The 64,810-nt window shown below is 47.7% G+C and overlaps 2 protein-coding genes across 2 annotated transcripts in view; both read right to left on the bottom strand.

Annotated features, from left to right (window-relative positions):
• Nucleotides 1–7,368: 7,368 nt before the first annotated feature.
• On the bottom strand, nt 7,369–36,186 carry IL22RA1 (interleukin 22 receptor subunit alpha 1). The gene is made up of 7 exons (XM_068969634.1): nt 36,144–36,186; nt 31,730–31,862; nt 30,418–30,596; nt 24,981–25,156; nt 13,314–13,452; nt 9,234–9,355; nt 7,369–8,322 (listed from the first exon to the last, which is right to left on the bottom strand). Exons 1-7 carry the CDS (start codon nt 36,184–36,186, stop codon nt 7,369–7,371), a joined length of 1,746 nt encoding a protein of 581 aa, XP_068825735.1.
• Nucleotides 36,187–52,548: 16,362 nt separating this feature from the next.
• The window catches only part of IFNLR1 (interferon lambda receptor 1), a 21,204-nt gene continuing 8,942 nt past the window's right edge, over nt 52,549–64,810 (bottom strand). Inside the window, exons 3-7 of the mRNA XM_068969485.1 lie at nt 62,741–62,925; nt 57,175–57,317; nt 55,229–55,388; nt 54,508–54,641; nt 52,549–53,229 (exon numbers count right to left, since the gene is read on the bottom strand). Of these exons, the coding sequence (XP_068825586.1) occupies nt 52,549–53,229; nt 54,508–54,641; nt 55,229–55,388; nt 57,175–57,317; nt 62,741–62,925 (1,303 nt within the window). The remainder of the gene's footprint in view (nt 53,230–54,507; nt 54,642–55,228; nt 55,389–57,174; nt 57,318–62,740; nt 62,926–64,810) is intronic.

Below are 64,810 nucleotides of genomic sequence, written 5' to 3'. Positions count from 1 at the left end.
CCCTGGGGACTCACTCCTCAGGGGAGAGAGACAGACAGACAGATAGACAGAACACACAAGTGAGCGCTTCAGCCAAAATCTCAGCCTCCTAAAAGGGAACTCTCATGTATTTCTCGCAGGAATATAAATTGGTGCAGGCCCTATGGAAAACAGTATGAAAGCTTCTCAAAAAAATTAAATAGAGCTACTATATGATCCAGCAATTCCACTCCTGGCTACATATTTTAAAAATGAAAAGATTAATTAAAAATATGCACTAACCTCAATCTTCATAGCAGCATTATTTACAATTGCCAAGATATGGAAGCAACCTAAGTGTCCATCAGCAGACAGATGGATAAACAAGATGTGGTAAGAATACACAATGGAATACTACTCAGCCAGAACAAAGAATGAAGTTTTGCTATTTGCAACAACATGGATGGACTTGGAGGATGTTATGCTAAGTGAAATAAGTCAGAAAGAGACAGACAAATACTGTATGGTCAGTTCAGTTCAGTCGCTCAGTTGTGTCCGACTCTTTGTGACCCCATGGACTGCAGCATGCCAGGCTTTCCTGTCCATCACCAACTCCTGGAGCTTGCTCAAACTCATGTCCATCGAGTCGGTGATGCCATCCAACCATCTCATCCTCTGTCGTCCCCTTCTCCTCCCGCCTTCAACCTTTCCCAGCATCAGGGTCTTTTCTAATGAGTCAGCTCTTCACATCAGGTGGCCAAAGTATTGGAGCTTCAGCTTCAGCATAAGTCCTTCCAATCATACTGTATGATATACCATCACTTATATATGAAATCTTAAAAATGAAATAAATGGGTGGGCATAACAAAAAAGAAACAGACTCACAGATCTAGAGAACAAACTAGTGGTTACACTGAGGAGAGAGGAAAGGGGACGGGGAAGATGAAGGTAGGGTATTAGGAGGTACATACTATTGTGTATAAAATAAATAATGTACAAGGGCATGTGTTGTACAATATTTTATAATAATTATAAATGGAATGTAACCTTTAAAAATTGTGAATCACTATGTCATACACCTGAAACTTATGTAATATTGTATACATAAACTATACCTCAACAAAAACATTAATATTAAAATAAAAAATCTTAGTCTCCTGATCTTTTTGAAAACTCTTTCCTAAGCATTCTCCCTTCATCCCTGACTGCAGTGTTAAGAGCCCCTTTGGGGGGAGATCATTTGGCTGCTCTCTCCCATCTTATACTGATCCAACTCAAGAAGGGATTTCCACATTTATGCGTTCACTGTGAGGAGTGAGTGTGAACCTGTATATAAAACCAAGAGGTGTGAGTTTCCAATCCAGCAGGAGACAGTCGTTTAAACTGGTTCTATAATCCCCTTTCCCCCAAAGCAGCCTGGTGGAGGAGCTACTGATCACTATGATCTTGAACAAGTTCTAGGATCTTGAATAACTTGTAAGTTATGATCTTGAACAAGTCACTAAGCCATTTTGGTTTTATCACCTGTACAATGGGATCAGTGATGCCTGCCTTGCAGTCTGATTGAAATGATTAAATCAGGAAACTTGAAGCCTGTTGCACAAAGTCTACTGCCAATAACATTAAATGAGAGCTCCACCAATAACGTCGAGACTAAGAAAACGGAGGGCTTTCTCTGCCTTCCTTTGGGTGTGGTGTTCCCATGTAACCCTTTGCAGACCAAATCCCAGTGAGGCCCTCACTCTTCCTGGGGTGCCTTAATGTGAGCACAACCAAGCTTCAGGCCGTGAGGTAGAGCAGAGGTCAGACTTGGTGCTTTATGAACCTTGGTTTAAATACCAACCTCTGGCACCTGTACGTACTAATGGGGTGAACTTGGCCTCCTTTCTGGGCTGCTTCTTTATCTGCAAATTGTACGCAAGCTCTGAGACAACAAGAAATTGCCTGCCTATCTTGTTCACTGTATCCCCAGCCCCAAGAACAGTGCTGGTGTACAACTCGGTCTTTGATATATACTTGTTAAAAATGAATGAATGAGTGCCTGTCTTGAAGAAAGTTTATGAGATTTAAATCAGGTTAAAATGCATGAAATGCCTGGTATAATACTTAACTCATGGCTTGTTGTTGTTTAATCGCTAAGTTGTGTCCAACTCTTTGTGGCCTCATGGATTGTAGCCTGCTAGGCTCCTCTGTCCATGGGATTTCCCAGGCAATAATACTGGAATGGGTTTCCATTTCCTTCTCCAGAGGATCTTCCAGACCCGGGGACTGAACCTGTATCTCCTGCATTGCAAGCAGATTCTTTACCTCTGAAGCACCGGGGAGGCCCTCACCCTCTGGGAAGTTCTAACCCATGGGTAGTGCTTCTTAAATACTTCATACCCTCTCCCCTTCCTTTTCCTTTTCATTGCCCTCTTTGGATTTATGAACATTAAGGATACTCATCTGAAGCTTTTTTTTTTTTTTTTGTAAATTAATTAATTTATTTTAACTGGAGGCTAATTACAACATTGTAGTGGTTTTGGCCATACATTCACATGAATCAGCCATGGGTGTACATGTGTCCCCCATTCTGAACCCCCCTCCCACCTCCTAATTTACCTGCCGACCACCCTGAACTGCCACAAGGGTTTCTGGGACAGCAACCAAACTGTCTTTGGCTGATGGCTCCACCTGGTGGCCAAGGGGAGAACTGTCTGGTCCAAAGCTTTCTCCCACCACTTCCTTCCGTCCTGTGTCAGTCTGCCTTCCCTCCTCTGTTGCCCTCACACTTCAGTTAATTCCCATTACAGTTCATCTCATGCTAACAGGTCAAAACGCATCTTCCTCGTGCCCCTTCCTCATTAGAGTGGGAAGGGAAAGCTGGCTCAAGCAGCTGAAGGGCTGAGTGGGGGTGGGGGTGGGAGGGTGGGGGATGGGGCTGGGGTCTCAGAGCTGTGTCCCTCTGTCCAGGCTGACACTCAGACTAGGGAGGGGCACAGAGGGATCCAGCCTTGCCCTGTGGGACCCTGGAGGAGCCCTCATCCCCAATGGCCCTGTTCTCTGGGTGGAAACTCAGGCAAACCACGTGCATTCCTGGGGTGGGGGGTTTGGGAGGCCAGGAGTCTTCAGATATCCCAGTTTGAAATACCTACCCTCCCCGCCTCACCTTCTTTCAGCTCTCCACCTTCATCTAGCGGGTTAGATGGGGGTGGCTCTAGGGGGATATTTGAGACCAACGGATAAGAGAGCTATTGATATAATAGCATGGGTTCCTCCACTGGCCTAAGAGGAATCACTAAAGGACTTTATTAAAAGCCTGATTCCCTAGGAGCTGTGGACCCAGCAGGTCTGGGCTGGGGCTGAGGAAGATGTATTTTTTGTAAGCTTCTCGAGGGCTTTTCATTCTGAAGCAAGTTTAGGAAACCTCACCTAAACCCCGGAGAAGGCAATGGCACCCCGCTCCAGTACTCTTGCCTGGAAAATCCCATGGACGGAGGAGCCTGATAGGCTGCAGTCCACGGGGTCTCTAAGAGTCGGACACGACTGAGTAACTTCACTTTCATGCACTGGAGAAGGAAATGGCAACCCACTCCAGTGTTCTTGCCTGGAGAATCCCAGGGACGGGGGAGCCTGGTGGGCTGCCGTCTATGGGGTCGCACAGAGTCGGACACGACTGAAGCGACATGGCAGTAGCAGCAGCAGCACCTAAACCCTCTGAGCCACGTTTTCCTCCTTTGCAGAATATCATGATGCAGCCTATCAGGGCCGGTTAAGGGAAGAATGAGTCATCCAGAGCAGGAACTTCCCGACAGCGAGACTGAGTCCCTCCTCCTCTTACTACTCCTTGTCGGGCTCTCCTGGACTCTTATTCATTTGCTTCTGGGCTGGGCTCTGTGTGACTTGGAGGCTGGTGACACCAGACTCACCTTTCTCTGGCCTGGGTGGGGCCAGGCTGCAGTGCGGTCAAGATCTAAGACACTCAGGAATGCCAGCGCCCCAGCCCAGCTCCGGGGCCTCGGACACTCTGCCCTCTAGCTGGTCCCAGCTGTATCTGTAGCCTGAGTTTCCTGCCTGGCAGGCTGGAGACCTGAGAGGGAACAGAGCCTAGTAGATGCAGGGCCAGGCTGAGGGGGGTCACAGGACTCAGGGACTCATGGACTGTAGGAACAACAGTTACCCCAGGGAGCTTAGAGAGCTTTGTGGCCTTGTGAATTGGAAGAGATGTTTACAGCTTTTAATTAAAACGTCTCTGACACCCTGACCCACTCACCTGGTGAGAAGAGTCCAGCTGGTAAGTTGGTTTTCATGACTAAACCAGGTGAGACCGTCAACCTTTGACCAAGTTCACCCCGAGTGACAGGAAGCAGGCTTATTTGCAGTGTGGGGGCAGGAGCAATCATCAGGGCCAGTGTAGCAGCTGTCGGGAGGAGAATGGGCCTGCCCACCCTCCGCCAGGGAGATACTGGGTCTAGACCAGTGACCCCGAAGAGATGTTAAATATTAATTACAGATAAGGACGGTGCTGCCTGGCGCTGTGCTGCAGGGAGGGGAGGGGTGAGGAACAGGAGGGGAGACGTGCTGGGCGCACAGAAGGGAGGGCATTGCCCACCCAGAAAGGGTCTCACCAGGGCAGCTGCACTTTGACCCTGTTGCTCAGCTATGTTCAGACAGGGCTTCAGGATGTTCAGAGGGGGATGGGGGCGCTGGCCCCTCAGGGTCCCCATGGGGCCCTCCCCTCCTTATGTCCCTGGAGTCTCATCCTGCAAAGAATCCAAACTGCTGTGGGAAGTTCCTTCTCTTGATGAAGACAAAACATACTAGGTTGGGGGACTTCCCTGGTGGTCCGGTGGTTAAGACTTCCCCTTTCAATGCACAGGTTGTGGGTTCAATCCCTGTCCAGGGAGCTCAGATCCCACATGCCTCGTTGCCAAAACACCAAAACGTAAAACCAAAGCAATATTGTAACAAATTCAATAAAGAATTTAAAATAATGGTCTGCATACAAATTTTTTTTTTTTTTTAGAAAAAGCGCTAATTTTAAACTCCAACTGTGTTGTAGCCTCAACAGGGGCCCAGTGGGGAAGCCCCCTTCTTCTCCTTGGGCCTCTGTTTCCTCATCACAAGAATCACAGGAGATGCAGTGATACAAAGCATGTGACTGGATGCTGAAAGCTGAGATGAGAACCTGCTTTTACAGAGGAGCAGAGGCAGGGGCAGAACAGCGGGGTAGCCCTGCCCTGCCTCTGGGGGTGGGGGGTGCTGGGGAGACAGGTCCCCTGAGAAGGCTGCTGCCACCCCCAAAATAGCTTCCACCTAAGAGCTCAAGGCAGAAAGTGAAAAGGAACTAAAAAGCCTCTTGATGAAAGTGAAAGAGGAGAGTGAAAAAGTTGGCTTAAAGCTCAACATTCAGAAAATGAAGATCATGGCATCTGGTCCCATCACTTCATGGGAAATAGATGGGGAAACAGTGGAAACAGTGTCAGACTTTATTTTTTTTGGCTCCAAAATCACTGCAGATGATGATTGCAGCCATAAAATTAAAAGACGCTTACTCCTTGGAAGGAAAGTTATAACCAACCTAAATAGCATATTCAAAAGCAGAGACATTACTTTGCCAACAAAGGTCTGTCTAGTCAAGGCTATGGTTTTTCCAGTGGTCATGTATGGATGTGAGAGTTGGACTATAAAGAAGGCTGAGCGCCTAAGAATTGATGCTTTTGAACTGTGGTGTTGGAGAAGACTCTTAGTCCCTTGGACTGTAAGGAGATCCAACCAGTTCAACCTAAAGGAGACCAGTCCTGGGTGTTCATTGGAGGGACTGAGGCTGAGGCTGAAACTCCAATACTTTGGCCACCTCATGTGGAGAGCTGACTCATTGGAAAAGACCCTGATGCTGGGAGGGATTGGGGGCAGGAGGAGAAGGGGATGACAGAGGCTGAGATGGCTGGATGGCATCACAGACTCGATGGACGTGAGTTTGAGTGAACTTCAGGAGCTGGTGATGGACAGGGAGGCCTGGCGTGCTGTGATTCATGGGATCGCAAAGGGTCGGACATGACTGAGCGACTGAACTGAACTGAACTGAACTGAGCGGAAGAGCTCAAGGAGGAGGTTCCATGTGTCTCCGGGCCCCTGTTTCCTCTGGTCCCTTCCCTGGCCTCCACCTAGGCAGTCCAGCCCCTCTGGCTTGGCCTGGAGCAGTTCTGAGGAAATCAAGATAACCTGAGAAAATGCCTGATCCAAAATCAAACTGAATTGGGGGTTTAAAAAAAAATCACAATAGGAGACAGCTACTAGTTTACTGGGCACGGCCCATGTGCCAGGCGCTATGAAACATTTTTTTGGGGGGGTGTTTATTTATTTATTTATTATTTATTTTTAATTTTATTTTTTTACTTTACAATACTGTATTGGTTTTGCCATACATTGACATGAATCCACCACAGGTGTACATGAGTTCCCAACCCTGAACCAGACATGATTTAATCTCAGCCTCACCACAACCTCACGTGGTAGGTGTTACTATCCCCATCATACAGATGAGGAAACTGAGATTTCAAACAGCGATTCATTTGCTTGTAGCCACGCGGCCGGGAAGTGTTAAGGCTGGAGTTGGAACCCGGGTGGGCTGAACCCAAGGCTGAGTTTCCAAAGCTGTGAAGTAAGTACAGTTGTAGTTGTGTCTCCTTCAGGCGCCCCGTGGCCCTGTGTTCCTTTCAAACCCCGCTCGCAGGACAGGGTCTGGAACTCCTGCTGACAGACAGGGTTTCTGTGTTCTCCCTGCCTGGTGGGCCTGCACTTCACTTGGGGTCCAGCCTCCAGCAGAGGATGGAAGCTGAAACGGTGCAGTTTCAGGCAGTAGGCCTGGGTGGGGCTGAGCCACAGGCCGCACGCGGCCCTGGAGTCTTGCCATCTCGCAGGTTGTTCTGGTTCTGCCCAGTCTGCTGCGAGGCGTCCCTTTTCAGGCTCCTTTTCCCCCTCTTCGGGGAATCACAGAGGAGGCAGAGACCTCAGTCTGCTGAACCAGACTATGAAACTGGCCAGGACAGGAATGAAGAGGGGTAGGCTCCAGGAGAACTCTGCATCCAGTGTATTAGGAGCTGGGGCCCTGCACCTCTGGGAGGTCTCCCCGCATCAACTCCCTCTCTCTGACTGTCCTGCCCTGCAGAGCTCGGCGTGCTCAAGCTCATTTGCACATGATACACCTCTGAAACTCTGGCTGGAGCTCTTCTCACGTCTTTTTTGCTCCAAAGGGATCTCAGCCTAGGCAAAGGTCCAGCCTCCTCCTCTGCTGGTTCCTCGAGGGCACCCACCTGGGGAGGGGCTGCAGAGTGCGCAGCGTCCCTGGATACAGGAGTGAAGGCCAAGGATGTGAGCTGAGGGGGTGGTGGGGACAGGAGGAAGCCCCAGGCCTGCCCTGTTCACTGCTCAGGACTCCCACTGCACGGTTAGGGCCAGGCCTCGGAACAGAGAGTCCAGCTCCGTGGGTGACTCCAGGTCTGGGGCCTGAAGGCCTGGGCTCTCGGCCTCAGTCTTGGATGCCGGATCCTCATCACTGGGACACACGAGGGACTCCAGCAGGCCCCAGGGACTTGGACCCTCGTCTGTGGGGGAACATGGGAGGGAAGGAGTCTGCAAAGGGAGGCACCCGGGGTGGCCCTCGATCTGGACAGAGGAGAGGAGGGGCAGCTGGCCCTTTAGGGAGCTTCGTGTTCCTGGCTCCCTTTGGCCTATGGTATCAGAGTCAGAGTCTGAGTCTGTGTGAACCCCTAGGTGCTGGTGGGAGGATTTTTCTTCTTGGGGGTCCTCCATGGCCAGGGGTGTCACCTCCTGTAGTGAAAGGCCACCTGGGCTGCAGCTTCCAGCTGGCACCTCTTTCTGGAGCTGCCCCTTAGTTCCAAGGTGTTTTGGACCAGAGCGTGTCACAGGTGGGGAGTCTCTCCCAGAGCCTTCCCCGCACATCCCGTAGGAAGGAGGCCAGCTGTCTGGGGTGGCCTGCGGGGTGTAGGAAGGAAGCTGGGCCTCCGAGACAGCCTGAGGAGTGTAGGAGGGCGGTTTAGCTTCCAGGGTTCCCTGAGGTGCATAGGATGAGGGCCTGCCCTCGGGAGCAGCCTGGGGGGCATAGGACAGCATGGGGAGTGCCTGGTGAGGTGGTCCTCCAGAGGGCCGGAGGATGGGGAGGTCTGGCTGCCCAAGGTAGGCAACCTCAGGCAGGCCATGCCGCGGTGGGTGTCCCAGGGGCTCCGTGGGGTCGGAGACCTTGACTCTGGAGTACTGGACAGGCTGGACCAGACTGCCGGAGCTGCTGAGGTCGAAGACGGGGATCAGGGTGTGCTCCTGGATGAACCGCAGAGGCTGGAAGGGCAGGATGTGCTGGACATCCTAGGCAGGGAGAACAGCACGCCCATTAGAGCGCCTTCTCAGCCCTCCGCCCCTGAGGATGCCATGGGCGCCGTGGTCCTCCCCAGGGGTGGGGGCGAGGGCAAAGGTAGACCGCCTGAGGGCTTTTCCAAGATCCATAATCCCTGCCTTCTTTCCCAGGGATTTCTCTAAGTGCTGGGGCCTCTGTGAAGGAACAGAGCTCTGGCCCTGTTAGCTGAGGGCCACTGCCAGAGTCTGGCTTGGCCAGGGAGAGTGGTGAGTCAGGCTGTGATTTCTCCAGGAGGTGGGTATTCTGGAAGGAGTTGACTCAGATTTGGGATGACCTTGGGTGATGCTCCCCAGGAGGTGCTTCAATTGCTCTTCAGCTCCCGAAGGGCCTCATGAAGGGAGAAAGGAGGGGAAGGGAGGGGGAAAGCGGAGGCCAGAAGAGTTTTCAGGAAATGGCTCAGATGGGCTTTGACTTGGAGAGACCGATGGGTCCGACTCCTCCAGCCCCAGACTGTCCAGGCTCTGCAGCAGGGAGAGACGCCGTGCTGGGGGCCAGACTCGGGCTGCTGATACGACACGTGTGGTTTGCTAAGGCTTAATTTAGAAAAATTAGTTGCCAAGACTTGAAACGTGGGAGAGTTCACATTACCACCTGAACTTTTGACTTCATTGGTAAAAAATGCAAAGATGTGGCCACACTGGGCCTGCGATCCCAGGTGGCAGAGCCTGTCTGGGCTGCCCATTCAGACAGGGCACGTGTCCCCTTGAAAACGACATGGTTTTCCTGTTCCACGTCTTCTCTTCCTGATCCCCTAGCTCTTGTCAGTCCACCCCAGGGGCTGCCAGCCACGTCTCTAGGTTGGCGGGAGAAGCAAAGAGCCGGGGGTCCCTGAGCCCATGCCCTCCCCGGGGCCCCTGCTCACCAGGGAGCTGGGAGGTGGAGGCGGCTTGGTGATGTATCTGTAGCTCAGGTAGCAGAGCCCTGCGACCAGGAAGCCCATGGCGAACAGGAAGGCGCCGGAGAAGGAGTAGGTCCACGTCCGATCTGGGTCAAGGAGAGGGCAGAGCAGGAAGGCGGAGGCTGTCAGCGTGGGTGCTGGCAACTCAGGCCTCGACCCCCAGCCCCACCTCTCGGGACAGGCCTGGGAAGGCCCCTTCTACTCCCAAGACTTACGGGGCCGGGGCGAGGGCACAAATGGAGGGTCACACACCATACGTCTAAATATTAAGAATTTATAAATTGCGTTCTTGCATTGTTTAGTAAAATATGTTCTGCGCCCCCTCCTTGACAAATATACTTTTCATAACAACCTGGAAGGCTTGAAGCTTGCTTCTTGGACTCCTCGGGGTGCAGAGTGGAAAGAAGGAAGTGCAGGGGGCAGTTTCTGAAAGCCCAGCCTGGCTCCAGTCCACCCTGCCAGGGGCCTCATGCACAAGGATATGGGCTCATGGTCAAGTTCACCCAAGGCCCATACAATGCCCATCCTCTGGCCACCCTTTGGGCCGCTGGCTTGTCCTCTGGAAGAAAGACCCAAGGAGGAGACCTGCCGAGACTGGACACAGGCTCCGGCCATTGCTGCAGGGAATTTCGAGGCTCTCAGAGTCCATGGGGATCTGCCCTCTTGGACTTAAGGACCCTTCATCTTGTGGGGAGGGCCATGTCCAGGGCAGGGCTGGAGCAGGACCTTACAAGGGCCCCTCTTGTCTGGGTCTAACGGAAGTCCTGCCTTTCTGGTGGGGGCTTGGGAAAGAGGCAAAGGGAGGGGGGATGGACAATGAGAGGGGCCTGGCTTGCCCACATCTCAGTCAAGATCTGAGCTGGGTATTGGGAAGACCTCACTCAGGAGGGAGCCTGGGAGGCATCACTCTTTCTAAAGCAGAAAGAGAGGACAGATGAGAGCTTTAGTGCTGAGCCTCCTCCTTACAGTCCTGTGTCTTTGGAACGGGTGCCTGCAGCCAGTTCTTGGCATGACACACTTCCTGTCACCAACCCAAGTGGGACTGGGAAGTAGCTTGGTAAAGAAGAAGTAGCTGGGGTTTTCGTTAAAACTGGTGATTTGGGACTTCTCTGGTGATCTAGCGGTTGAGAAGCCATTTCCAATACAGGGAACGCTGGTTTGATCCCTGGTTGGAACACTCAGCTCCCACATGCTGCAGGACACTAAACCACTGTGGCACAGCGAAAGAAAGCCTGCGCGCTGCAGCGAAGACCCAGTGCAGCCAAGACAGCCAGCAGAAAGCTGGAGATCGCGATTAGCCAGCGGTCTTGGCTTTCCAAGTCACCCTCCTTAGGTTCCTGGCCCCTGTGTGGCTTCAGCTTGGGTGATCATCAGTTGCCAGCGACCTTGGCAATGACTGTGAACCCTGGGAATTGTTGGAGACTTTACTTCCAGCCCTCTCCTTACTCCTTCCCAAGCCCCTGTGGCGTGGGCCTCTCTGGGTAGCTTCCCACTTGAGTGATACCCTGTCCCCTGCCACATGACACTCCCATCACTCTACTGGGGAGAGGACCGGAGCCACATGCTTCTACATGACATGCCTAGCGTGACTGGAAAACTGCAGCTGCCCGTACCAGGACAGGGACTTGGAACATTTCTGCCATCTCACTCATGGAGAAGCAGGAAGACAATACAGAAACGGCACTGGAAAGTGGGGAAGTAGAGGTCTTGCTCAGCCACTGATGTGCTGAGCTACTCTCTTCTGCATGACCCTCTCCAGTCTAAGATTTATTATTAACAATAACAGTAGCCAGCGATGACCGAACTCTTACTACATGCCAGGCTCTGTGTAGAGTGCTCTACCAGTGCCATCCTACCAAACAGATGGCTCTGTATGGCCCCTCCTTACAGAGAATGAAGCTGAGTCTCAGAGAGGTTGGGTGACTTGAACAAGGTCCACAGCTACTCAGTGGCAAAGCCAGGGTTGACATGTATAACTCCAAAGCTCATCCTCACAGCTGCTACACAATGATACCTTTGTTTCCTTGTCTATTAAATTAGGATATGGGGTGAGCCGACCCTTAGACCCCTTTCCAGCATCAGGATGCTGGGATGATGGTCCAGACATTCGGAGAGGTAGATAAAGGAAGGGTCCTGGGCTCTGGGGTAAGACAGACTCCTGGATACAAGGCCAAGGGCAGGATGTTTCATCCTGAAACGGAAGTAAGAGGAATGAATGTACAGTAGAGAGGACTGGCTCTAAACGAAATTGCAGAGTGGTGATTAGAGCCCCGTCTTCAAAATCAGATGAACCTAGTTAGGTCACTGACCAGCTGTGTGATCATGGGCAAGTTGCTTAGCCTCTCAGAGGCAGAGATCCCCCTCTGGAAAATGGGGATGAGGTAACCCAACTTACCGGATCATTGTAAGGATTCAATGAGATGATACATGTAAAGTATTTTGCACAGGGTTTGGCACTAGAGTAGGTACTTAATAAATGGTAGGACTTCTTACTAATATTCTTGATTACCCTGGGTTGGGAAGATCCCCTGGAGAAGGAAATGGCAACCCACTCCAGTATCCTTGCCTGGAAAATCTCATGGACAGTGGAGCCTGGTGGCCTGCAGTCCATGGGGTCGCAAAGAGTTGGGCATGACTGAGCGACGAATATTATAAAGGATAAGGCACCTTCTATATGTCACCAAGAACCAGTCACCAAAAAGTATGACTCATATAAAAGCAGCTACAGTCTTAGAAGAAAACGATATCATGAGTCAGATCGTGTAGGATATGGGCAGATCAGAAGGATATGGTGGAGTGGTCTGCAAGCTGTCAATAAGCAAGGGGACGGGGCAAGCCAGGAATGGAGGAGATTGATCCAGTAGGGTCCGAGGAGAGGGTCACAAATCATATATACACTCCTAGCTCAGTGCCTGTGACACATGGGTTTCCTTTATCTAGTTCTTCCGTTGCCAAGTTCTACTCCGGTCTTCGTCTGGCCCTTTCCCCAGGAAGGGCACACCCCCTGCAAGTGGCCGGTGCTGGCTGGCCCACCACGCGTATCTTCCCATGAAAACTAAAGCACTGGGACTCGGGTAGAGAAGTCAGTCTCTTACAGACTCTTGGAGAAACCGTTGAGTTGATTTTCTGAACAAAGCTGAGGACCAGAACCTAACCGATGATGATTCTACCAAGCTGCAGTTATACCTTTGGGTCCAGCCTCTAAGCTGCCTGGCCTCTATCCCTCAGAACAGAAATCACCTACTGACATCATTAACCTAAAGATGATGACTAGGGTGGAAACTGTTTTCCAAATCCATCCAACCCAGGGGTATCGCTTTCATCCTCTAAACTTACAGCATTACATTTCTATCTCTATGAAAATAAACACAAATAAAAATATCACGATGCTCACAATGAGAGTCGAGTTTCAATGTGCTGGAGGAAAGGAACACGGGATGCCACCTCCTTGAGCCAGTGACTCAAAACTATTTCTATAGAAGCGTAGTAATGAGAGTGTCTTCCCTGGTATTAGGCCTCGTTCTGTCTGTCACCACCTGTGCAATTTGGGGCAAGTTACTCAACCACTCTGTGCCTCAGCTTTCTCAGTGGAACCAAGATGCTTCATAGATAGCTCATGAGAATTGTGTTTGGTAGTGTCTGGTCCCTGGCTGGTACTGCAGAAATGCTATTATAATCACTGCCATTTTCATTTGACCTGGGAAGGTAATGAGGGATCTTTTAATCTTTTCTGCTCTCCCATCAGCAGATTATTTCCCAGGATGTCTCACTTGAGTTAATATAAAGTTGAATTTGGTTTGCCAGGATACGCATGCAGTTTGCCAGAGAGAGGAAATTCAGATGTAGGCTGGAGGGTGGAGAGTAAACATTGGCTATGATAACCCACCAGCTAACTCATTTGTGGATAAACAAAGATTGAGTTTAATAATACACTGATAATCCTTCTGTGTGTGTGTTTTTAAAGAGCATGTTCAAGCCTCACCTGGGTTATCGGGAGGAAGGAATTCAGCAGTCCCACCTCCCTCTGGCTTCAGCAGAACTTACCTGGCAGCGTCTTCACTTGGCACTCATAGGGAGCGCTCTCCTTGAACAAGTTTGGAATACAAATCATGACGGTCCCATGGAACTCCGTGTCAGGGGTCAGGCCGAAAAACTCAAATTTTCTCTCCTTCTCTTCAAAGTGCTGAATTTGACAGAGAACGCAGAGCAACATCTCTTATACACCAACCTCCATAAGGAGCCTGCTTACAGCTCCTCCAGGGTCATTGCACTTAGTAAAATGGCACGACCAGCTGCCCAAACCACACACTGGTAGGTCAGTCTGCGGCACTCCATTCCCAGTCCCCTAACTTCTGGTTTCTCCCTAAAGCCAATGAGTTGCAAGCTCAGTGTACTTTCACTTGGAACAGTGTCTGGCATTTAGTATGCACTCTATAAATACTAGGTGCTGTTATGTTACCACCGTCAGGGTGGCACCACCACCACCACCACCACTGGCACCAACAGCACCACCATCACTGTCACCAACACCATCACCATCATGACCATCACGACCACCACCACCACTATCACCACCACCATCACTGTCACCAACACCATCACCATCACTGTCACCAACACCATCACCATCGTGACCACCAGGACCACCACCACCACGACCACCACCATCACCACCACCACCATCACTATAAAGGACAGAAATGGTACAGACCTAACAGAAACAGAAGATATTAAGAAGAGGTGGCAAGAATACACAGAAGAACTGTACAAAAAAATATCTTCACGACCTGGATAATCACGATGGTGTGATCACTCATTTAGAGCCAGACATCCTGGAATGTGAAGTCAAGTGGGCCTTAGAAAGCATCACTACGAACAAAGCTAGTGGAGGTGATGGAATTCCAGTTGAGCTGTTTCAAATCCTGAAAGATGATGCTGTGAAAGTGCTGCACTCAATATGCCAGCAAGTTTGGAAAACTCAGCAGTGGTCACAGGACTAGAAAAGGTCAGTTTTCATGCCAATCCCAAAGACAGGCAATGCCAAAGAATGCTCAAACTACCGCACAATTGCACTCATCTCACATGCTAGTAAAGTAATGCTCAAAATTCTCCAAGCCAGGCTTCAGCAATACGTGATCCATGAACTTCCAGATGTTCAAGCTGGTTTTAGAAAAGGCAGAGGAACAGAGATCAAATTGCCAACATCCGCTGGATCATGGAAAAAGCAAGAGAGTTCCAGAAAAATGTCTATTTCTGCTTTATTGACTATGCCAAAGCCTTTGACTGCGTGGATCACAATAAACTGGAAAATTCTGAAAGAGATGGGAATACCAGACCACCTGACCTGCCTCTTGAGAAACCTATATGCAGGTCAGGAAGCAACAGTTCAAACTGGACATGGAACAACAGACTGGTTCCAAATAGGAAAAGGAGTCCGTCAAGGCTGTATATTGTCACCCTGCTTATTTAACTTATATGCAGAGTACATCATGAGAAATGCTGGGCTGGAAGAAGCACAAGCTGGAATCAAGATTGCCAGGAGAAATATCAATAACCTCAGATATGCAGATGACACCACCCTTATGGCAGAAAGTGAAGAGGAGCTAAAAAGCCTCTTGATGATAGTGAAAGTGGAGAGTGAAAAAGTTGGCTTAAAGCTCAACATTCAGAAAGCGAAGATCATGGCATCTGGTCCCATCACTTCATGGGAAATAGATGGGGAAACAATGGAAACAGTGTCAGACTTTATTTCTTTGGGCTCCAAAATCACTGCAGATGGTGATTGCAGCCATAAAATTAAAAGACGCTTACTCCTTGGAAGGAAAGTTATGACCAACCTAGGCAGCATATTCAAAAGCAGAGACATTACTTTGCCAACAAAGGTCTGTCTAGTCAAGGCTATGGTTTTTCCTGTGGTCATGTGTGGATATGAGAGTTGGGCTGTGAATAAAGCTGAGCGCCGAAGAATTGATCCTTTTGAACTGTGGTGTTGGAGAAGACTCTTGAGAGTCCCTTGGACTGCAAGGAGATCCAACCAGTTCATCCTAAAGGAGACCAGTCCTGGGTGTTCCTTGGAAGGACTGATGCTGCGGCTGAAACTTCAATACTTTGGCCACCTCATGGGAAGAGTTGACTCATTGGAAAAGACCCTGATGCTGGGAGGGATTGAGGGCAGGAGGAGAAGGGGAAGACAGAGGATGAGATGGCTGGATGGCATCACCGACTCGATGGACACGAGTCTGAGTGAACTCCGGGAGTTGGTGATGGACGGGGAGGCCTGGCGTGCTGCGATTCATGGTGTCGCAAAGAGTCGGACACGACTGAGCGACTGAACTGAACTGAACTGAGCCACCACCACCACCACCACCATCATCACCCTCACCTCTCCATTCTTCCTTCTTCTAGTTCTCCTTTTCCTCCTTTTTTTTTTTTAAATAAAATAACAAAACCCTTTGACTGTCCATCAGTCCCTTATCTCCTCATTGCTTCTGTCTTGCCTGGACCTCAGTATGATTGCCCTGGACTCTTGCAGCGGCCTCCTTACTGGTCTCCAGTCTCTGGTCTCGGCCCTTCCACTTCCAAATTTAACCTGTGTCACAGTGATCTCTCTAAACAATCAATATAATTGCAAAGCTCCTCTATTCAAAATCCTTGATGGTCTAGGTCATATTACAGAGTCAAAAACCCTGGTCCCTGCCCACCTTGTTCATTCATCTCTCCTTACAGCTCACCTAAGTGTTGTTTTTCTGAAAGTTTCCCTCTTCATCTATTTTTTTTCTTCTTCTTCCATGTATTTTTTGTGGATTTTTTCTTGATCTGTGGCTCCTGTGATCACCAATGTGTGGATAACCCCCAAACTGATCTCAGTGAGATCTATGGAATTCCTGGGGCACACTGCCAGCTCTCTCCTTAACATCTGTGGCCTTCTCTAACTTCACGTGTCTAAACATCCTGATCTCCTCTCTCTGGGGTCTGTCCCATCCCCAACTCCAAACTGGCAACTGTATTTGACTCCCTAGTTCAGTTCAGTTCAGTCACTCAGTGATGTCTGACTCTTTGAGACTCCATGGACTGCAGCATACCAGGCTTCCCTGTCCATCACCAAGTCCCGGAGCTTACTTAAACTCATTTCCATCGAGTTGGTGATGCCATCCAACCATCTCATCCTCTGTAGTCCCCTTCTCCTGTCTTCAATTTGCTAATAATGTCTTTCTTGTTCTAATGTCCAAAGCATAAACCTTAAAGCCATTTTTCAACAAATGCTCTCTCATATCCTTTGTATATAATTGCCCTGAAACAATCCATAAACTTTTCTTTAAAGGTCTAGGACCTATGTTCTTGGGAGTTTAAAGGCTAATACGTTTCTTCTTTGGTTCTTTGCCTTTTAGCTATGCTTCCCTTTTCCAGGCACGTGGAGGCCAAGGTTTAGGGTATTTATGGTTTTTCTTTTGAAGGGGGTGAAGAAGTGCATATATGGATTTAACAACTTATTATTTTATGGAACTCATGTGGTTGAAATGATCATGTGATACAATTCCAGTAGAGTTTTCAAGGTCCAAAGAGTCCTTCCTTCCCTCGTTTTTTACTGCTTCCATCCTGGTTCAGGCCCTCAACATATCCAGCATGTACCATTGCAATAGCCTTCTGATTTCCCACCCTGATCACTCTTTCATTTCTATGTTTGATCTCTCTTCTTTCTCAGTAATTTACAGCCTCTATTGGACCAGTCTTCCCTAAAATAACAACTATAAATTCTGGTCAAAATGAAAATTACTTTTAGGTATTGGAAAGTACGTGAAGCAGGCAGATACTGGAGAAAGGCGGAAGGGGTAGCACTGAATGAATTTCTCTCTCTCTTTAGTATCTTTGGGCCTGACGACAGGACCCCATTCATACCATGTGGGATGGGTAACAGCTAGACAAAACCTTGTGATCTTACCAATTTCAATAACCAGAAGACAGAGTTTAGGGCAATCATGAGCATTGGAAAGTGCGGGGAGAAACCACAGATAGGACAAGTTCCTAGAGAGGGAGGCCTGAATTCTATGAATAAACTTTGTCCAAATTCTTGGCGGATACCTAAAGTATGCACTAATGGAGTAGACTCCAAGCAGTTCAGGTAAGGTTTAAACTGAACATTACACAGCTGAGATTTTGGAGCTTGAAGTTCAGCCAAATTAAGCCTCTAGTAAGGGATGGAAGAGCCTGGTGGGCTGCAGTCCATGGGGTCGTGAAGAGTCGGACACGACTGAGCGACTTCACTTTGACTTTTCACTTTCATGCATTGGAGAAGGAAATGGCAACCCACTCCAGTATTCTTGCCTGTAGAATCCCAGGGATGGCGGAGCCTGGTGGGCTGTTGTCTATGGGGTCGCACAGAGTCAGACACGACTGAAGCGACTTAGCAGCAGCAGCAGCAAGACAAATAAAAATCAGTATTCTTTGTAGGAACATAAGAGAACCCAGTCCTTTCAACATATCATTCACAATTTCTGGGATGCTTTCCAAAATTTTTAGGCATATAAAAAGGAGAAAATGTAATCCATACTCAAGAGAAAAGACAGTTAATTATGACTTACCCCCAAGATAACCAAAATGTTTGAATTAGCAGACAATGATTTTAAAGTCAGTTCAGTCACTCAGCTGTGTCCGTTCTTTGTGACCCCATGGACTGCAACACACCAGGCTTCCCTGTCCATCACCAACTCCAGGAGCTGGCTCAAAATCATGTCCATCAAGTCAGTGATGCCATCCAACCATCTCATACCCTGTCGTGCCCTTGTCTTCCTGCCTTCAATCTTTCCCAGCTGAGATCAGGGTCCTTTCCAATGAGTCAGTTCTTCACATCAGGTGGCCAAAGTATTGGAGCTTCAGTTTCAGCATCAGTCTTGCCAATGAATATTCAAGATTGGTTTCCTTTAGGATGGACTGGTTGGATCTCCTTGCAGTCCAAGAGATTCTCAAGAGTCTTCTCCAACACCACAGTTCAAAAGCACAGTTCTTTAGCACTTAACTTTCTTTATGGTCCAACTCTCACATCCATACACAACTACTGGAAAAACCACAGCTTTGACTAGATGAACCTTTGTTGGCAAAGTAATATCTCTGGTGTTAATATGCTGTCTAGGTTGGTCATAGCTTTTCTTCCAAGGAGCAAGGGTCTTTTAATTTCATGGCTGCAGTCACCATCTGCAGTGATTTTGGAGCCCAAGAAAATAAAGTCTGTCACCATTTCCATTGTTTCCCCATCTATTTCCCATGCAGTGATGGGACCAGATGCCATGATCTTATTTTTCTGAATGTTGAGTTTTAACCCAGATGTTTAACTCTCCTCTTTCACTTTCATCAAGAGGCTCTTTAGTTCTTCTCTGCTTTCTGCCATAAAGATGATGTCATCTGCATATCTGAGGTTACTGATATTTCTCCTCGCAATCTTGATTCCAGCTTGTGTTTCATCCAGCCCAGCGTTTCTCATGACGTACTCTGCATATAAGTTAAATAAGCAGGGTGACAGTACACAGCCTTGATGTACTCCTTTCCCAATTTGGAACCAGTCTGTTGTTCCATGTCTGGTTCTAACTGTTGCTCTTTGACCTGCATACAGATTTCTCAGGAGGCAGGTAAGGTGGTCTGGTATTCCCATCTCTAAAAATTTTTCACAGTTTGATCCACGCCATCAAAGGCTTTGGTGTAGTCAATAAAACAGAAGTAGAATGTTTTTCTGGAATTCTTTTGCTTTTTCTATGATCCAAAAGATACTGGCAATTGGATTGCTGGTTCCTCTGTTTTTTGTAAATCCAGTCTGAACATCCGGAAATTCTTGGTTCACGTACTATTCAAGCCTAGCTTAGAGAATTTTGAGCATTATTTTGCTAGCATGTGAAATGAGTGCAATTGTGTGGTAGTTTGAGCATTCTTTGGCATCGCTTTTCTTTGGGATTGGAATGAAAACTGACCTTTTCCAGTCTTGTGGCCACTGCTGAGTTTTCCAAATTTGCTGGCATATTGAGTGCAGCACATTAATAGCATCCTCTTTCAGGATTTGAAATAGTTCAGCTGGAATTCCATCACCTCCACTAGCTTTGTTCGTAGAGATGCTTCCTAAATCCCACTTGACTTCCTGTTCCAGGATGTCTGGCTCTAGGTGAGTGATCACACCATCGTGGTTATCTGGGTCATGAAGATCTTTTTCGTACAATTCTTCTGTGTATTCTTCACCTCTTATTAATATCTTCTGCTTCTGCTTAGGTCCATACGTTTTCTGTTCTTTGTTGTGCCCATCTTTGGATGAAACGTTCCCTTGGTATCTGTATTTTTTTGGAAGAGATCTCTAGTTTTTCCCATTCTATTGTTTTCCTCTATTTCTTTGCATTGATTACTTAGGAAGGCTTTCTTATCTCTCTTTGATATTCTTTGAAACTCTGCATTTAGATAGATATATCTTTCCTTTTCTCCTTTGCCTTTCACTTCTCTTCTTTTGTCACCTATTTATAAGGCCTCGTCAGACAACCAGCTAATATAAGTATGTTAATTAAGTATGCTAATATAAGGAAGTTAAGGAAAATGTGCTCATAATGAATGAATGATTTTTCAGTAACATATAGAAACTATAAAAATTAGAGACTTCAGAACTGAAAAAAAAATCTATAATAAAAATGCCCACCGAATAGTCTTAACAACAGATCAGAGATGACAGAAGAATCAAAGAACTTGAAAACAGATCAATAGAACAGACAAAATTAGATAGTGGTGACAGTTAGAAAATTTCTTGAATATACGAAAAACCACTGATTCCTGCCCTTTAAAGTGGGTGAATTTTACGGTAGGTGATTATATCTCAATTCTTAAAAAGGGAAAGACTATCAGAATGCTGCCTAAAGACATACATTTTAAACATAAAGGCACCAGCCGGAAGGTTCAAGAGGGAGGGGACACATGTACACCTGTGGCTGATTCATGTTGATGCATGGCAGAAACCAGCACAGTATGGTAAAGCAATTATCCTCCAGTTAAAAATAAAATGCAAAAAATAAATATAAAGGCACCGATAGATTGAAAATATATGGATATAAAAAATATACCATGCAAATTATAGATATAAGGCTTTGTTGTTGTTAAGCTGCTAAATTGTTTCTGACTCTGCCCATGGGATTTCCCAGGCAAGAATACTGGAATGGATTGCCATTTCCTTCTCCAGGGAATCTTCCTGACCCAGGGATCAAACCCACATCTTCTGCATTAGCAAGTGGATTCTTTACCGCTGAGCCAGCAGCAAAGACCCAAATACAAGGTGAGAGTCCCTATATTAATAGTAGATAAGGTAGAGGTCAATAAAAAGAGTATTACTAGAGATAAAAGGGGACAATTCATAGTGATGAAAGGGTCAATTCACCAGGAGGCTATAACAACCATGTTTGTAACTGTCTGATAATAAAGTTTCCAATATGCACAGAATTAAAGGGGAAAAGAGACAAATCCATAATCAAAGCTGGAGATTGTAATACTCTCAGCAATTAAGAGAACAATAGAGCTCCCCCAAATCAGGAAAGACATAGAAGATTTGATTAACACTCTGAGCCACCTTTATCTAATTGATATTTGTAGAGCACTCCACAAAACACCCGCAAAACACCTATTCTTTTTGAGGGCATGTGAAACATTCACCAAGAGAGCCCATATGCTGGGCCATAAAACAAGTCTCCATAAAGGAGTGAACTCATACAGAATATGTTCTCTGGTCACAAACTGAATTAAACTGTAAATCAGTAACAATAAAATATTCATTCAAACCCCAAATATTTGCCAAAAACGAGTTGTGATAAAGCCTCTTCCTGCTCAGTAATCGCTACTCACTCCCCTTGGTGACTGAAGCAAATAAAGACTCTTGACTCCTCCATTTGCCCTCCAGACGTCTATAGCATGGCCCCAGCCTGTCTTTTTAGGGTTAGCACTGTTCCTCTCCATCAGTGGTTCTCAAACTTTAGGGTGATCACTGGGTTCGTACTAAAATTCAGATCCCAGAGGTGAAACTCTAGAATTTGATGCAAAGGGGGCCCAAGAACATGCATTTTAAACCAAGGCGGTAGGAGACTGTGATGCCATTGGTTTGGGGCCAGGTTTATTTATTGAGAAACTGTTCTACATGTCGCTAAGATTCAGCTCAAATGGGTAGTTTTGTTCTTTCCAACACTATCCTAAGTTTCCCTGCTTTTGTCTCTGATCGTAGTGGGACAAGGTAAACTGGTGAAAGGGGGAGGGGAGGAATGTGGGCTTGGAACAGAGCTGGCTTGGAGTCTTGACTGTGCTATTACTTGCTGACCAGTCTTGAGCAAGTGACTTAACTTCTCTGAACCTCCGTTTTCTCAGTCAGACAATGCAGATAGAATCACCTACTTCATAGTGTTGCGATGAGGAATAAATGACACAGTCAGCATATATTTCCTGGTACACCTCAGAAACTGGTCTTGGCACAAGAAAGTCCCCTGTTCTAGAGGTTCTTTCCGGTCTCTCTGCGCTGACACCTCCTCTCTCATCCCAGCTGCCCTGTCTCTCACACACTCTGGTTTCCCTCTGCCTCTAGCTATATAAACTCTTGCTTTCATTCTTGCCACACACATTGGACTATAAACTCCTTGAGTGCAGGAATAGCCATTCAGTGGAATTATGGATTAGTGGCTCACACTGCAGGGGGCAGGGGGGGGACATACTTCATATTTTATTTTCTGAATACAAAAAGAAATGTATAACATTTGACAATTTATGCCCCTGCCTTCCGCCTTTCATTATTACTGATCTTAAGACACTGCTTGTATGCAGTTCCCTCAAAAAGTGGAGAGTCAGCAAAAAGAATTGCAGCAGTAGAAATTGATTCCTTGAGTACAAAATGAAGCAGGGCAAAGAATAACAGAGTTTTACCAAGAGAATGCACTGGTCATAACAAACACCCTCTTCTAATAACACAAGGGACAACTCTACATATGGATACACCAGATGGTCAATACTGAAATCAGATTGATTTTTTTTTTTTTGCAGCCAAAGATGGAGAAGCTCTCTACAGTCAGCAAAAGCAAGACTGGGAGCTGACAGTGGCTCAGATCATGAACTCCTTATTGCAAAATTCAGACTTAAATTGAAGAAAGTAGGGAAAACCACTAGGCCATTCAGGTATGACCTAGATCAAATCCCTTATGATTATACAGTGAAAGTGACAAATAGGTTCAAGGGATTAAATCTGATAGACAGAGTGCCTGAAGAACTATGGATGAAGGTTTGTAACACTGTGCAGGAGGGGGTGACCATCCCCAAGAAAAACAAATGTAAGAAGGCAAAAAGTTTCTCTGAGGAGGACTTACAAATAGCTGAGAAAAGAAGATTAGTGAAAGGCAAAGGAGAAAGGGAAAAATTTACTCAACAGAAGGCAGAGTTCCAAAGAATAGCAAGGAGAGATTAGAAAGCCTTCTTCAGTGAACAATGCAAAGAAACAGAGGAAGACAACAGAATGGGAAAGACTAGAGATATCTTCAAGGAGTTTGAATAAGCTCAGGGAGTTGGTAATGGACAGGGAAGCCTGGTGTGTTGCAGACCATGGGAATGTAAAGAGTCGGACACTACTGAGTGTCTGGACTGAACTGAACTTCAAGAAAACTAGAGATACCAAGGGAACATTTCATGCAAAGATGGGCACAATAAAGGACAGAAACAGCAAGGCCCTAACAGAAGCAAAAGATATTAAGAAGAGGTGGCAAGAATACACAAAAGAACTGTACAAAAAATGTCTTAATGACCTGGATAACTATGATAGTGTGGTCACTCACCTATCACTTAGAGCCAGACATCCTGGAATGCGAAGTCAAGTGGACCTTAGGAAGCATCACTACAAATACAGCTAGTAGAGGTGATGGAATTCCAGCTGAACTATTTCAAATCCTGAAAGAGGATACTACTAATGTGCTGCACTCAATATGCCAGCAAATTTGGAAAACTCAGCAGTGGCCACAAGACAGGAAAAGGACAGTTTTCATTCCAATCACAAAGAAAAGCAATGCCAAAGAATGCTCAGACTACCACACAATTGCACTCATTTCACACACTAGCAAAATAATGCTCAAAATTCTCCAAGCTAGGCTTGAACAGTACATGAACCAAGAACTTCCAGATGTTCAGACTGGATTTACAAAAGGAAGAGCCACCAGCAATCAAATTGCCAATATCTTTTGGATCATAGAAAAAGCAAGAGATTTCCAGAAAAGCATTCTACTTCTGTTTTATTGACTACACCAAAGCCTTTGACTCTGTGGATCACAACAAACTGTGGAAAATTTTTAAAGAGATGGGAATATCTTACCTGCCTCCTGAGAAATCTATATGCAGGTCAAAGAGCAATAGTTAGAACCAGACATGGAACAACAGACTGGTTCCAAATTGGGAAAGGAGTACATCAAGGCTATATATTGTTATCCTGCTTATTTAACTTATATGCAGAGTACATCATGAGAAATATTGGGCTGGATGAAACACAAGCTGGAATCAAGATTGCTGGGAGAAATATCAACAATCTCAGATATGCAGATGATACCACCCTAATGGTAAAAAGCAAAGAGGAACTAAAGAGCCTTTTGATGAAAGTGAAAGGGGAGAGTGAAAAAGCTGGCTTAAAATTCAACATTGAAAAACAAAGATCATGGCATCTGGTCCCATCACTTCATGGCAAATAGATGGGGAAAAAGTGAAAACAGTGGCAGATTTTATTTTCCTGGGCTCCAAAACCACGGTGGACGATGACTGCAGTCAAGAAATTAAAAGATGCTTGCTCCTTGGAAGAAAAGTTATGATAAACCTAGACAGTGTATTAAAAAACAGAGACATTGCTGACAAAAGTTCATATAGTCAAAACTATGGTTTTTCCAGTAGTCGTGTATGGATGTGAGAACTGACCCATAAAGAAGGCTGAGTGCCAAAGAATTGATGATTTCGAACTGTGGTGCTGGAGCAGACCCTTGCGAGTTCCTTGGATAGCAAGAAGATAGAGATCAAGCCAGTCAAGCCTAAAGGAAATCAACCCTAAATTTTTGTAGGAAGGACTGATGCTGAAGCTGAAGCTCCAACACTTTGGCCACCTGATGCCAAGAGTGGACTCATTGGAAAAGATGCTGACACTGGGAAAGATTGAAGGCAGGGGGAGAAGGGGAGGACAGAGGGTGAGATGGTTGGATGGCATCACCGACTCAGTGGACATGAGTTTGAGCAAACTGCAGGAAATCGTGAAGGGCAGGGAATCCTGTGGGGCCGTCCATGGGGTTGCAAAGAGTTGGACATGACTTAGGGGCTGAACAACAAAAGAAATTGATTCCAGTATTTTCCAAAGTGGACATGTGAGAATATTAATAGAAGATGTTCTTCAGAATGTTAGAAGGCATTAGGCAAAACAAATCAAAATATGTAATGAAAATAAGGGGACTTTCTCTGATCAAATACATGTGATAAGAGTTGTATTAAACAAACTGAAACTGGAGTCTTGAGTTTGCAGGACTTGTCAGAGACTTTAGCATGCTATCGTGTGTGTGAATCTATAAAAGGTAGGCTGTAGATGTATTCTGGGAAATGCTGATTTATATAACACATCTCATTTCTACTTAAAGCAATGCAGAGAGGAAAATAGGTTTGGGAGGCAGGGAAGGGCCATGGTGGTATGTATATTTACCCTTCATTTACCATTTGGTAGGTATGGTTGATGCGCAGGTTGAAATGGTAGCGTAGGTCCTGGAAGATGTTCTCCAAGGTCAGCTGGTGGCCATTCCGTGCACGGATCACCGTGTAGGGGGGATGGACAGTCATCTGGATAGATCTCACCTTGGGGATGCAGGTCACGTCAGGTGGTTTGATGTTAGCTAGAAAAGGGAGAGAGAAAAAAGAAATGAAACAGTTGGAATCAGCCAGAAGTGTCTGAGAGGCTGCCGTGGACCTTGGGAAATGATTGCTTCCCACCCCTTCCCACCCCAACCCCAGCCATGCTTCTGAAAGCATCATCTAAATTAACAGGTGAGAAGAGAAGCGACTGGTGCTTGGGTGTAAGGCTGGCAAAGGGGTAACCAAGGGTGGTAGGAAGAGCCCAGGGAGAGGGTCCCGGCCTCCTTAGGCTGATCATACCCGCCCTCCACACACTCCCAGTCTACTGGCAATGAGAGTTTTGGGGAGTGATGTTTCAACTATGCATCCTGAATTTCCAGTATCATTGATGTAGCCTCAAAGGCAAGGCCTAAGACTTCAATTTCTCTCAAGATGAATTTTCCAAATAACCAAATGACCTTTCCAGGTTTATAGAACCTTTTGTAAATTTGACGAATGTGTGGCGGCTGCAACCGGTGCACTAAGCACGGCCGAAAGGAGTGATCCCACGTCCGAGGTCCGGGCAGAAGCTTGGAGGACCCCATGCCTGAAGGGTGGCGGCCAAGAGGAGTTACCCCATGTCCGAGGTCAGGGGCAGTGGCCCACAGTGCCAGGCTGTGATAGTGCAGGAACGGCCGAGAGGAGCTACCCCGCATCTGAGGTCAGGGGCCGTGGCCGGGAGGAGCTACCCTGCGTCCAAGGCCAGAGGTGGAGACGGGAGCAGCCAGCCCATGTCCAAGGAGTCCCACGTTGAAGGTCAGGAAGGGTGGCGGTGAGGAGATACCCCTCGTCCAAGGTAAGGAGCAGCCGTGAAGAGATACCCCACGCCCAAGGTAAGAGAAACCCAAGTAAGATGGTAGGTGTTGCAAGAGGGCATCAGAGGGCAGACACTCTGAAATCATACTCACAGAAAACTAGTCAATCTAATCACACTAGGACCACAGCCTTGTCTAACTCAATGAAACCAAGCCATGCCTGTGGGGCAACCCAAGACCAGCGGGTCATGGTGGAGAGGTCTGACAGAATGTGGTCCACTGGAGAAGGGAATGGCAAACCACTTCAGTATTCTTGCCTTGAGAACCCCATGAACAGTAGGAAAAAGCAAAATGATAGGATACTGAAAGAGGAACTCACCAGGTCAGTAGGTGGCCAACACGCTACTGGAGATCAGTGGAGAAATAACTCCAGAAAGAATGTAGGGATGGAGCCAAAGCAAAAACAATACCCAGCTGTGGATGTGACTGGTGATAGAAGCAAGATCCGATGCTGTAAAGAGCAATATTGCATAGAAACCTGGAATGTCAGGTCCATGAATCAAGGCAAATTGGAAGTGGTCAAACAAGAGATGGCAAGAGTGAACGTCGACATTCTAGGAATCAGTGAACTGAAATGGACTGGAATGGGTGAATTTAACTCAGATGACCATTACATCTACTACTGTGGGCAGGAATCCCTAAGAAGAAATGGAGTAGCCATCATGGTCAACAAAAGAGTTCGAAATGCAGTACGTGGATGCAATCTCAAAAATGACAGAATGATCTCTATTCATTTCCAAGGCAAACCATTCAATATCACAGTTATCCACGTCTATGCCCCAACCAGTAATGCTGAAGAAGCTGAAGTTGAACGGTTTTATGAAGACCTACAAGGCCTTTTAGAACTAACACCCATAAAAGATGTCCTTTTCATTATAGGGGACTGGAATGCAAAAGTAGGAAGTCAAGAAACACCTGGAGTAACAGGCAAATTTGGCCTTGCAATGTGGAATGAAGCAGGGCAAACACTAATAGAGTTTTGCTAAGAAAATGCACTGGTCATAGCAAACACCCTCTTCCAACAACACAAGAGAAGACTCTACACATGGACATCACCAGATAGTCAACACAGAAATCAGATTGATTATATTCTTTGCAGCCAAAGATGGAGAAGCTCTATACAGTCAGCAAAAACAGGACCAGGAGCTGACTGTGGCTCAGATCATGAACTCCTTATTGCCAAATTCAGACTGAAATTGAAGAAAGTAGGAAAACCGCTAGACCATTCAGGTATAATCTAAATCAAATCCCTTATGATTATACAGTGGAAGAGAGAAATAGATTTAAGGGTCTAGATCTGATAGATAGAGTGCCTGATGAACTATGGAATGAGGTTCATGACATTGTACAGGAGACAGGGATCAAGACCATCCCCATGGAAAAGAAATGCAAAAAGGCAAAATGGCTGTCTGGGGAGGCCTTACAAATAGCTGTGAAAAGAAGAGAGGTAAAAAGCAAAGGAGAAAAGGGAAGATATAAGCATCTGAATGCAGAGTTCCAAAGAATAGCAAGAAGAGATAAGAAAGCCTTCCTCAGCGATCAATTCAAAGAAATAGAGGAAAACAACAGAATGGTAAAGACCAGAGATCTCTTCAAGAAAATTAGAGATACCAAGGGAATATTTCATGCAAAGATGGGCTCGATAAAGAACAGAAATGGTCTGGACCTAACAGAAACAGAAGATATTAAGAAGAGGTGGCAAGAATACACAGAACTGTACAAAAAAGATCTTCACGACCCAGATAATCACGATGGTGTGATCACTCATCTAGAGCCAGACATCCTGGAATGTGAAGTCAAGTGGGCCTTAGAATGATGCTAAAGCCAGTGGAGGTGATGGAATCCCAGTTGAGCTATTTCAAATCCTGAAAGATGATGCTGTGAAAGTGCTGCACTCAATATGCCAGCAAATTTGGAAAACTCAGCAGTGGCCACAGACTGGAAAAGGTCAGTTTTCATTCCAATCCCAAAAAAAGGCAATGCCAAAGAATGCTCAAACTACCGCACAATTGCACTCATCTCACATGCTAGTAAAGTAATGCTCAAAATTCTCCAAGCCAGGCTTTAGCAATATGTGAACCGTGAACTTCCTGATGTTCAAGCTGGTTTTAGAAAAGGCAGAGGAACCAGAGATCAAATGGCCAACATCTGCTGGATCATGGAAAAAGCAAGAGAGTTCCAGAAAAATATCTATTTCTGCTTTATTGACTATGCCAAAGCCTTTGACTGTGTGGATCACAATCAACTGTGGAAAATTCTGAAAGAGATGGGAATACCAGACCACCTGACCTGCCTCTTGAGAAATCTGTATGCAGGCCAGGAAGCAACAGTTAGAACTGGACATGGAACAACAGACTGGTTTCAAACAGGAAAAGGAGTCCGTCAAGGCTGTATATTGTCACCCTGCTTATTTAACTTCTATGCAGACTACATCATGAGAAATGCTGGGCTGGAAGAAATACAAGCTGGAATCAAGATTGCCAGGAGAAATATCAATAACCTCAGATATGCAGATGACGCCACCCTTATGGCAGAAAGTGAAGAGGAGCTAAAAAGCCTCTTGATGAAAGTGAAAGTGGAGAGTGAAAAAGTTGGCTTAAAGCTCAACATTCAGAAAATGAAGATCATGGCATCTGGTCCCATCACTTCATGGGAAATAGATGGGGAAACAGTGGAAACAATGTCAGACTTTAATTTTTTGGGCTCCAAAATCACTGCAGTAGGTGACTGCAGCCGTAAAATTAAAATACGCTTACTCCTTGGAAGAAAAGTTATGAGCAACCTAGATAGCATCTTGAAAAGCAGAGACATTACTTTGCCAACTAAGGTCCGTCTAGTCAAGGCTATGGTTTTTCCTGAGGTCATGTATGGATGTGAGAGTTGAACTGTGAAGAAGGCTGAGCACTAAAGAATTGATGCTTTTGAACTGTGGTGTTGGAGAAGACTCTTGATAGTCCCTTGGACTGCAAGGAGATCCAACCAGTTCATCCTAAAGGAGACCAGTCCTGGGTGTTCTTTGGAAGGAATGATGCTAAAGCTGAAACTCCAGTACTTTGGCCACCTCATGTGAAGAGTTGACTCATTGGAAAAGACTCTGATGCTGGGAGGGATTGGGGGCAGGAGGAGAAGGGGACGACAGAGGATGAGATGGCTGAATGGCATCACGGACTCGATGAATGTGAGTCTGAGTGAACTCCGGGAGTTGGTGATGGACAGGGAGGCCTGGCATGCTGCGGTTCATGGGGTCGTGAAGAGTCGGACACGACTGAGCGACTGAACTGAACTGATAGCTCTTTGCTCCTCCAAAATGTACACATACAAAAATCTTGCAAACAGTTTCAGGGATTCATGTCTCCCCCTGAAGCTAACTTATAAAAAGTCCTCAAGGGTCCATTGACCTCTGAGATTAAAATGATCTGCACTAAAAGAATGTTTGCTTCAGTTATTTATTAAAAAACAACAAAATCCTGATTCCTTCCAAAAGGGAATCAGGGAAGTCAAGTAAAGTACCTCTGTAGAATGGATTATTTTTGTAGTTGTGAGATATCATGATGTGGAAAAGTATTTCATGACATGGGTAAATGTTCATGATACCATGACATGAAAAACAAACCACCAGATCAGAAAAGCGTAGACACAGCTGCTAGTAACTGTGGTTATGTTTAAGTGTTCAGATTATTTGGGCTTAGTTTTATTTTTCTTTGCATATTTCTATATTTTCCAAATTTCCTACAGTAACTATGCATTAATTGAATAAGCTGAGAAACAATATAAAATAACTTGTTGAATTTTATTTTTTATTTTCTTAAAACACCATGTGACTTTTAAGTCAGTTAGTGAACATCACCCGCTTAACTTGTGTGAGGAGTTTGGCCACTCATCCATTCATCCACGCACCCATCTAATCCTTCATCAGTTACGTATGGAGCATCTCCTGGAATACAATGGGTCCCACGCCCAGGCACGCCTTTATGAAGCTCACATTTCAATTCAGATGATATCCGTGCAAGCAAACGATAAAGACAGGTTATGATCTGAGCTCTGAAGTCAGTGAACAGTTTATGGTGATGGAAAATAGCAGGTGATGGCCTGTATAGTACAAGGGAGTTGCTGGGGCTGTGGGGTGGGGATGTTCACTTAGGAGGTGATGTTGAAACTGAAACCATGACTGGGGATTGAAAAAGAGTCAAAGAAGGAGTAGGGGGATGGAGTTAGGAAGCCTTGGTTGCGCTCAAGTGGCAAGGTGAAGGTCTGCATACAAGAGGTCTAGAGATGGAGAAAGATGGAGAACCACACGGGGGATGCTGTCCAGTCTGGAGTATCTTCCCTAAAGGCCACATCCTTAACTGGCCCTGAGAGGCAGAGCCCTTCTGGACACTCCACCCACTTCAGAGGGGAAAAGACCATCCTCCCACCTGCATCCCGTGCAACGAGGAGCCCCCACTCACTGTCCTGCAGTGGGCTGAAGCGGTTGGTCATCTTGGTGGCAGACCGGCCTGCCCCGTCAATGGCGGTGACCCGGGCGTAGTAGAGCTCAGTGAGGTTGCTCGTCTCCACGGTAAGGTTGCAGGATTTCCGGGTGATCCCCTGGCAGCCCTCCTTTTCCGACCACTCTCCCTCTCCATACCTGTGAGCAAGGCAGGGGCTGGAGCACACCTTTCATGAACAGGCTTGGCAGCCAGCCTGTGGTTTATTAATATTGATAATGATATCAAATATTTACTTAGCACGTGCGTCCTAGGCTTTTTATGCAGATGATCTGTTAGTCTTCAGACCAACCTCACAACAGCGTTGTGAGGTTCACACATTATTAATATCTTCCTTCCTTTTCAAGTCAGGAAGCTGGGGCTTAAGGAAGTAAAATTTGCCCAGGTGTTTTCATCATGCATGCAGGGAGCCAGGATGTGAACTCAGACGGTTTGAGTTCATGTTCTGGGCACTGCTAGGCCCATTTACAGGCCAGGGACCTGGGCCTCGGAGAGGGCAAGTGACTTGCCACGGGATGAAGTGGCAGGATCAGGAATGGAACCCAGGTTTGCAGATTCCTGAGCCCATGCTACCCCCCCCCTCTCCTGCCTGGGAAGGGAGATGAGCGGGAATGGGGCTGAGTGGGGGCTGGAGGGGTGAACACGACTTTTTGTTGACTTGCGTGCATGCGTGCTAAGTCGCTTCAGTTGTGTCTGACTGTGCAGCTCTATAGACTGCAGCCTACCAGGCTTCCCTGTCCATGGGATTCTCCAGGCAAGAGTACTGGAGTGGGTTGCCACACCCTCCTCCAGGGGATCTTCCTGACTCAGGGATTGAACCCATGTCTCTTAAGTCTCCTGCACTGTCAAGCGGGTTCTTTACCACTAGCGCCACCTGGCTGTTGACCTAGTCTTTCCCAAATAATAAAGCAATGATTGGGCATTGGTTCTTTGCCAGGCACACATGCTAACGACTCATTTAACCCATCCAACAACCCTAGGAGGAAAGTATTATTGCTATCTTTACTTCATGGATGGGAAATGGAGGCTTGGTGCATTTATCTACCTGCCCAGGGTTATAGGATGAGGGGCTGGTGTTTGCCTCCAGAGCCCATACTTGTAACCATCATTCTAACCTCTCCCTGCAGAAGAAACATCAAGGAGCAAAGCCATGTCTTGGGGGAGAGTTGCTGACTGACACATCCGAGGGGGGATGTGGGGACATATGGAAGAGGGGAGGGTTTTCTTTGGTTTCAGAGCAGAGTCAAAGGGGTAATGTTGCTGGGGAGCCTACGTCTTATACTGGACGCTGTAGACGGTGTCGGGGGCACTCTCCAGCTTGCCGTCCCATGTCAGGATGTTTTCGAAGTTGCTGGACTGGAACTTCACGTGCTGAAGGAGATCTGAGGTGTCCTCAGTGATGTGAGCTGCCAGAAGTGGGAGCAGGGTGAGCAGATGGGTGCATAGACCCTGCGCTAGCCCCCTTTCGAGCTGCCCACCGAGGGGGTGAGCCAGTAACCACTTAGCAGGAGTCTGTGCTAACCGACCCTCCTGCTCCCCTTCACTTCTTTTTTTCCCCCCTTTTTATTGAGCTATGATTCACATTCCATATAATTCACCACTTACAATCATACAGTTCCGTGGTATTCTAAATATATTCACAAGGTAGTGTAGACCAGTGCTGCAGGTCTAGTTCTAGGACGTGTTCATCGCCCCCAAACAAATCTTGTATCCGTGAGCTGTCATTCCCATCCCTCCCCTCCTCCCAGCCCCAGGCAACCAATAAATAATCTACTTCCTGTCCCAATGACTTTGCCTATTTGGACAGTTTCTATAAATGAAGTCATCCAGTCGGCCTTTTGTGTCTGGCTTCTTTCACTTGGCATCATGTTTTCAAGGCTCATCCGTATTACATAGATTAGCACTTATTTCCTTCTTACTGCTGAATCGTATTCCATCGTGTGGACAGGTCACATTCTGTTTATCCTCCATCAGCTGCTGGGCATTGGGGTTGTTTCCACTTTTTGTCTATTTTGAGTAATGCTGCTGGTAGTGGTAGTGCACAAGTGTTTTAAGTGGACATAAGTTTTTGGTTTTCTTGGGTAGGAGTGGGATTTCTGGGTCATATGGTGATTCTACGTTGAACTTTTGAAGAGCAGCCAAACTGTTTTCCAGAGAAGTGACTGCACCATCTCACATTCCCATCAGCGATGTTTGACTGGGTGCGGTTATTTCACATCCTTGTCGACACTTGCTGTTGTGTTCACTCATTTCTCAGCACCATCTAAAATCAGTGTTCTCACCAAGGGAATAATTTAGAGGTACTCAACTAATGTCTAAGAAGTAACTTTCCTAGAACCAGTAATTTCAAGCAAGGGTGGAGAAGATGTTTGTGAATCCCTGCCTCTCTGTCTGTGGGTCCAGTCCCTGCCCACCCACCACACACCTGCTGAAGAGGGCAAAGGCGCCTTCCCCAGCTCCATGGGTTTCATAGGGGCAGGATGCTGACTGAGGCCACATACAGGTTCATGGGGTCGCAAAGAGCCAGACACAACTGAGCAACTGAACTGAACAGGCAGCGTGTCCTTGGGGAAGCTGTTTAAGCCATTAGAACTTCAATTTCTTCAGCTCTAAAATGGAAATAATTGGACCACAGGAGCAGCTGCCATGTCTGAAATGCAGGTCAAGAGCCAGGCACTGGGTTAAGTCTCCTCATCAAGTCCTCCTGACTACCTGATGGGGCAGGTTTTGCCCATTTTATGGATGAGGAAAACTGAGGCTAAGAGAGGCAGGGTGCAATACTCATCACAGTAGTTAGCCTGCTTTTGGGGGCAGATACAATGGGCCAAGGAAGGACCCAGGAGGAGGCATTGACCCTGAAGCAAATCCACTGTAAATGAGAGCCCTTGACTCATAGATCTCCTCTCAGCCCTCCCAGCTTGGTCTGAGGAAAGGAGGAAAGCACAGGAAAATGGTAACCAGAGCGGCAGCTGGCTCTGCGCATGCTCAGAGGGCCTGGTTGGCTGGGGTGGGAAATAGACAGGTGCAGACCCAGCTGAGTCAAGGCCTTGAGGTCTGTGTGTACGTGTCTTTGATGTGATGTGTGCCTTTTCCCCACCCCCAACCCAGTCAGTGACGATGACTGCCAGAAGGTCCAGAGAGTGAGGGAGTGGAGAGCTATTTACTCCATACAGGATTTCTGCAAGAGGGGTCCATGGGCTTGGGAGGCATTTGTGGGGAAAGGAAAGTATCTCAGGATAGCCCGACTCTGCTGTGTATCCGTCTGCTAAATCTAAGGCCATATCCCTCTTGGAATCTGGGTGGATCAGGCAGTCCCAGCAACTGCAGATTTCTTTGTGTTCTCAGAACCCCTAGACTGGGGTCTTAGGGGCCGGGGGTTTCTTCCTGCCTCTAGCCAATGTGATGGATATGGTGCTGAGTCCCACAGTGTGGCTGGGATCTTGTTTGGATCTGAGTCTTGGCAGAACTGGGGTCTGTTCTGGAGCAAGGGACTTCCAGATGGTGCTAATGGTAAAGAAGCCGCCTGTCAAGGCCGGAGACAGAAGAGCTGCAAATTCGGTCTCTGGGTCAGGAAAACCCCCTGGAGGAGGGTGTGGCAACCCCTTCCTCTAATTCTTGCCTGGAGAATCCCATGGACAGAGGAGCCTGGAAGGCTACGGTCCATAGGGTCACACAGAGTTGGACATGACTTAGCGACTGAGCACGCACTCACTGAACGGAGTGAGTGAGAGAAGTCGCTCAGTCGTGTTCAACTGTTTGCGACCTCATGGACTGTAGCCTACCAGGCTCCTCTGTCCATGGATTTTCCCGGCAATAGTACTGGAGTGGATTGCCATTTCCTTCTCCAGAGGATCTTCCCGACCCAGGGATCGAACCCGGGACTCCTGCATTGTAGACAGACGCTTTACCATCTGAGCCACCAAGGGAGGGGTCCTGGATTCAGAACTGGGTCTTAAGTTGAGGCAGGGAGCCCACTTGAGGTCAGAACTCAAGGGTGACTTCAGGCAAGGTGGTGAGGTCAAGAGCAGGCAAGAGAGAGGGATTTGAGAGAAGGCCAGGGTGTGCCCGGGGGTGGGCTCAGCTATGGTCTGCTGGGGGAGGGTAGCTGATTGGAGTCGGTATCTTGGGTGGGCCACGTGGGTTTGGAGGAGGCAGGTGGCTGAGGCTGGGACATGCTAGGGAGGTGAAGGGCCCAGGCTGGATGGAGACGGGGACCCCTTTCCAAGAGGGAAGTGAAGTTGGCTTCCTGAAGTCAGGTGGGTGGACCTTGGCAGACGCCCCTCTTTTAGGGGCTGTTGAGGGCTAACAAGATCTCCCCCTTTTTTCCTTCCTACTCATTCCTTTTCCCTCTCGAATTCATTATCGGCTCCTCAGCCCACGATGTCTCTGTGCTTCCTGGGTAAAAGTCTACATTGTGAAATCGTGGGGAGACTTGTATTGTCTAGAGATTGACAGCCTGTGAGGTCTGATCAAAGGAGGTTTTCGCATTTGCTAGGAAAAACAACTCTACGTCAATCAGTTGGGAAGTTAAGGACGAACAAGCAAAAGCAATTCAACTTGCTCTGAAATCAGCCAAAGAATTCCAAAGAAGGCGTCTGGGTCTCCAGAGTGAACTTACAGACTCCTAACAACTTCCTAAAGGCTGGTACCCCCGGGTCCCACATCGTGAAGGGCCGATGGCCCCCAGCCAGGATGGGTGGGGGTCTGGAGGGACAGATCTGGGGTCTCTTGGGGGGGAAGCATCAAGTCTCCTGAACTTATCATGAGTTCAGTATGCTGGGAATGCCCGGCTTGATGCCCAGGGGAGGGTAAACTGGAGGGCTGGGACAGCAGCTGGAAGCCCCGTGGATCCGCGCAGCACACAGCGGGCACAGTATTGGAGGGGCTGGCAGTTCCAGCCCTTTATGGCCTTCACCCTGCACTTGAGCTTGAAGGGACCTTGTGGCAGCCACCCCTGCCCCTTCTTCAGCTGGGACTATGCTTTCACTTTCTCAGAAAGTTCCCTGAATTTTATTAAGCATCTCAGGGAGCAGAGAGACGGTCTAGGATCTCAAGCATTGGTCCTGAAGTTCTCCGTAACCGCACACCAAAGAATCTACCTTATTGGCTGTGAAGACTGTGCCCTTGAGTTCCGTTTTCTTAAGAGCGCTGGTGTTTGAAGACCTATTAGTGCAACAGACCTGAGCACTCTGTGAGAAAGGGCTCTTTCAGGTCTGGCACAAGGGGCTGGAAGAGGCTCCCTTGGGGAGCATGGAAGGAGGCAATGGCCGGACTCAAGCTTTGTCCATCCTGATGCTTCCTCACCTCCCCATGTCAGGCCAGCGGCAGCCAGAAGCAGAGGAACAGAAGCATAGCTTCTACCAGAAAGATGTGAGTTGTCCAAGGATGTCTGTCTCCCTCAAGCTAGTTCTCCATCCGCTCGGGTGGGAGCATCCACAGATTCAGACGGGTGAGAGTCTTGAGGGTCAGTTTAGTCTCTGGAAGAACCCAAGATCTGAGAGACCCTCTCCACCCCTCTCAGCAACCTGAGCTGGTATCTACTTCTCCCCGGAAACTCCCAGTGCAGCCCAGCAGAGAAGAAACTGAGACTGGTTATGCTGGGGCTGGATGGGGTTCCGGGGGGGGACAGCCCTGATCATCGACTCCTGGGTAGGGGCACGTCTGAGCGCAGGGTGATGGGCACTCACCGAGCAGGGATCCCGCCGCCAGGATGGTCAGTAGTGTCCTCATCGGGGCCAGGCACAGGGCCCTCTTCCGGTCTCTACTCCAGACTGAGCCCAGAGGGAGGGCTGAGAAGCTTTGGCGCCTTGGCAGCTGGCTCCACCCAGGCACGAGGGTGGGGAAAGGAGGAAAGGTGGGACCTGAGCAGTGGGGAGCTGGGTACAAAGGTGCCTGGTCTGTGTGCTTCGGAATTCCAGGTCCTGGGCGGAACCCAAGGGAGTTCCCTTCCTAATTGCAGAAAACAGCCACAGTGACGGACTGGCTTGTTTATCTGGTCCAGTGGCTGATTCATCCTAAAACTCTTCAGTGCTTTATTAGGGAACTGATAGGCAGGAAAGACAAAAATAATCCATGATGTACAGCCTTATCTGGGAGCAAGTTGGCACTGGGTATCAAAAGCTTGTAACTTACAAACCACCTTTTGCCCCAGTGATTCCATCCACAGGGATTCACCCTGAGGAAAGCAACTAGAGCAGAGGCAGGAGCAGAAGATATGTTCTGGAATGTTCCTTGAAGCAGAGGAAAAGCTAGACTCCTTGGTTTTGTTCTGGCAAGAAGAGATAAATGTATTTGCTTGTGTCTTGTGCTATGTATTGACGTTGGTCCACCATGATGTATGCTGGGCTTGGGAACAGCTTTCCACCCAGAGAGGCTGCTGGGGGTGAGAAGCCCAGGCCCTCCTACCTTGAGCCTTTGGACTTTGGAACCTGCAAAACATTAGGGGAAAAAAAAAGGATCTGAGATTTCAGTGACTCTTTCTACTGTGCTAGAGATGGGGGCACAATTCAGGAATGGGCTTTTGGTTGGGGACCATGAAAATTCAAACTGCTCACCCAGGCTGTCTCACCATGTGCAGCTGGATCTATAGGGATTATATGATATCCACTGGGACTGGTGTTTAGGCAGTGATTTTCCCTTTCTCACTGGGCCTCAAGAGAAGGTTGAAGGGGCCTGGACTCTGATGAGGATGGACACTGTCAGAGATCTCTACCTCTGTGGAGAGTTTGGCCTGCTGCAGTCACACAACAGCTGGCTGAGTCCTGTAGCAGGACAGCTGGGTCCTCAGGGAGGGTATAGGGGCCTTGGTTTTAGGATGTAGGAGGCTGCAATGGCCAGGGATCTGTATTTAAGTTTTTCTTTTCTGTGTCGTACTTGTTTTCTGTCAGCTCTGAGTCCTTGGTAAAATTTGTTTGACTAAACAGCCACAGTTACAGGTGTGTTTTGGGGGAATTAAGGTATGGCTTGGGACTTTATTTTTTTTTGGCTCCAGAATCACTGCAGATGGTGACTGCAGCCATGAAATTAAAAGACGCTTGCTCCTTGGAAGGAAAGTTATGACCAACCTAGACAGCGTATTAAAAAGCAGAGACATTACTTTGTCAACAAACGTCCATCTGGTCAAGGCTATGGTTTTTCCAGTGGTCATGTATGGATGTGAAAGTTGGACTATAAAGACAGCTGAGGGCAGAAGAATTAATGCTTTTGAACTGCAGTTTTGGAGAAGACTCTTGAGAGTCCCTTGGACTGCAAGGAGATCCAACCAGTCCATCCTAAAGGAGATCAGTCCTGGGTGTTTATGGAAGGACTGATGTTGAAGCTGAAACTCCAGCACTTTGGCCACCTGATGTGAAGAGCTGACTCATTTGAAAAGACCATGATGCTGGGAAAGATTGAAGGCGGGAGGAGAAGGGGACGACAGAGGATAAGATGGTTGGATGGCATCACAGACTCAATGGACATGAGTTTGGGTAAACTCTGGGAGTTGGTGACGGACAGGGAGGCCTGGCGTGCTGTGGTCCATGGGGTTGCAAAGAGTAAGACACGACTGAGCAACTGAACTGAACTGAACTGTGCCAGTCCTGTCCTGTTAATTGCAGGAAACTGCATTTCCCAGACTCCTTTGCCAATGGCTTCCTGCTAGGTTCAGTGCCTTGGGAGGCACTGGAGGGAGACAGGTGAGCTGGAGGAGAGGAGTCAGGGGATTTCTCCCCCTGTTCCTCCACTTTGAGTGGCCTCCCCCAAAGGCAGTGTCTCCTCTGGGGCTCCCGCTGCCTCCAACCAGGCAGCCGCCACCATCTTTCTGTCAGGTGGCCTGGGCTCTGATAACATCTCCTTTCATTTTCCCCTTTAGTTCAAAGGATGGAGCAACTTCCTGCTGTGGTGACTCGCTGGGCTGCTTCTCAGTTCCTGAGTGAATTCTCAGCTCTTTCATCACCTGGGCAACCAACTCCCTTATGTGAAAGTCTCTTGGTTTGAAAGACTCAAGAGGTTTCTGTGCTCCTGACTGGACTATGATGGCTGTAGGGCCTTTGGTGACTTTAGGGACAAGGGGTTGTGGGGAGATCACGGTCAGAGAAACAAGTTACGAAAATGCCAAGAAGGGCTCGTCAGGAGAGGAGCAGTCGCTGGAATAATCTGGGCTGGTTGGATGAGGGGACCGGCTGCAAGCCTGTAGGTCTGTGGAAAGTGAAGTCTTCCTTGGGGACTCTCAGAAACACCTGGAAGAAGGAACCTGTGAGAGAACTAGGCCCCCCATACTTAGGCTGGACTATGATTACAGGACTATTAATGACAAGGAAGACACCTGGATTGTTAAAGAACTTGGGAACATCCAGACATCATTTCTAATAGTAAAAAATAAAAGAGAACAGCATTCACATCTGACTCTAGGGGTTTGGTTAAACACATAACTGTTAAGTCCATCCAATGCAGGATGAACGCGGCCTTCAAAACAACGCTGGAGAAAACCGTTTTGTGACCCAGGTAAAGGGCCACCACATTTTGCTAAATGAAAAGAAGCCTGGGGAATTCCTTGGTGTACAGTGGTTAGGACTCTGCGCTTTCACTGCTAACGGTGCTGGTTCAGTTCCTGGTTGGGGAACTAACATCCCGTGAACCGGCCACAAAGAAGCATGGCATGACCTATGCACCGTATAAGGCTTGTTAAAACACATACACACGCAGAGAAAAAGTCTGAGACATATAGATGAAAACAATCATGGGATTATCTCTGGGTGGTAGTAGAATTAAATGTATTTTTATTTTCCTTCCTTTGCTCATTTGCATTTTCTAAAGTTCTTATAGGAAATATATTATTTTATGACCGCAGCCACGAAATTAAAAGACGCTTTCTCCTTGGGAGAAAAGCTATGACCAACCCAGATGCATATTAAAAAGCAGAGACATCACTTTGCTGACAAAGGTCCATCTAGTCAAAGCTAAGGTTTTCCAGTGGTCATGTATGGATGTGAGAGTTGAACCATAAAGAAGGCTGAGGGCTGAAGAATTGATGCTTTTGAACTGTGGTGTTGGAGAAGACTCTTGAGAGTCCCTTGGACTGCAGGAAGATCCAACCAGTCAATCCTAAAGGAAATCAGCCCTGAGTATTCATCATTGGAAGGACTGATCTGAAGCTGAAGCTCCAATATTTTGGCCACCTGATGCGAAGAGCTGATTTGTTGGACAAGACCCTGATGCTGGGAAGGATTGAGGGCAGTTGGAGAAGGGGACGACGGAGAATGAGATGGTTGGATGGTATCACCGACTCAATGGACATGGGTTTAAACAAACTCCGGGAGGTAGTGAAGGACAGGGAGGCCTGGCATGCTGCAGTTCATGGGGTCACAGAGAGTTGGACATGACTTAATGGCTGAACAACAAAACATTAGGGAAAAGTACGGTGGCAGCGCATCACAAGTGGCCGCTGAAGTGCCTCTGTCTGGGCTGACCCGTCTCTGGGGATTTCTTTTCCCTCAACCAGAGACCCCTTTCTTCACAGCCAGCTGGGATGGTTTCTTCTCTGCTCACAACAGCTCCAGACCATCGCAGATTCACTCTAAAAACACCCTTCTAGAAGATGTGGTATAAATATGAATATATATAATGGAATATTACTCAGCCTTAAAGAAGAATGAAATAACTCATGGATGGACCCAGAGATTACATACCTAGTGAAGAAACACAAATATCATATGCTACCACTTACACGTGGAATCTAAAAAAATGATACAAATAAAGTTTTTTTTTTTTACAAAACAGAAACAGACTCACAGATTTAGAAAACAAACTTATGGTTACCAAAGGGGGAAAGGGGAGAGGGACAAATTAGGAGGCTGGGCTTGGCATATATGCACTATTAAATATAAAATAGATGGTCAACAGGCAGATACTGTATAGCACCAGGTGGTGACTTACATGAGAGGGGGATCTGGAAAAGAATAGATTTCTATATATGTATAGCTATATTGCTTTACTGTACACCTGAAATGAAAGCAACACTATATATTTTAAAAAAGCAACATTATATATCAATTCTACTCCAATACAAAATTAAAAATTAAAAAATTCCTTCTTGAACTCTGGTCTGCTGTGTACTTGGCATTGTCCAATATTATTCTTGAGTTGTGCTCATGTTTATGACTGGAAAAAAGAGGCTCTGGTGGGGGCAAAGTGGGGTGCCAGCATCATCTTTAAATATCAGACAGGCTGCTGCAGGGAGAAGGGTTTAGCCCCTTTTTGGTAACTGCCTCCAAACAGGAAAACCAGAGTACAGAGTAAGGGGACATATTGAAGAGGCAAGGTCCTTTTGGTTTCAGGAAGCAGCTCTCCCCATGAAGGTGTGGCCGACTTTGTGATGGGCTGCGCTTGGTTGCTGCGGGTATTCACTGAGAAGGTAGGACCACTGGGAGATGCCCCCTAGATGACCTCCTTCTCTGGCCTCTCAGGTTTAAGGTGTTTGTCTCCCCAGTGAGGAAGAAAATGTTCTGAGCGCACAGAGCGCCCCCTGTATTTCTCGGTACCCTCCTCTGTACTCTCTCTGTATCCTTTACAGAGCAGCTATCCAGCACCGACTTAACAGAACTGACCTTTATCTCAGCAGATTGCCCTTGCTAGCTCTTTGACTCAGACAGCCAGAAAAATGCATGTGTTTTCCCTCTGATAAAATTTTCCAATTACACCTTGCATTGTCCTGCCTCTGAGTCTTTGCACAAGCTGTACACACTGCTCAGAACACCATGTCCATCCCACTTTAATTCCTCTTCATTCTTGACTGCTTCTCAAGCTCACTTCCTCCAGGAAGGCTTCCCCTTGTGATCACCTCACCTGGGTAGATTAGGAGGCGCAGCTCCCATGGCCCCCTGTCTCTCCTCCAACCTGGTACGTATCTCACCACATTATTTGTTTCCCCATTTGGGGAACAGAGCATGTAACTTGCATCCTGCACGAGCTGATACCAAGCGGGTACCCAGGAATATTTGCCGGACGAATGAATGTGCTGAGGGAGCTGGCCAGGGCTTCAATACTGGCTGCGGAGTACCCCTAAGCTGTGGAAAAAGCATTTCCTAAAATGACAAATACTCAGGGATGTGACCTGCTTCTGTCCCTTCTCTGAACACCCAGGGATGCCAGAACCTGTTCTGTAGAAGCAAGAACATTAGCAGGAAGTGGGGTGTGCTTTGGGGGAGGGGAGTGTTGTTTCCATGGTGATTCAGCAGTGAGATGCTTGAAAGGGGTCTCTGACCATTCGTGGATGGGAGGAGCAAGGGGTGCATCTGTGACAATTCACCCCAGAGCCTTTTATTAAAGAAAAGAAGCATCACATTCACTTTGGAGTCATCTGCCTCCAAGCCTGGCTGTGTTAATCAGGGACATTGACTTAAATGTTCCAAGTTGGGAGCCTGGGTCTGCTCCCACCCTTGCACCTGACTCCAGGTAACCTTGAGTAGACTTTGGTCCCTCACTGGGCCTCTGTCTATGAAGGAGGCTGGGGTCTAGGAGTCCTTGAAGGGCCCCTGGAGCTCAAATGGCCTCTGCTTCTATGTCACTTTGAGGTTGGAATCCTCTCCTGACATCCTGGAATTCCCTACCCGGTTGTTGCCAGTGACACAAACACAAATTCAGCTCAGCAGTCACTGACTCTGCTTAGAATTTTAGCTGTCTCTCTCAGGGTAAGGAGTTCCAGCAGCTTATTACATGCTAGCAAGGTCATGCTTGCTCATAAAACATTAAGAATACCCTGCATCTCATACCAGGATTGGGGAAACAGATTTGTATGTACCCTGGGAGGCAGGAAGTGAAAAGATTATGGGCCTTGGGCAGACAAACCTAGGTTCAGATCCTAGCTCTGCCAGTTGCTTGCAGTGTGCAGGTGGCTTAAGCTCTCACCCTGAGCTTTCTCATTTACAAAAGAGAAAAAGAGCCGCTACTCTCAGTGATGCTGGGAGGATTAAACAAGCTGATGTCTCCGGGCAGTTTTGGAGGACACTTCCTGCAGTGAGTCTTCTCTGTTACAAAACGAGGAACCAAGGATCAAGAGAGGACCCTTAGAAACCTTGATAAAACACCAGCCTCCTGGGTATGCAGCCATGGAGATGGCAGGAGGTGGCAATCAGGACAGTCATAAATATCCACTTGGAAGTTTGAGTTGGCAGGAGTTTTTGAGGCCAAATTCCAGAGACAGGAGAAGTAAGGGCCCGCATCCTGCAGTTTAGGCGTTGAGGCTGGATTAGACCTAGAGCCGGCTCACTAAGCGCGGGCGGCTGCGGGCCGCCTCACTAAGCGCGGCCGAGAAGAGCTACCCCACGTCCGAGATCAGCGGCAGCGGCCTAGAGTGCCAGGCTGCGATGGCGCAGGAACGGCCGAGAGGAGCTACTCTGCGTCCGAGGTCAGGGGCGGCGGCCGGGAGGAGACACCCCGAATCCGAGGTCAGGGGCGGCGACCGAGAGGAGCTACCTCGTGCCCGAGGTCAGTGGAGGCCAGGAGGAGACACCCGGAGTCTGAGACCAGGGCCCGCGGGCAGGGAGGAGCAACCCGAGGAGCGGGGGCTGCGCAGGCACAGGAGGGCCTAGAGGAGCTATCCCACGCTGAAGGTCAGGAACGGTGGCGGTAAGGAGATGCCCCTCGTCCAAGGTAAGGAGCAGCGGCTGTGCTTTGCTGGAGCAGCCGTGAAGAGATACCCCACTCCAAGGTAAGAGAAACCCAAGTAAGATGGTAAGTGTTGCAAGAGGGCATCAGAGGGCAGACACTCTGAAACCATACTCAGAAAATGAGTCAATCTAATCACACTAGGACCACAGCCTTGTCTAACTCAATGAAACCAAGCCATGCCTGCAGGGCAACCCAAGACGGGAGGGTCATGGTGGAGAGGCCTGACAGAATGTGGTCCACTGGAGAAGGGAATGGCAAGCTACTTCAGTATTCTTGCCTTGAGAACCCCATGACCAGTATGAAAAGGGAAAATGATAGGATACTGAAAGAGGAACTCCCCAGGTCATTAGGTGCCCAATATGCTACTGGAGATCAGTGGAGAAATAACTCCAGAAAGAATGAAGGGATGGAGCCAAAGCAAAAGCAATACCCAGTTGTGGATGTGACTGGTGATAGAAGCAGGATCCGATGCTGTAAAGAGCAATATTGCATAGGAACCTGGAATGTCAGGTCCATGAATCAAGGCAAATTGGAAGTGGTCAAACAAGAGATGGCAAGGGTGAACGTAGACATTTTAGGAATCAGCAAACTAAAATGGACTGGAATGGGTGAATTTAACTCAGATAACCATTATATCTACTACTGCAGGCAGGAATCCCTCAGAAGAAATGGAGTAGCCATCATGGTCAACAAAAGAGTTTGAAATGCAGTACTTGGATGCAATCTCAAAAACGACAAAATGATCTCTGTTCATCTCCAAGGCAAACCATTCAATATCACAGTTATCCAAGTCTATGCCCCAACCAGTAATGCTAAAGAAACTGAAGTTGAACGGTTTTATGAAGACCTACAAGACCTTTTAGAACTAACACCCAAAAAAGATGTCCTTTTCATTATAGGGGACTGGAATGCAAAAGTAGGAAGTCAAGAAACACCTGGAGCAACAGGCAGATTTGGCCTTGCAATGCGGAATGAAGCAGGGCAAAGACTAATAGAGTTTTGCTAAGAAAATGCACTGGTCATAGCAAACACCCTCTTCCAACAACACAAGAGAAGACTCTACACATAGACATCACCAGATGGCCAACACAGAAATCAGACTGATTATATTCTTTGCAGCCAAAGATGGAGAAGCTCTATACAGTCAGCAAAAACAAGACTGGAAGCTGACTGTGGCTCAGATCATGAACTCCTTATTGCCAAATTCGGACTTAAATTGAAGAAAGTAGGGAAAACCGCTAGACCATTCAGGTATGACCTAAATCAAATCTCTTATGATTATACAGTGGAAGTGAGAAATAGATTTAAGGGTCTAGATCTGATAGATAGAGTGCCTGATAAACTATGGAATGAGGTTCATGACATTGTACAGGAGACAGGGATCAAGACCATCCCCATGGAAAAGAAATGCAAAAAAGCAAAATGGCTGTCTGGGGAGGACTTACAAATAGCTGTGAAAAAAAGAGAGGCGAAAAGCAAAGGAGAAAAGGAAAGATATAAGCGTCTGAATGCAGAGTTCCAAAGAATAGCAAGAAGAGATAAGAAAGCCTTCTTCAGCGATCAATGCAAAGAAACAGAGGAAAACAACGATTGGGAGACTAGAGATCTCTTCTAGAAAATTAGAGATACAAAGGGAACATTTCATGCAAAGATGGGCTTGATAAAGGACAGAAATGGTCTGGACCTAACAGAAGCAGAATATATTAAGAAGAGGTGGCAAGAATACATGGAAGAACTGTACAAAAAAGATCTTCACGACCCAGATAGTCATGATGATGTGATCACTAATCTGGAGCCAGACATCTTGGAATGTGAAGTCAAGTGGGCCTTAGAAAGCATCACTACGAACAAAGCTAGTGGAGGTGATGGAATTCCAGTGGAGCTGTTTCAAATCCTGAAAGATGATGCTGTGAAAGTGCTGCACTCAATATGCCAGCAAGTTTGGAAAACTCAGCAGTGGCCACAGGACTGGAAAAGGTCAGTTTTCATTCCAATTCCAAAGAAAGGCAATGCCAAAGAATGCTCAAACTACTGCACAATTGCACTCATCTCACATGTTAGTAAAGTAATGCTCAAAATTCTCCAAGCCAGACTTCAGCAATACATGAACCGTGAACTTCCTGATGTTCAAGCTGGTTTTAGAAAAGGCAGAGGAACCAGAGATCAAATGGCCAACATCCGCTGGATCATGAAAAAAGCAAGAGAGTTCCAGAAAAACATCAATTTCTGCTTTATTGACTATGCCACAGCCTTTGACTGTGTGGATCACAATAAACTATGGAAAATTCTGAGAGAGATGGGAATACCAGACCACCTGACCTGCCTCTTGAGAAATCTGTATGCAGGTCAGGAAGCAACAGTTCAAACTGGACATGGAACAACAGACTGGTTCCAAATAGGAAAAGGAGTCCGTCAAGGCTGTATATTGTCACCCTGCTTATTTAACTTCTATGCAGACTACATCATGAGAAATGCTGGACTGGAAGAAACACAAGCTGGAATCAAGATTTCTGGGAGAAATATCAATAACCTCAGATATGCAGATGACACCACCCTTATGGCAGAAAGTGAAGAGGAGCTAAAAAGCCTCTTGATGAAAGTGAAAGTGGAGAGTGAAAAAGTTGGCTTAAAGCTGAACATTCAGAAAGCGAAGATCATGGCATCTGGTCCCATCACTTCATGGGAAATAGATGGGGAAACAGTAGAAACAGTGTCAGACTTTATTTTTTTGGGCTCCAGAATCACTGCAGATGGTGACTGCAGCCATGAATTTAAAAGATGCTTACTCCTTGGAAGAAAAGTTATGAGCAACCTAGATAGTATATTCAAAAGCAAAGACATTACTTTGCCGACTAAGGTCTGTCTAGTCAAGGCTATGGTTTTTCCTGAGGTCATGTATGGATGTGAGAGTTGGACTGTGAAGAAGGCTGAGCGCCGAAGAATTGATGCTTTTGAACTGTGGTGTTGGAGAAGACTCTTGAGAGTCCCTTGGACTGCAAGGAGATCCAACCAGTCCATTGTGAAAGAGATCAACCCTGGGATTTCTTTGGAAGAAATGATGCTAAAGCTGAAGCTCCAGTACTTTGGCCACCTCATGCGAAGAGTTGACTCATTGGAAAAGACTCTGATACTGGGAGGGATTGGGGGCAGGAGGAGAAGAGGATGACCCAGGATGAGATGGCTGGATGGCATCATGGACTTGATGGACGTGAGTCTGAGTGAACTCCGGGAGCTGGTGATGGACAGGGAGGCCTGGTGTGCTGCTATTCATGGGGTCGCAAAGAGTCGGACACGACTGAGTGACTGAACTGAACTGAGAGGAGGCTCGATTGAAGCGACTGAGCGCGCTGCACGCGTCCCATGACAGGGCTTCCCAGGTGGCGCTAGTGGTAAATAAACTCCTGCCAATGCAGGGGACATAAGGGGTGCGGCTCCCTGGGCAGAAATCGGCCCTAGCACCAACCAGTATCTCTTGAGTAACTGATTCATGGAACTGATTCGCTCTTTTAGACAGAGGTATAACTTCTTGAAAAAGTAAGAGGGTTCCAGGAAAACATCTACTTCTGCTTTATTGACTATGCCAAAGACTTTGACTGCGTGGATCACAACAAACTGTGGAGAATTCTTAAAGAGATGGGAATACCAGACCACCAGACCTGCCTTCTGGGAAATTTGTATGCAGGTCAAGAAGCAACAGAACTGGGCATGGAACAACATACTGGTTCCAAATAGGAAAAGGAGTACGTCGAGGCTGTATAATATCACCCTGCTTATTTAACTTATATGCAGAGTACATCATGAGAAATGCTGGGCTGGATGAAGCACAAGCTGGAAGCAAGATTACTGAGAGAAATACCAATAACCTCAGATATGCTGATTACACCACCCTTATGGAAGAAAGTGAAGAAGAACTAAAGAGCCTCTTGATGAAAGTGAAAGAGAAGAGTGAAAAAGTTGGCTTAAAAATCAACATTTAGAAAACTAAGATCATGGCATCTGGTCCCATCACTTCATGGGAAATAGATGGGGAAACAATGGAAACAGTGACAGACTTTATTTTTTCAGGCTCCAAAATCACTGCAGATGGTGACTCCAGCCATGAAATAAAAAGATACTTGCTCCTTGGAAGAAAAGTTATGACCAACCTAGATAGCATATTAAAAAGCAGAGACATTACTTTGCCAACAAAGGTCCGTCTAGTCAAGGCTATGGTTTTTCCAGTGGTCATGTATGGATGTGAGAGTTGGACTATAAAGAAAGCTGAGCACAGATGCTTTTGAACTGTGGTGTTGGAGAAGACTCTTGAGAGTCCCTTGGACTGCAAGGAGATCCAACCAGTCCATCCTTAAGGAAATCAGTCCTGAATATTCACTGGAAGGACTGATGCTGAAGCTAAAACTCCAATACTTTGGCCACGTGATGTGAAGAACTGACTCCTTGGAAAAGACCCTGATGCTGGGAAAGATTGAAGGCGGGAGGAGAAGAAGACACCAGAGGATGAGATGGTTGGATGGACATCATCAACTCAATGGACATGAGTTTGAGTAAGTTCCAGGAGTTGGTGACGGACAGGGAAGCCTGGCATGCTGCAGTCCATGGGGTCGCAAAGAGTCGGACACGACTAAGCAACTGAACTGAACTGATAACTTCTCATCTGTTTTTTTTAAAAAAATATTTATTTATTTGGCTGCACTGCATTTGGGTTGCTGCACATGTGATGTTCTATCTTCATTGTGGCATATGGTGTTTTTTTTTTAGTTGTGGCATGTGGGATCTAGTTCTCTGACCAGGGATTGAACCCCTGTATTGGGGGTATGGAGTCCTAGCTACTGGACCACCAGGGAGGTTGTCGCTTTTTTTTTTAAACCCCAAACTCCCATCACTTTAGCTTGATTTTGTACACACAGGAATGAACTCTAGGAAGCTGTAAGCAAGCAGTCAAAGATGCTAAGTTTACAGAAAATAATAGATTATAGGTGGGGGCTTAAGGGCTTCCCTGGCGGCTCAAACAGTAAAGAATCTGCCTGCAATGCGGGACACCTGGGTTTGATTCCTGGGTTGGGAAGCTCCCTTGGGGAAGGAAATGGCTACCCACTCCAGTATTCTTGCCTAGAGAATTCTAGGGACGGAGGAGCCTGGTGGGCTATAGTCCATGGGCTTGCAAAGAGCTGGACATGACTGTGTGACTAATCCCCGGAGGACAGAAGGGAGAACTCTCCTGCTCTACCTCTTGCTGTCAATTGCAGACTCCCCAGAAAGAGACATAACCTTGCATTGCCCAACAGGAAGAGGGCTACTATGTTACTGCCCAGGGGCAGCAGGAATTTCTCTTTGCCTGGCAACAGCCTAGCCAATGAGAGACTGTCCTAACTCGGCCAATGAAGAGCCACTACCCTTCGAACTCCCAGTTTCCTCCAATAGATGGTTTATAGTGGCCCCTCTTTCCCCTATAAGGGAACATTCCTCTCCTGTTCTTTGGACTCGCTTGTTGTTCACCATGGATCACATGTCATAAATGGCAATTCTTTGCTCTTTCTGAATAAATCCATTTAGCTGATAAAATGACAGGCTTTTTTTCTTTTTTGTTTAGGTTTTCAGAAGTTACCCTGAGGGAGAATTGGTGGGAGCTGGGAGACCCTTCCCCAGTAGAGAGCTACTAGAATGAGTTTGGGCTCATAAGGCTGCCACATAGGGTATTCTATATCCTTCCGTAGGCCGTTGTTGCAAAAAGGTAAGCGGCCAGGGTGGTGGGCGCAGCTCTGGCCGCACTGTGGCACTCATCTTGTGCCCTCAGTTTGATGGACTCCAATTGTAAGTACCCGCACCTCTCTGGGAGGGAGTGGCTCTCTACACAGGACTGTTAAGGGTTGGTGGATAAATTCCCCAGTTCCTGCCCCTGGTAGTGGAACATATCTAGGGGGCCCAATACTGAACTCCCAAAGCTCCCTAGGAGGACAGAGTCCCACTTGCTCAGAGGCCTTGCCTGTCTGATTGTGTCCCTGGACTGGCCGCCTCCCCTCCCTCTCTTCCACTCTCCTGTCGGTGCTTTCTGAAAGCACTGCACTGCTGTGTACCCCAAGTCCTTGTCTCTGGTCCGCTGCTGGGGACCCAACCGAAGACCTTATCCAGTAAAGCCCCTACGTATGAATCTTCAAACCGTGAACTTTCAAAGATATGAACGTGCATCCGATTCCAGCAAGGAACCAGAGCCTGCGTCATCAATGTCAGACATGAGTGAAACTGCAGCTTGCGCTCCATCTCCTATTGCTGACGATCCTTCAGCTCTACCACCTCCCATGTCCTCTCTCTTCCAGTCAGTAGTTCTTTTTGCCTGTCCACTCGGTGCCAGCCCTGTATGCCAGCGGTTGTACTTTTCAAGGTACTGTGCATGGGTTCAGTTGTGTCTGATTCCTTGAGACCCCATAGACTCTAGCCCACCAGGCTCCTCTGTCCATGCTTTAAGGAAGAATACTGGAGCGGGTTGCCGTTTTCTGCTCCAGGGGATCTTCCTGACCTGGGGGTTGGACCCTCGTCTTCTGTGTCTCCTGCACTGGCAGGCAGATTCTTTACCACTGTGCCACTCGGGAAGCTTCAAGGTACTGTACTGTAAAGTGAAATATATGTTATTTGTTTGTGTTTGTATGCATTATTTGTATGAGAAATATTATAAATCTATTACAGTACAGTATAGTGGATAGTGTTAGCTGGGTACCTAGGCTAACTTCTTTGGACTTAATGAAATAATTGGACTTACCAATGTGCTTTCAGAATGGAACACATTCGTAGGTAGAGGACTTACTCTAGTCTTAACAGTCAAGACTGGTGAAGAGCCTTTGAGAAATAAGAGCACACACTTTTCCATTCAATTTTGCCTTTTTCTCTAAAAATAGAGCACTTTATTTAAAACAGTTTAGGGTAGGGCCAACAAGCATTAGGAAATTATTTAAATATAATATAAACATAAAATAAAGCTAGAAATAAATACAAATATCTCAGAGCAATATATAAACTTCTCAGTAACCTAAAGAATCGGAATGTTGCTTTTACTTAGGACATCGCCTGCTCCACCCCCGTTGTCCTTCACATGTGGCCTGGAGCTCAAGCTGTCCAGTTCCTGGCCAGTGAGTTTATGAAAGGGCTTTGTAAACAGTTCAGTGCTGAGTACACCTAACACATGATGATAGTGGCCAGCATGTTCTTTCCTAATGCTGCCCATAGTTTTTTGTTTATAACTTAATGACTTTTAGAATTCAAGGAGGGTTCAGCCTATGTCAGAAATTAAACTCTGAAAAAACTACTTAGAAAACACACAAGGTTTCAGAATACAGTGCTTAGTTACTTGACACCAGCCTAAGGCAACAGTGATGATAGCTTTTAGGGACTTGGAATTACCTCCTTGAAGCAGCTCAACAGGTTCCAGAAAGGACACCGGGCTTGGTCTGGGTATTTCCCTGGGAACTGGCCCTGGGCCTTCCCCAGTGCCACGGGTACAGCTTGTTTTTCTTCTCCTGTGTTGAGTGATGGATGTAGACAAGCCTCATGGGAGAGAAACCCCTGCAGACAGGCACGTGTGTGTGCCTGAGCATGCAGGCATGTGCACGCCTCCCAGTGGTGGTGAAGGCCCCTGCAACAACGTGCCCTTTGCTGAGGCCTTGGTACTGTCTACATGGCCAAGGGGATCGGGGTTGCCCAGGCGGGCCAGAGACCCGACCTCACTCTTAGCCATGTATACAGTGAAGTCAACATTTCTGCTTCTTCATCTGAAACAGAAGACAGGATTTCCTACTTTAAAGGGGGTTTGCTAACTTTTTCTTTAGCAGTGGAGACTCCCAAGCACCATTGCACGTGGAGAGTGCTGGAGAAAAAGGAGGGGTCCAGGGAGGCTGCTCTGGTTGAACCTGGGGGAACCTCTAGCTTCCCCTGAGACTGACTCCTCCTCCCGTGAAGCCCAGGGTCTTTCGGGAGCACAATTTGAGAAGGCCTGGAAGTTTGAGAAGCTTTTCCAGATCATTCTCACAATGCTATACTTTTAAGCTGACTTCTAAACAGCACAGCCCTATGGGTACAAAGCTTATGAAGATGTTTTTTGCATCAGTGGAAAAACGTATTAAGTCCTGGCAGGTGAAATGGCAGAGCCAAGGTTTGTTCTGATCTCTGTGGTGCCTGCAGGGCCACAAAGCTGACAAAATTAGGTTACTGAATCAGTTGTTTGAGAACATCCATCACTACCCCTGGGGAAGAACAGTCACCTATTTCCAGAGACAGTGGTTTCTCAAAATCGCAAGGGGAAATGGGACATCTTTACAACCACAATGGGCAACTGAAGGGTCTAAAGTGCTAAACTGGGGATCACAGGCCCAGGGGCCCAATTCCCTGCTGGGCTGCTTCCCCACCACCAGTTAATCAGACTCCCTAGACAGTGGGCCATTTGGTTCTTTCTTCGCCATGAAAAGGGAGAGGGACCAGGGACCCCCTTGACTGGGCTTCAGCTTTTGAGAACTCAGTTTCCTGACCACAAGATGGGGGCACTGAGGGCAGGGGGTAGGTGGGAGACTTGGAGTGAGAATCCAGTCCCTCTGAGTTTGGGGTCACAGGTGGGAGACGCCCAGTGGTTCCCCCACCCGCCTGGAGCCTGGGTGGATGGGAGAATCCTACTGGTCACCACGTGATGAGTGCCAACGATGTGGCAGGCATCACGCATCTGTCGGACCTCTCTCCATGCCCCAGGGGGAAGCTGCGGAGGGGAGACTCAGGCACAGAGGAGGAGGGTGTCTCCCCGCCGGCCACACAACTGGTAAATGGCAGGGCTGCAATCTGGACCCAGGTCTGTCTGTGATATTCTAGATTGTGAAACGCGTGACTCAGAGACTGGGCTTTCAATGACGACGCCCTTCCCCTTCCTCTGCCTCTCCAACACCCTCGGCCAACTAGATTTTTCTTCACCGGGGCCCACCCTAGGGAACTTGTAAACCAGAAGGCTGAGTTCTGCAGAGGAGGAAGCCCAGCGGATGCTGGAGAAAGCTGCGAGTCTCTGCTCCACCAGGTGTGCCTCCAAGTCCTTCTCTCCCCAAAGCCGGATGGGCCCTTGTGCTGTCGGCCTTCGTGTCTGCTGGGACCTGATGTTGCCCGTTTCACGTTGTCCAGAGATAATCTTTCCAGCTGGCCTATCACCCCAGGGGCAGTGGGGTGATCTACACCCAACCAACCTCTGACCTCTGCCCATTCTTGTCTCCACCCCTCCTGGTGCTTGGTGCAAAGCAAGCAGGTCATAGGGCTGGTGGCTTCTGACAGCTCAGCCTGGTGGACGGCTTCTAATAGCTAGGGTTCCCCAAGGTGCTCTGAGGACCCTCTGCTGCCCCAGCAACGATGCTCCTGGGATTTCAAGTCTTGGTGATGTCTTGGGTCCTCAGAAAGCTCAGCAGCAACCGGACTCAGAGGCACAGCTCACCTGGCCAAGTAATGCCCCAGGGGTCTGACCTCGGTCCTCTGGAGGCTCTTGGCCCCCCAGCTGCCAGCACTGCTGTGCTCACTTTCTGACTCCCTCCAGCCCTCTTCCTCCTCTTCCTCCTCCCCCTCATCATCCTCAGGGCTACTGTCCCAGCAGAAAGTCAGTGTCCGAAGAGAAACCGGGGGTTCCCCGGGGACTAGATTCAGCCCTGGTGATGATAAGCCCCAGCTGGTCCAGGAGGAGAGGCTGTCTTTGGGGGGCTCCCCCAGGGAACTGGAGTCCTCGGCTGGTGGGAGAGGCTTCTGGTGTTCCTCCCGACCCAGCCCCTGGCCTGGCCCCTTCTTGGCCAAATAGCCAGAGGATCCAGCCTCATCCCAGGGGGACGAGGACCCCACAGTGCTGGCCCAGCTTCTGCCTGAAGAACTGAAGGTAGAGGAGCCTTCCCCCTGGACCAGAGGAGTCCAGGGCCCTCCTGCCTCAGCGGGCCCCGGGCTCTGGGGTTCCTGCCCCAGGAAGGGCGGCGGTTCAACATAGGGCTGGAAGCTGACACCAGGATCCGGGTCCTCTTCATCTGTGTTCTCACCGTCCTTCTCCTCAGCGCTGTCCTTCTCTGGTCTGGCCTGGACGGGGGCTGGGGCCCTGACTCTAGAGGTCAGCCTGACCCTTCTGGTCACTTCCTTCTGGGGACAGAGGATCAAGTCGTGCAGGCACTCTGGGCCACTGGGCTGAAAGGCTGCCGCATAGAGTCTGTGTCCGGAGAAGTTCTGATTTGGGGAGAGGAGAGAAGAACAGAAGATTCAGCCTTTCAGGAAACATGACTGTTCTAATTTGGGTTCCCCGGAAATAGACAAGGAAAGAGACGAGGGATTCAAATGGAAGTCGTTTCTCTGGGAAGTGATCCCGGGAAGTGACAGCAAAGCACAGCAGCCCATAGCAGGGTATGATGTCAGGTCACCTCGAGGGAAGCTGGAGCTGAGCCTTGCTGGGGACTTGGAGCCACTGCAGCGCTCGGGCCTCAGAGCACCAGCGGGGCAGGGATGGAGGGGCTGGTGGCGTGAACTCCCTGGCACACACAGCCTGTGATGTGCACAGGCAGAGTGGGCACCAGAGGCCAGAGAAAGCGTCCAGGTTGCAGGTGCTGGCTTTAGGAGGTTGAGCAGCGTTACCATGTCATGGGAAGGTGGACAGAGGAGCTTGGTGGCTACGGTCCATAAGGTAGCCAAGAGTCGGACACGACTGAATCAACTACGCACGCATGCATGCTTGGGAAGGTAGAGGGATGGGGCCGGTGCGGGTATGTCTAACACAGAGGTAGTCCTCCAGTTAGTGGGAATTCCCTGCAGGTCCAGGAATGTCAAACACTTCCGTCTGGCAAACCCTCAGAGCCTATCCTCAAAGTTCCCACCCAACCCAAGCGCCCACCGAGCCCCATGCATGACTCAGCTTCCCTTTCCAGGCCTACACTGAACAGATCTGACCTCTCGAGGCTTCCCTTGTCCCTGTGGCCCCAGGTTCTAAGTGAGTGAGCCAGCAGACCAATGAAGAAATTGCAGGGTCTGCCTGTGCAAGACTTACCCTCGGTTAGACGGTGAACAAAGTGCTGGGACCTTTTTAAGATGTCTCCTTTCCATCCCACCCTCCCCGCCTCCCCTCCCGGCATCTCTCCTGAGCCCCAAGGCTGGGGGTTCTGCTCTTGGCACTTGACAAATCCTTAGCAGAGATGAAGTTATTTTAAAAAGGAACTTAAGGCACTTGTCCCTCCCAAGGCATATCTGCTATTTTAATTTAGTGCCAAAGGAATGAATCACTAATGGTGAAAATTTGGAGGGGTAGATGGACGTTTTGCGGTCCAGGCCATCTTAATATTCTACCTGAACTACCTACCAAGTCTAGCTCCACTTCCTTCCTCTTGGATAAGCCTCCCTCTCTGTCCCATGCCCCCAGATTTGCCATACCAGGGCCTGTGGCATCTCTGTCTGCTGAAGCCAGGGGTTCCCCCTGAAGGTCTTCCACATCACAGGCCCTAACGCAACAGCCAACAGCAGTGGAAGCAGAAGTGGCAGCAGCAGCAGGAGGGCCCAGGTGGATCCTAGGAAGAAAAAATAATGACAACTAGAGAGAGGGGGCTCCTGTCTATCAGCTGCATCTGAGCTGAGGCTTCACAGACATCATCCTGTCTAATTTTCATAAGAATAAACCCGGGATGTCCCTGGCGATCCAGTGGTTAAGAATCTGCCTGCCAACGCAGGTCACACAGGTTCAATCCCTGGTCTGGGCAGTGCACCACAACCACTGAGGCCCACAGTCTAGCGCCCCCGCCCCTCAGTGAGAGAAGTCACTGCAATGAGAAGCTCCTGCACCCCAAAAAAAGCAGCCCCCACTTGCGGCAACTAGAGAAGAACCTCTAGCAGCAGTGAAGACCCAGTGCAACCAAAATAAATGAATACATAAAAGTTAAAAAGAAAAAAAAATACTGAATTAAACCCATCCTATAGATGGTGGAAAGCAAGGTTCAGAGAGGTATGTAAATTGCCCAAAGATACATAGTGAGCAGAGGTGAAGCTGGGATTTTAATGGAGGCGAGTCTATCTCTAGACTTGGGCTCTTAACCGCCGCATGATGAAGATCCTAAGGCCTAGGGGGAAAGTCCTCACTTCTGTACCACCTGGCGCTCACCTGGGGCCTCCAGGAAGAAGCAGGTGGGCTCAGAGAACTCGCTGTATTTAGGATTGCCATAGGTGTAGATGGTTCTGGCGCTAAGGCAGTGGTGCCCGCTGGTATCTGGCTGGAGAGGAATCTGGACTGGCTGGCCATGGGGAGTGGCTGGAAACTGAGTCTGTGTGGAGAGAGAGAGAGGAGGATGGACCTGCGGGGGGAACTGGCTCCATGCAGTCAGGATGGGGTAGGCTTGGCAGGTATGGCACAGCTGGGATTCCCACAACTTCTTTACTTGTATGAAGGCTTAAGCATTCACAGAGCACTTCCCAACACTATCTGGCTTCTCTTCTTCACTGATGGTCTGGGTTCAAAAGCAGCCCTGCCACTCAGGGTCACTCCCAGGCACACCCGACCAGGGCCCAGTGGTCCTCACTTTTGGGGGCAGATGCCTCAGGTTTCCCACCCTGAGGGCATGTCAAAATATTAGGGTGGAGGAAATCACCCCTGAAGATTCACTGGAAGGACTGATGCTGAAGCGGAAGCTCTAATACTTTGGCCACCTGATGCGAAGAGCCGACTCATTGGAAAAGACCCTGATGCTGGGAAAGACTGAAGGCAAATGGAGAAGGGGGCGGCAGAGGAGGAGATGGTTAGATAGCATCATGGACTCAACGGACATGAATTTGAACAAACTCCGGGAGATAGTGGAGGATAGAGGAGCCTGGTGTGCTGCAGTCCATGGGGGTGCAAAAAGCTGGACCCGACTTAGTGACTACACAACAACACCGGGGTAGTCCCTCAGCCATTACAGACACGGAAAACTCTAGGGCTGCTTGTCCAACACAGTAGCCACTGGCCACATGGGGCTACTGAACACTTGAAACGTGGCTGGTATCAACCAGGATGCACTCCAGTATAAAATATATACCAACTTTCAAGGGAGACCAACCCAAAAATCTCAGTAATTTTTATATTAACTACATGTTGAGATGATTACATCCTAGTGAATGAAATAAAATCTACTATGAAAACTAAATTCACTTGTTTCTTTTTACTTGACTGAATGTGGAACATTTAAATGACACACTGTGTTCTACATTATCTTTCTACTGGGCAGTAGAAAGAACACAAGAACACCTGTGGGGTTCTTGAAGGCAAGGACCACATCAGATGAAGATCTGGGATCCAGAGTGTGCAGGAGGCCAAGGGTGAGAGTCTGGGTTCAGCAAAAGACAGAATGAATAAGAACAGGGGTCGGTAGACTTTAACCTCACCTTTCTTTGAAAATAGTTTTCCTGGAACATGGCTATGCCGCTTCATTTACCTATTTACTTAAGGCTCCTTTTGTGTTTCAGATAGAGTGGAACAGATGTGAAAGACGATATGGCCTGCCAAGTCAAAGATATTTATTCTCTGGCCAATTATGGAAAACATTTGCTAACCCCGGCCATAAACAAATAGATACTGATATAAGCACATGCCTACACAGAAACAAGTCTGAAACTGTATATACACCAAAGAGTTATTTGAAATCATCTCTGAATACTTTCGGTTTTCTTCCTAGAATTTATCTGAATTTTCTAGTTTTTTTTTCCCTAATGAATCTGGTGCCTCAGCAAGTAGGCCTCCCAGAGCCCATCATACTTCAATCAGATTTTTTTTTTTTTTTAAAGTTTCATAATAAAAAAAAAAATAGAAAACTGTTCTGTTGTTACTAGCTGTAATATGCAGGGGAAGGATGTCCTGGATTTGGCCCCTTGGGGGCGGGGGTTTGGAGCAGAGGTGAGCCACAAGTCAATCACACTGCAAAGTCAAGGGGGTGACTGCAGCAGTGAGGGGTAGGCATGGAAGGCTTCCTGGAGGAGGCATTCAGGGACAAGGCTCGGAGGGTGAAGAGCATGGGGATCTGCTGGGAGAGTGAGGAAGGGGATTCAGCTTGCAAGGGCATGAGAGGGGCTTCTCACCTTGTTCTTAGTCCCCTCCTTCCAGAAATCCACCTCATAGTTCAGATCTGGTTGGGGCACACAGTGCGGCAGCTGGTATGTAGCATTGACAATCAGAATCTCCTCTGTCTGGTTGAACACCAGGACGGGTGGGGCTGGCTCCACTGGAGGAAAGAGAACGGGACCTGTCAGGACCTTCCGCAGGCCACAGAGCACGCATGTCCCTGCCTCCAGGCAGGCCTGCTCCTCACCCAGCGCGGAGACAGTTAACCTGCCTTGACTGGTGGTGTCCCTTCCCCCTGGGTGCCCTTCCCCTGTCACTGGCCTGTCAGCATCCTGCCCGTCTGTATCAGTATTCTGTTGCTGCCATAACATTGCCACAACCTTAGTGGCTTATATCAACACAGATTTATCATGTCACAGTTCTGGAGGTAAGAGTCTGGGTAGGCTTGATGGGGTTCTCAACGCTAGGTGGAAATCAAGGTGTCAGCTGGCCTGGGCTCTCCTCTGGGATCTTTGGGGCAGAATTCACTCCCATACTCAATATTGTTGTTAGCAGATTTCAGTTCCCTGTAGCTGTGAGGCTGAGGTTCATTTCCATGTTGTTTGTTAGCCGGGGGCCTTTCTCAGCTCCTGAAGACACCTGTGCTTCTTTCTTCTCTTTTTAAAAAATTTTTTGGCCACACTGCATAGCATTGTGGGAATTTTAGATCCCTGACCCAAGACTGAACCCATGTCCTCTGTAGTTGACACATGGAGTCTTAACCACTGGACTTCCAGGGAAGTCCCAGCACCTGCATTTCTAATCACGTTACCCCTTCATCTTCAAAGCAGAAACACCACATTGACTCCTTCTCACACTTCAACTCTCTCTGATTTCCCTCTTGTTCTGCACCTCTTCTGCCTCCAGCTGGAGAAAGGTCTCTGCTTTTAAGGACTCAAGGGACTAGCCTGGGCCCATCTGGATAATCCAAGATAATCTCACTATTTTAACACCCATCAACTTAAGTAAAATCCCTTTTGCCATCTAATATTATTAGCATTTAACGTATTGAGAGGTTCAGGGATTAAAGCATGAAGATCTTTGCGGGGAGTCATTCTGCCTGTCATGGTCCTCCGTCTAACTCCTGAGAGACAGACTGAAATTCCTGTCTCTCTCAAGGGCAACGTACATTCACCCCATCCTGTGCGTTCAGGCTCGGTCGCTCATCTGTGTCCGACTCTTTGTGACCCCCACGGACTGTAGCCCACCAGGCTCCTCTGTCCACGGATTCTCCAGGCAAAAATACTGGAGGGGGTTGCCATTTCCTTCTCCAGGGGATCTTCCCAACCCAGGGACCAAACCTGCATTTCCTGCGTCTTCCACACTGGTAGGCGGATTCTTTACCATTGAGCCATCTCACCCCATCCCAAGGCCCCCCCAGGGTCTCATCCCATTACAGCATCAACTCAAATTTCAAAATCTCGTCTTCTAAAGTATCTAAATCAGGTTCAGGTGAGAGTCTGGATACAATGCATTCAGCATGACTCCTGGACTCAATCCCTGTCCACTTGTGGACCAGTGAAAATAAAGTACAAGTTATCTGCTCCCAATATAAAGTGAAGTCGCTCAGTCGTGTCCGGCTCTTTGCGACCCCATGGACTGTAGCCCACCAGGCTCCTCAGTCCATGGAATTTTCCAGGCAAGATTACTGGAGTGGGTTGCCATTTCCTTCTCCAGCGGATCTTCCCAACCCAGGGATCGAACCTGGGTCTCCCACACAGCAGGCAGACGCTTTACCATCTGAGCCAAGCAGGTGGGATAGGCAGCAGACAATAGTCAAGGACATTTTGGTTCAAATAGGGGGAAACAGGAGGTAAAAAACTCACTGAGCCAAAGCAGTTTTGAAATCTAGCTACACAAACTATTAGATTTTTAGGCCTGGGAACTACATCTCCTTGGCTTTCAACACTGCTCTCTAGGATCTTGGTTCCACTCTCTGAATAATCCTTCTTTTTCATGAAAGATATTTGCAGGTAAATAGTTTACAGTCTGCTTCTTTCCAGTAGAAATTGGGGGACCAATAGCCTTCTTTCATTTCATATTCTCTCTGCTCCTTTTCATCCAAACTGACACTGTTTCTGCTGATATAAAATTCTCAAGAAGCTTATGGATCTCCTACAGATGTCACGGGGACCTACTGCATTCGACAGAAGCCAGTTCCACATATCTTTTTGAGAAGAGCCGTTTCTATTTTTGGCTTTAGCTGAGCTGGCTGAGGGATGACACTCAGCTTTCTTGATTGAAGGGAACTGTATGTCATACTCTTATATCTCTTCAAAGAGCCCTTTTTCTGGACCAAACACTTCAATCTTTCTGAGGTTTTAGAAAATGGTTGTACAATCATGTGGGTGTGTGAGTGTTCAGTTGCTTCAGTCACTTCCAACTGTTTGCCACCCTGTGGACTGTAGCCCGCCAGGCTCCTCTGCCCATGGGGATTCTCCAGGGAAGAATGCTGGAGTGGGTTACTGTGCCCTCATCCAGGGAATCTTCCCCATCCAGGGATCAAACCCGCATCACCTATGTCTCCTGCCTTGGCAGGCGGATTCTTTATCACTAGCACCACCGGGAAGTCCAGGTGTACAATCACATCCTTGGCTATTTCTCTGAGTCACACTCCTGGAAGATATTTCTTGATTTTAGTATCTTTTGTCATTCTGGATAGGTTGAGAATTTTCCGGATGTTCAAGTCCTGGTTCCTTTTTGTTTAGGCCCTTTCCTCAGTTTCTCTCTTTCCTCCTTGCATTTTGCTATAGTTGCCAATAATAAACCAGATCGTGCCTTCAATATTTTGCTTGGAAATCTCCTTGATGAATGACCAAATTAATCATTTATAAGTTCTGTTTTCCATGTACATGCAGGACACAATTTTGCTCGTTTTCCAGTATATAAGAGGCACCTCCCTTCAGTAACATATTCCTCGCTTCCTTCTGTGGGGCAGTACCTTTAGTATCCATACTTCTACTAACAGTCTGCTTGTGATGATTTAACTGTTCTTGAAAGAGATTTAGGCTTCCTAGATGGCGCAGTGGTAAAGAATCTGTCTGTCAACGCAGGAGAGGCAGGAGATGAGAGTTCGATCCCTGGGTTGGGGAGATCTCCTGGAAGAGGAAATAGCAACCCATTCCAGTATCCTTGCCTCGACAATCCCATTTCAAGACAGAAGAGTCTGGTGGATTTCAGCCCAAGGGGTCTCAAAGAGTCGGACATGACTGTGTGGCTGAGCACACACACACATTCCTGAAGGGGATGTAGGTTTCCTCTATGATGCTCTTCACTTCCATCTGAGCCCTCACTGGCAGAATCTTTACTGTCCATTTCTACGGACAGTCTGATCAAGGTTATCTAGGTTTGACTGATGGTTTGAAGATGGAGGGGGCAGTGACAAGGAATAAAGCAACAAGAGAAAATTAACATACCATTAACATACCATGAAATGCCACTATTTCCATGCAGCCTTCCCTGAGTACCAAACGGCAGGAGCCCTGACCTCATTGGTCTTCCCTGCTCTGTTTGTGCTCAGGGAAAGCATGGGGCTTCTGCAAGGTGCCACCACTTATGTGTTCAGGAAACACCCACTGGACTCTGATATGTATTAAGCCCTGGGCAGGGAGCTGAGAGAACTGGGGAGACGAGGCCCCCATAAATTTTGACCTCAAGGAGTTGGAGGAAATTAGAGGGAAATGAAATATTCAAATTAAAAAAACTCAAGAGAGAAAGTGACTTGGGTCACAGTTGAGGGCAGAAAAAGGCAGGAAGGATCATTCAAGCTTGAGGTGTGGTCTAGGAGCATCAGAAGAGCTTTAGGGAGGAAGAAACAGCAAAAAAATCAATTAAAGGAATAAAAAAGTCAGCACCTCTCTGCATCTGTCCCTTTATTCTTCTAATTCTTCTTCCTATTCCTCCATCGTTCTTCTAGGCAGACAAACTTTCTGTCTCCCTTCCCAGCTTTCTTTTCCTTTCCATCCATCTATCCATCTTTCGTGACTATGCTTCTTTTCCTTCCCACCCACACATCCTTCTCAGCCGTCCTTCCTTCTTCCTGATTTTCCTATCTTGCTTTCTCTCCAGCTGACATTTCTTCCTTCCTATCCATCCTGTCTTCCTAATCATTTACACTTTCTTTCTTCCTTTCTTCTAGCCAGTCAGCCTTCTTTGCTATCCCTCCATCCATCTATTTTTTTCTTTCTATGTATCTTTTCTTCTTGCTTTTCCTTTCTCCTTTGCCTTTCCTTCCCTCTCCCCCTCCCTCCCTTGCCAGGCACCCAGCCTTGCTTCTGTCCTCTCTAGCCACTGACCCAGCCATCTGAGTTTCATTTGTATCCTGTACTTCACCTACACGAGTTCCTTCGTTGTAAGCATTTATCCATCCTTCTAGCCTCTTCCTTTCCATGCATCCATTGCTTCCTCCTTATCATTTCCACACTTCCTTTCTTCTCACCCATCCATCCATGCATCCATCCTTTGTGTCCATTTGTCAATCCACCCTGCCAGCTTCCTCCCATCCCAATCATCGCTTCTTCCTTCTCTGTCATTATTTCCTGCCATCCTTCATTCAATCCTTTCCTCCCCTCCCTTCAAGCCCTATTTTGTCCTCAAACATTTTGAGAAGCCTGAGTGATACGTTACAGACTGCAGCTCCATGAGGCTACTGTGTGAGTATTTATACTGCCTTTCTTACTCTTGACCCAAACCAGCATCTTGTCCAAGATCAGAAAGAACCATTTCACATCGCATCTCTATCACACTCATCTCTATCACAAAAGTTTCTTAACTTTTTTGAGTCTTGATTGTTTAATTTTTTTAAAAAACATGGGTGGATTAAAATGAACCTCACAGGCCTATTGTGAGGATCAGAAATAAAACACACTGGAGAAAAAACATCTCTCTTCACTCATTGTTAACAGTGGTGATTCCTGAAGGTTATAAGCATGGGGAATGTTCTCCTCCCTATTCTTATCTCTCTTTTCCTTGAAATTTCTATGGTGCACAGAAATTATTTTTGCAACTAAAATTTTAAAAAAATTGTTTCTAAAAGAGAGATTGAACATTAACAAAAATAGGAATAAGTAAAATGCCTTGTGTAGTTCATAACCAAGGTTGTACACAGTAGAAGATCATGAACCCCATTAGTTGGAGGTACAAACAGAACTGGGTTTTCCTGGTGGCTCAGATGGTAAAGAATCTGCCTGCAGTGCAGGAGATCTGGGTTTGATCCCTGGGTTGGGAAGATCCCCTGAAAAAGGGATAGGCTACCCACTCCAGGATTCTTGCCTGGAGAATTCCATGCTCAGAGGAACCTGGTGGGCTACAGTCCATTCAGTCACAAAGAGTCAGACACAACTGAGCGACTCACACACACACACACAGACTGAACTGCTGGGGCTGGCGAACTCCTCTGATTCCCGATCGCAAAGTCAGACTCCTTGGGCCCATGGTAGATGGCTCCAGAGCTTTGGGGAAGTAGAGGGCAGATGGCTAGGACAGCAGGGCCTCTGAGCTGAGCTCCTGGGCAGACAGTCTCCTTCTCACAGGTCCCTTCCCTACCTTCAAAGAAGTAATCCATGGACTTGGACTCTACCCAGGGGGACCTGGCGCTGGGTGAAACTGCTTGCACACGCCCCTTGAACTTGTTGCACAGGTCTTGCTTCTCCAGGCACATCAGAGAACACACCAGCTCTTTGGTTCCTGCACACGTTTTCACTCTCCGCCACCGTCTGGGGGGTACAAAGCTGAGGAAAGAGACAGAAGAGTGTGGGTCATGGGTTCGGCCTCTTGGGGGGAGGAAACTTGGAAAATACACAGTTTCTTGCCCCTCCATCCCACCTGATTGTCCATCCATCTATCTGTCCGGCCAGCCAGCTGTCGGCTGAGACAGAAGAAGGACCATCCTGTTAGGAGCTTGGGGTCGAGAACGACAGACAAGGGTGGGAACCCGGGCTCTGCCCGTCACTAGCTCTGGGACCTTAATGCCCCCAAGGCTGAGTCTCCTCATTTGTGATGTCTCCCTACAGGGCTGCTCTGCTAGTAACCATTCTCCACCACGTTTATTCATTCAGGCAGTTACAGGCCGCCTGCTGTGTGTCCCACTCAGCGCTGGGTGCCACGTGAACGTCAGAGGGGACACCCAAGACCATGACTCCAACTTCCTGAGAACACTAAGGTGCAAAGGAGGGACCCGCTTGCTGGGCATTGTTTGTGGGCAATGTGCAATTCATGGAAGACGAGGTCCTGCCTTCAGGAACTGACACTGGAGGGAGGGGCTTTCCCACCATCGGCACATCGACAAGATAAATCCAGGAGCTGGTAAGTGCGGTGATAACAGGGGAAGGTGGGGTGACTACTTTCTAAAGGCAGCTCAGGAAAGGCCAGGAAGACAGTGCTTTTTGCAAAAGCAAAAGCCTTGCGATGGGAAGGGACTTGATCAGTCCAGAAAAAAAGCAAGACCAGGGTGGCCAAAGCCCAGTGGACAAGGAACAGAGAGGGTGGGCAGACAGGAGATGAGGATGGAGGTGGGTGGGCAGAGCAGGCAGAGTCTCACCATCTTGGTTTGGAGTTTGGATTTTACTCCGTATGTCATAGGAAACTGCCAGAAGGTTCTGAACAGGGGAACTGAGGTTATCCGATTTATGTTTTTAAAATATCACTCTGATAAGCCAGCGTTTAAATGAGTTTAGGCCCCTAGTCTGGCATTTTGTCGCGGCAGCCCTGGCAGACTAACACATCAGCTTTCTTTTCTTTCGGTGTCCTAAGAAATGTGAGCCTGACTCAAGGCCACGAAGATCCTCTCATGTGCTTTCTCCTGTGAGTCTTATAACTTGAGCATTTACATTCCAGGTCTCTTTGAGTTTTAAAAGTTTCTCTCTTTTCACCTTGTTTCTTTCAAGGCATTACCTGCTGTATTGATTTGCTCTTATATTTCTTCTAATTTATTCCTCATTTATGAAACATGGTGGTGGTGGTTGTCATCTGCAGCAACATGGATGGCCCTAGAGATTGTCACACTAAGTGAATTAAGCCAGACAGAGGAAGACAAATATCATATGAAGTCACTTATATGTGTAATCTTAAATGATACAAATACACCGATTTCTCACGGTTCTGGAGACGAGACGTCCAAGATCAAGGTGTCAGCAGACTTGCTGTCTTCTGAGGCTTCGCTCAGGAGGTGGTCACCTTCCTTCTCCCTGAGTCCTCACCTGGCCTTTTCTCTGTGTGAAAGCAGCCCTGATGTCTCTTCCTCTTCTCATAAAGGTGCTAATCCTATTGGCTTAGGGCCTCACCCTCAGGACCGCATTTAATCTTAACTGCCTCTTACACCTTAAATACGGTATACTTGTGACTCTGTCACCAAATACAGTCCCCAAGGGTGTTAGGGCTTTAACACATGAGTGGCTAAGGGGTGGGACACAATTCATTCAGTCTGTAACAGGGAATTATGAATTAAGCTGCATGGAAGTTCACATACAAGCCTTCATATGGTCATGTTTTCACATCTCTTGGATAGAGATCTAGGAGTGGAACCTGGGAAACGTGGTCACTGAATGTGTAACTTGACCAGAAACTGTGAAGCTGTTTTCCAAAGTGACTGTATCATTGTAGTTCCCACCAACAATA

The sequence above is a fragment of the Capricornis sumatraensis genome, chromosome 3 (assembly GCF_032405125.1).
Source record: "Capricornis sumatraensis isolate serow.1 chromosome 3, serow.2, whole genome shotgun sequence".
NCBI lineage: Eukaryota > Metazoa > Chordata > Mammalia > Artiodactyla > Bovidae > Capricornis > Capricornis sumatraensis.
Note: the sequence above shows the minus strand (reverse complement) of the source record. Positions and strands in the feature narration are given on the sequence as shown.

What these genes read in the sequence shown, in the direction of transcription:
- IL22RA1 (XM_068969634.1), bottom strand. Translation starts at nt 36,186, where the DNA reads ATGAGGACACTACTGACCATCCTGGCGGCGGGATCCCTGCTCG. An exon ending in GGCGGCGGGATCCCTGCTCG is followed by an intron (nt 31,863 to 36,143) that starts GTGAGTGCCCAT and finishes CACTTCTGGCAG; the next exon opens with CTCACATCACTGAGGACACC. An exon ending in CTTCAGCCCACTGCAGGACA is followed by an intron (nt 25,157 to 30,417) that starts GTGAGTGGGGGC and finishes TCCCTTTTCTAG; the next exon opens with CTAACATCAAACCACCTGAC.